At 44.9% G+C, this 53,837-nt stretch overlaps 2 protein-coding genes across 2 annotated transcripts; both read left to right on the forward strand.

Annotated features, from left to right (window-relative positions):
* The first annotated feature begins 6,010 nt into the window (after positions 1-6,010).
* On the forward strand, positions 6,011-15,302 carry TAF8 (TATA-box binding protein associated factor 8). Its single transcript, XM_030220865.1, has 8 exons — positions 6,011-6,199; positions 6,894-6,992; positions 7,187-7,249; positions 7,839-7,963; positions 8,465-8,612; positions 12,469-12,611; positions 14,674-14,833; positions 14,865-15,302. Exons 1-7 carry the CDS (start codon positions 6,187-6,189, stop codon positions 14,815-14,817), a joined length of 735 nt encoding a protein of 244 aa, XP_030076725.1. The 5' UTR covers positions 6,011-6,186; the 3' UTR covers positions 14,818-14,833; positions 14,865-15,302.
* Positions 15,303-15,397: 95 nt separating this feature from the next.
* LOC115481599 (acidic mammalian chitinase-like) lies at positions 15,398-47,749 on the forward strand. The gene is made up of 13 exons (XM_030220864.1): positions 15,398-16,426; positions 16,590-16,919; positions 24,866-24,976; positions 26,518-26,547; positions 27,238-27,439; positions 28,777-28,833; positions 29,073-29,238; positions 35,200-35,324; positions 37,590-37,713; positions 37,871-38,053; positions 39,280-39,396; positions 46,814-46,943; positions 47,473-47,749. Exons 3-13 carry the CDS (start codon positions 24,952-24,954, stop codon positions 47,730-47,732), a joined length of 1,419 nt encoding a protein of 472 aa, XP_030076724.1. The 5' UTR covers positions 15,398-16,426; positions 16,590-16,919; positions 24,866-24,951; the 3' UTR covers positions 47,733-47,749.
* The last annotated feature ends 6,088 nt before the right edge of the window (positions 47,750-53,837 follow it).

The raw sequence follows: 53,837 nt of genomic DNA on the forward strand, positions 1-53,837 counted from the left end.
TTACATAGTGTCTCAGATGCTTTATTACCCCCCCCACAAGTCTCCTTCCTTACATAGTGTCTCAGATGCCCTATTACCCCCCCAAGCCCCCCACATTACATAGTGTCTCAGATGCCCTATTACCCCCCACCAAGCCTCCCACCTTACATAGTGTCTCAGATGCCCTATTACCCCCCCCCCACACCTTACATAGTGTCTCAGATGCTTTATTACCCCCCCAAGTCTCCTTCCTTACACATTGTCTCAGATGCCCTATTCCCCCCCACACCTTACATAGTGTCTCAGATGCCCTATTACCCCCCCAACCCTCCGTCCTTATATTGTCTCAGATGCCCTATTACCCCCCCCCACACCTTACATAGTGTCTCAGTTGCCCTATTACCCCCCCACCTTACATAGTGTCTCAGATGCTTTATTACCCCCCCCACAAGTCTCCTTCCTTACATAGTGTCTCAGATGCCCTATTACCCCCCCAAGCCCCCCACATTACATAGTGTCTCAGATGCCCTATTACCCCCCACCAAGCCTCCCACCTTACATAGTGTCTCAGATGCCCTATTACCCCCCCCCCACACCTTACATAGTGTCTCAGATGCTTTATTACCCCCCCCAAGTCTCCTTCCTTACACATTGTCTCAGATGCCCTATTCCCCCCCACACCTTACATAGTGTCTCAGATGCCCTATTACCCCCCCAACCCTCCGTCCTTATATTGTCTCAGATGCCCTATTACCCCCCCCCAACTCTCCCACCTTACCTAGTGTCTCAGCTGCCCTATTACCCCCCCCAACCCTCCGTCCTTATATTGTGTCTCAGATGCCCTATTACCCCCCCTCCCACCTTACATAGTGTCTCAGATGCCCTATTACCCCCCCCCCCAAGCCTCCTTCCTTACCTAGTGTCTTAGATGCCTTATTACCCCCCCCACACCTTACATAGTGTCTCAGATGCCCTATTACCCCCCCAAGCCTCCTTCCTTACATAGTGTCTCAGATGCCCTATTCCCCCCCCCCCCAAGCCTCCTTCCTTACATAGTGTCTCAGATGCCCTATTCCCCCCCCCACACCTTACATAGTGTCTCAGATGCTTTATTACCCCCCCAACCCTCCTTCCTTACATTGTGTCTCAGATGCCCTATTCCCCCCCCACACCTTACATAGTGTCTCAGATGCTTTATTACCCCCCCCAAGCCCCCCACCTTACATAGTGTGTCAGCTCCACACATCTTTCCTGCTTTGAGCAATTCCCCCCCCCCCCCCCCCCCCCCGCCACTAACCAGTGTCTTTGACACCTTTTAATTCTATTTTGTATTATTTTTTTATGGGAGGGTCTGTTTTAAGCAGTTCTGTGCCCTCCCCGTTGAGGGTGGTTGTCAGGGCATTCCCCTCCCCTCATCCATCACTCATTTTGCTATAATGTTCAACTTCTCAAGAAGGGAGCATCCCCAAACAAGCGTGGGAAGGGGGGGGGGGGGCACACTATAATTGCTAGTCCCTCCCTGTGCACTTCCCCCAAACCCTACTACTGTTTAGTATTTCTATAGCGCAACTAGGCATACACAGCACTGTACACCCCCCTTTCCCCTACATAGCGGAACACCAACCAACCTCACCCACAGTACCAGGGAAGCAAGCATGGCCTGAAGTCATCCCCAAATAATGTAGCATAAGAGAAAGCAGAGTGCAGAATGCAATTCAGTCTTTGGTGGGAGAGTTCTTACATAATTACAAGGTGTACAGTGGGCTTTGGGCCACCGGGCCTCACTGCTACAACCCTTATAAACCTTTAACCCAGTAGAGAGAGAGCAGGTTTCTTTAAGTAATTTTCTGCTGACTGCATAAAGAACAGAAATGTTGATTTCAGGAAAGAAGTGAGAAATGTACTTGAGTTTAGTCAGGGCTTCTGACTTTTGGTTATAACTGAAAAAGTACTCCCCTCCATGAGAAATTTGGGTGAGTGAAGATCAGATATGAGGGCAGCAGCCAGATGAGTGCGACTAGCAGGAACTGAAGCCCTTTTGCCACTGGAGAAACAGGATTCATAGGAGCTCAAGCCCTGCCATAGCAGAGGAGTGGATGTGATTGGGGGTGGGGGGAGTAGGGGGTCCAAGGGAGCCACATAGTCTCATTCCTCTCCTCTCACCTCACTGGTTCTCTTTTTTTTTTTTTTAACTTTCTCCAAGGCTTTTGTATGTTTTCTTTCTTTTTATAAGATTGAATCAGTTGGAAGATGTACCTAGAGTTATTCTTCACAACATGAAACACAGATAAACAAATGTGTAGTATCTTCCAAAAACACTGAAATAACTAAAAAAAGAAACACCAAAGTTTATAAGTACCTGGAATAGCAAATCACCTGGACTGGAGTATACATCCCAGAGTGTTGATAGAATAGAAAAATGAATTTGCAGAGCTATTGTTAGTAATATATAATCTAACTTTAAAATCAAGCATGGTACCCTGATTGGAGGGTGGCCAATGTAACGCCAATTTTTTAAAAAGGTCCCAGAAGTGATCCTGGAAATTATAGACCAGTGAGCCTGACGTCTGTGCCAGGCAACATGGTAGAGACTATTATAAAGAACAAAATTACAGAGCATATTGAAAAGCATGGATTAATGAGACAAAGCCAACATGGATTTAATCAAGGAAAATCTTGCCTCACCAGTGTACTGCATTTCTTTGAAGGGGTGAATAAGCATGGGGATAAAGATGAGCCGGTCAATTTTTGTCTATCTGGATTGTCTGAAGGCAATTGACAAAGTACCTCATCAAAGATTCCTGAGGAAAGTAGAAAGTCATGGGATAGGAGGTAATGTCCTGTTGTGGATTAAAAGCTGATTAAAAGTTAGAAAACAGAGAGTAGGGTTACATGGTCAGTATTCTCCATGGACAAGAGTAGATAGTCAGGTTCCCAGGGGTCTGTGCTGGGACTGCTGCGTTTTGTTTTTCCCTTCATTGATTCTTTAATGATATGGAATATTGTACAATGAACAAAGTTATAAAACTTTTTCTAAATGAGCAAAGTCAATTGTCATCTAACTTAAATGTTATACTATTGAATACCCCCCCAAAACACGTTCCCCTTCCCCATAAAGCCAGGTCAGATATTCTGAAAGGTATGCCTGCAAGTCATAGTACAGCAAAGCCAAAACAAGTTCAGCCCAAGAAACCAAATGAGGGAGCATCAATGAGATTGTGCAGGTTCCAGCACATCCAAAGAATGCCAACTGTGATGTCCCAAGTTTTATGGAAATATCAGACTACCACTTTTAATTGCGGTAAATGTAGTCATCTGATGGATGTGATCTAATTTACAGAGAACCATGGCCATGGTGGTCGCCAGTGAAATTTTACAAGTCATGAAAAACAGAGAAGGAAGCTTGTGATATTCTATATTTCACTCCCACCAATTTAATGTGCAACAATAACATGCAACGAACAGTGCTCTGCTTTATGGAGGTAAATAACTGGTATGATTTGGTGCAGTGTTCGAAAAACAACAGACCAAAAAGATTGAACTACAGAGCTTGACCACCAGACATGATACATGTCGGCAGGCTCACCACAATGTCGCCAACAGTGCTTTGTACCATATTTAAACATTCAAAGGTGTTGCGGGATATAGTACCAACCATAAAGTATTTTATAGCTATTTTCCACTAGAAGCCTTTAATGAATATTTAAACACCGTGCCCCATCGTCTAGGCTCCAGGGAGATAACCAGATCAAGCTCCCATTTATTAGTATGCTATGTTATAGGATTAGCAGAAAATAAGAGGGATTGGTGAATATAGGTAATACATCTCCTATGACCCCCCCACCCCTCAAGGCTCATTGCATGAGTGTTTCTTCTAGTCTGAGCTCCCCTTTAGCCCTGCGAAAGATAAAATCTCAAAATTGCCAATAGTGAACCTCTTGAGTTTCAGAGAGTCCATATCATCTTGTAATCTGAAAAAGGCAAAAGTTCCCATATCTGACCCAATGTACAAAGTCCTGTTGTTCCCAGTATTTATAGCAAGATCCAAACACCCCGGTTGGATCTGGTGCAAAACGAATAGCCATTTGAAGATATGTCCTGTCGGGGGAAAAAGATGGCTTGCAGAGCATACCAGGTTGTCTTACTAATCTACTGCATTTTTTGAAGGGTGTGAACAATCATATGGATAAAGGTGAGACAGATTTTCAAAGGCATTTGACAAGTACCTCATGAAAGACTCCATAGGAAATTGGAGAGTCATGGGATAGGAGATAGTGTTCTATTACTGGTTAAAAGATAGAAACAGAGACTAAGATTAAATAGTCGGTATTCTCAGTGGAGAAGGGTAGATAGTGGGGTTCGCCTGGGGTCTGTGCTAGGACCGCTGCTTTTTAACATTTATAAATAATCTAGAGATGGGAATAACTAGTGAGGTATTTAAATTTCCTGATGACACAAAGTTATTCAAAGTTGTTAAATCTCAAGAGAATTATGAAAAATTGCAAGAGGACCTTAACGAGACTGGGCATCCAAATGGCAGATGATGTTTAATGTGTGCAAGTGCAAAGTGATGCACGTGGGAAAGAGGAACCCGAACTACAGCTTCACGATACAAGGTTCTACGTTAGGAGTCACCCACCAAGAAAGGGATCTAGGTGTCATCGTTGATGATACTTTGAAACCCTCTGCTCAGTGTGCAGCGGCGGGTAAGAAAGCAAATAGAAAGTCAGGTATTAGGAAAGGAATGAAAACAAAAATGAGAATATTATAATACCTTCATGTCGCTCCATGGTGCGACTGCACCTTGAATACTGTATGCAATTCTGGTCACCGCACATCGAAAAAGATGTAGGGGAATTAAAAAAGGTACAGAGAAGGGCAATGAAAATGATAAAGGAGATGAGATGACTTGCCTTTTAAGAAAGGCTGAAGTGGCTAGGGCTTTTCAGCTTGGAGAAGAGATGGCTGAGGGGAGATATGATAGAGGTCTATCAAGTACTGAGTGGAATGGGTAGATTTAAATGCTTGTTTGCCAAAAATACTAGGACTAGGGTGCAGGCAATGAAGCTACTAAGTAGTACATTTAAAACAAACCAGAGAAATATTTCTTCGCTCAACATATAATTAAACTCTGGAGTTTTATTGCCAGACAATGTGGTAAAAGCAGTTAGTTTAGCAGGGTTTAAAAAAGGTTTGTCTAATTTCCTAAAAGAAAAGTCCATAAGCCATTATAAGATGGACTTGGGAAAATCCACTGCTTATTTCTAGGATAAGCAGCATAAAATGTATTGTACTGTTTTGGGATCTTGCCAGGTACTTGTGACCTGGATTGGCCACTGTTGGAAACAGGATACTGGACTTGATGGACCTTCAGTCTGTCCCAGTATGGCAATGCGTACGTTTTTATGTACTTATTGTGTGTACAGTATATAAATGTATTAACATATTGTGCTTGAACGATTGAAGAAATCTGATACTCAAATTATATCAAACAATTCAGTAAAAATTACAAGACATGAGATATACTTATATAGGTCACAGACTAATACAATATATTCTTGTAACTGTTAAACTCATGAAGGGACACAGTCTAGGCATTTTCCCCACATAAAATGGGAGAAAAGCTTTAGTAAACAGACTGATTTCATTAGTATATAAAAGCTAGAAAAGAAAAATAATTGGTTAAAAAAGATATTAAAATGGTCTCCCTCATCTTTTGGGTGTATCATTTTATTATGGCTTGGCGTCTCAAAAGCTGGATATGGCTGGTCCTCTGTGGACCTCTGAGAGGGGTCTACATGTCCTTCTTGAGAAAGCTGAGATGTTAGCAGCATTTCTTCAGGTTGCATCAGGTGTTGATGTAGTTGAACTTGAGACTTCACCTTCCTGTGCTGTATCCAGCTTTTAACTGTTCTCCTGACGGACTGAGCACTGGGATTGCTGATGCCCCCTGTCCTTTGGGTCTAAGTCCACGATGTGAAGTGAGGAGAGAGCAGTGGGGGATGGAAATTAATCACAGTAATCTCTAAGCACCTTCTGATCTGGCATTTTTCCATTTCACAGAGATCTGGTGGAAAACACTCATCCAATCCAACAGATAATTATTCCCTGGCTCGTCGGAGAACGCTGCAAGTGGTGGTCAGCTCCCTGTTGACAGAGGCAGGCTTTGAGAGTGCAGAAAAGGCTGCGGTTGAGACGCTGACTGAAATGCTACAAAGCTGTGAGTGTTGTTGGGAGAGAAGGAAGCTAGAGGAGGCACACAGGCCTTCAGGGCAAAGTCTAGAATTGTTATCCTGAGCTCGCGTGTTGTCAGGCAGTGTTGGTAGTATCTAAGAGCAGACTGCTGTGTGTAAATGGCCAAGACAGAGGCGTAGATTGTGAATGAAATAGTGCCTGTGTAGATTAACCCTTCAGCCTTACACAGGCATCTATTTACCAAAAGTCTGCTCCCCCCGACATCAAAACCTGGCTAAGCTTCTGGGCCAAGGTGCATCCCCGTAGAGCTCTGTCCGTTCGGAGCTCCAAGTGGGTTAGTTGTGGACCTAGCTTGACAGAAATGAACCTCACTCTTACCCCAGTACAGTCCTGATGAGCTCTGCTCCTCTCTGGGTCTTTAGTGATGAACCTCGCTCTTAAGCCGCCACAGTATGGTGGAAATGAGCTCTGTTCCTCTCTAGGCCTTTCAGTGTTTCCTCTCTGCTCTAGAGGCTGACGGGATCAGTTCCTGGTAAATGACAGAAAAAGGCCCAAGTAAGTTGCTCAGTTACTTCTCTTTTTTTTGTGTGAACCCATGTGACATTCATGGGCTGTGGGTAAGATTGTGTTTTGCACAGAAGTTTCTTTTTGCCAGTGCTCCACAGACCCAGGGTACACCAAACGTTAGAACCGCTAATGAAAATTTTGTGTGTTTCCAGACCTTTCTGAAATTGGCCGGAGTTCCAAGTCTTACTGCGAGCACATGGCCAGGACACAGCCAACGCTCTCAGATATCGTAGTGACCCTGGTGGAAATGGGTAAGCACAGCTGTTCCCCTGGGGTAGTTAAGAAGTAGAAGCCTCTGCTGCTGTTAAATTGCACCTTCACTCCATGTTCACTGTCCTTACATTCTTGCGTCCTCGCAGCTCCCCTCATCCACACAAGATACACATTCTGGCACATGGGTAGGGGACTGACGGCTTCCTGGCACTGATCGATTCTTCTCTTTCAGGCTTCAACGTGGAAACACTTCCTTCCTATGCGAAACGCTCCCAGCGAATGGTCATCACTGCACGTATGTCGAGCGCTGGAGAGTGCTTGTGTGCTGTCTCAGTATTGGGGGAACATAGTGTGCTGGGATTGGGGGGGGGGGGCAGCTTGCTGTCTGATTATGCTAGAGGTGTAGATGGGGGGAGAAGTACCAGTGTGCTGGGGGAAGGGAGTACCAGTGTGCTGTCTGATGTTAGTTTTAGGGTGGATCACACTTATGCCATTGGATGCTGGGGAGGGAGTATTAGGCTGTTGGTACTGTTGTGGATCACCTTTATGCTGGGATAGGGGGAAGGGGAGTACCAGTGCACTGTCTGATTGTTGATTTTAGGGTGGAGCACCCTTATCCCATTGGGTGCTGGGGAGGGGGTAGAGTGTTAGGGTGGGACAGGGGTGAGGGTGCCAGTGTGCATTCTGGGTGCTGGAGGGGGAGGGGAGTACCAGTGCATGGTCTTATTGGATTTAGGGTGGAGCACCCTTGTGCCATTGGGTGCTGGGGGGTATCGGCACCCAAGGGACTAGGTTATGATTCTGGGGGTGGGTGGGGGAGGGTGCTAGTGTGCTGTATGAGTTTGGATAGTGACTGGTAACCCTAAGACTTCTTTGTCTCACAGCACCTGTGACAAATCAGCCAATGACCCCCAAAGCCCTGAGTGCTGGCCAGAGTAAGCAGCATCCCCCACACATCCCAAGCCACTTCCCAGAGTTCCCTGATCCACACACCTATATCAAGACACCGGTGAGTGGGGAAACTGACATAACAAACAGATTCTGTCTTGTGTGTCAAGTGAATTGTTTCTGATTGAAAGTTTGGTCTCGCACCTGAGGCTGCCTGCAAAATTCACCTTGTTGGACTACATGTATAGGAGTGGAGGAATGTTTCTGTGTCACTTGATATTGGAGCAGGTGGACTTTTTTTTTTTTTTTTTTTTGTCCACGTGCAAGGGAGGGGGGCAGTCCTTTCTCTTTGCCCACATGTAGGGGAAGGGGCAGTCCATTCTCTGTGTCCAAGGGGGCAGGATTCTTTGTGTGCATATTTTTTGCCAAGTGCCACCTTTTAGATCAGGACAGTTTTGAACTTTCTTTTGTGTCATAGTGCAGAGTTTGATTGTGTTAGTGAAGTGCTGCACCTACTGGAATTTAAGATGATTTGAGTATAATATACAAGTTTGGGATTGTGTTTGGAATTCCAGTTGTGAAAAGGGATCTGCTGTGACCAGTGTTTCATTTAACCCTTCAGACATACCGGGAGCCTGTCTCTGATTACCAGACCCTTCGGGAAAAGGTGGCATCGCAGAGACGGGATGTGGAGAGAGCGCTCACTCGTTTCATGGCCAAGACCGGTGAAACACAGAGTCTCTTCAAGGACGACATCAACACCTTTCCATGTAAGGGCTCCTTGCGTTCACAGACCCCTCACCCACCCCAGTTCAAACAGTTGCTGCTCAGGTCCTGCACTAGCACAGGGTAAATCCCAGCTGAGTCTCGGTGCTTAGAGTTGGGACCCTCCTGTGGCACAGGATAAACTGTTACTACTGTTTATCATTTCTATAGCGCTACTAGACATAGGCAGTGCTATACAGAAACATGAAAGAGATGGTCCCTGCTTAATAGAGCTTATAATCAAGACAGATAAACAGAACAAACTGGAGACTGCACTTTCAAAAAGATATAAACAGGATGGAGTCTTCCACAGGGCAGCTACAAAATTGGTCAGTGGTCTCTGTCCTAAAGAGTATGGGGACACAGACTTAAGGTTCTCAATCTGGTAAAAGTGCAGGAGAGAGGGGATATGGTAGAGGCATTTAAATATCTCTGTGGCGTTAACGTACAGGAGATGAGCCTTTTTTTCAAATGAAGGAAAACTCTGGCATGAGAGGGCATAGGATGAAGTGGATAAGTGTTGTGGAGGTAAAATTACTAGGGGGGAGGGGGCACTATTTTAGATCTAGTCCTTAGTGGAATGCAGGGCATAATATGAAATGTAACTGTCGTTTCGTCTGGGAAACGGTGATCATAACATGATCAAATTTGAGCTGATATCTGGAGGAGTGAAGTCACCTAAAGAAATATACAGTAGCAGCATTTAATTTTTGAAAGGACTATTACAAAATGAGGCAAATGGTTAAAAAGAAGCTGCAAATTAGGACTTTAAATCAGGTATGGACATTGTTTAAAAATGCCATCTTGGAAGCCCAGACCAGATGCATTCCACGCATTTACAAAGGTAGTAAGAAGGGAAAACGACAGCTAGCATGGTTAAAAGGTGAAGTGAAAGAGGGTATTAGAGCTAAAAAAAAATGTCCTTCAAAGAATGGAAGAAGGACAGTAATTCCCTCACAGGCTTTTTGCTTCCCATGTACCTGAAAAAGTTGTTGCTGGGCATTTTTACCTCTACAGCAAGTTTCTCTTCATAGTCTCATGTAGCCTTCTTTATCAAGGCTTTGCAACTAACTTGCCACTAATAAGAAACACACGCACTGGCAAGTTAGATGCAAAGCCTTGATAAAGAAGGCTACATGAGACTATGAAGAGAAATGCGCAGTAACAACTTTTTCAGGTACATGGGAAGCAAAAAGCCTGTGAGGGAATTACTGTAATAAAGGAGTAAAAGGGACACTTTGGGAGGACAAGGCCATAGTGGAGACACTCAATGAATTCTTTGCTTCAGTCTTCACAGAAAAGCTGTAAGTGATCTGCCTGTACCAGAAATGGTTTTTGTGTGACAATGCAGAGGATCTGAAAGAAATTACAGACCAGTAAACTTGACCTTAGGACCAGGCAAAATAGCAGAAACTGTTATAAAGGATAAAATTACGGAAACACATAGGCAAACATGGTTTTAAGTGGGATAGAGTCGGCATGGATTCAGCCAAGGGAAGCCTCGCCAATTTGCTTCATTTCTTTGAAGGTGTGAATAAATATCTGGATAAAGGTGAGACGGTTGATGTAGGGTATCTAGATTTTTAGCAAGCTTTTGACAAAATTCCCTCATGAGACTCCTGAGAAACAGAGTCATGTGATAGGAGGCAATGTTCTTCTGTGGATTAGGAATTGGTTTTTGGACAGAAAACAGAAGGTAGGGTTAAATGGCCAATTTTCACAGTGGGAGAGAGTGATTAGTGGAGTACCGCAGGGATCTGTATTGGGACCAGTGCTATTTAACATATTTATAAATGGTCTGGCAATTGGAACGACAAGTGAGGTGGTTAAATTTTCAGATGACACAAAAACTATTCAAACATGTGCGGACTATGAAAAATTACAGGAAGTCTTTAGGAAAAAGAAGACTGGGGCATCCAAATGGCAGATGAAATTTAATGTACACAAATGCAAAAGATGCACATTGGGGAAGAATAATCCGAATCCTAGTTATCTGATGCTAGAGTCCATCTTGGGATTCAGCACCCAAGAAAAAGTTCAAGGTGTCGTCATCTGCTCAGTTTGTAGCGGTGGCCAAAAAAGCAAACGGGATGCTGGGAATTATTAGGAAAGGGATGGTAAGGAAAATGAAGAATATTGTAATGCCTCTTTATCGCTTCATGGTGCAACCTCACCTTGAGAATTTCTTTCAATTCTGGTCGCCGTTTCTCAAACGATATAGCGGAATTAGAAAAGGTTCAAAGAACGACCAAAATGATAGAGATGGAACTCCTCTTGTATGAGGAAAGTCTAAAGAGGTTAGGGCTCTTCAGCTTGGAAAAGCTGGCTGAGGGGGGGATATGATTGAGGACTACAAAATCCTGAGTGGGGTGGAGGTGTATCGATTTTTCACTCATTCAAAAAATACGAAGACTAGGGGACACTCAATGAAACTGGATGGAAATACTTTTAAAACAAATAGGAGGAAATGTTTTTTCACTCAAAGAATGCTTAATCTCTGGAACTCGTTGCCGGAGGATGTGGTAACAGTGGTTATCGTATCTGGGTTTAAAAAAAGGTTTGGGCAAGTTCCTGGAGGAAAAGTCCATAGTCTGTTGTTGAGATGGACATGGGGAAGCCACTGCTCGCCCTGGGATTGGTATCATGGAATGTTGCTACTAATTGGGTTTCTGCCAGGTACTTGTGACCTGGACTGGCCACTGGAACCAGGATACTGGGCTAGATGGACCATTGGTCTGACCCAGCATGGCTAGTCTTATGTTCTAAAGAAATAATATCAGCTCTTAATCCTAAGGAAATCTTTTTCATTCAAAGGGTGGTGGATGCATGGAATAGCCTTCTGGTGGAGGTGGTGGAGACAAGGACTGTGTCTGAATTTAAGAAAATGGGGGACAGGCACATGGGAGGACATAGTAGATGCTGAGGATGGGCAGACTGGATGGGTCATTTGGCCCTTATCTGCTGTCATGTTTCTGTAAGAGATTAGGGAGTTTCACATGGGTATGATTAAAACAACATAAATGACGGCAGATAAAACCTGAACGGTCCATCCTGTCTGCTCACATTCAATTATCAAATTGAACAATCCAATGCTATTATTACAACATTTTATTTGCTGAGCTCCGCTTTATGATGTCTTCCCCTCCTCCACTGAAATATGCAGGACCCACATTTATAGAATACGATATGAATGTGGTATAAAAAATATGCAGATTTGATCCTGAGCCGTACTTGCCATTTTCATGGCTCAGACCATAAAAATGTCTGCCCTGCACTGACCTCACATCCCAGCTGCTGGAGTTGACATTGAAACCCACTGCAGCCCATTGTGATCCGTCTTGCCATATACAGGGCACAGATCTTAAGTGTGTCCAGCATTGTAATGTCATGTAATGTGGCATTTGTATTCCGACAACTCCCAATGAAGGTTCAAAGCGGATAATTCAAATAGAAAGCTAAAGAATCTTGAAGATAAGAGAAGAGTTATAACACATTTTCTAAACAAATAAGTCTTTAGGGCTTTCGAAAGGAACAATAAGAATTAAAAGTTCTCAGCTCTCTTGGCAAGGAACCAAATGTGAGTAGCCTGGTTGCATATTGAGCTTTCTAACAGCTTTTTTTAACGTATCCTTGAAAATGATAGAAAATAAAGTAAATGAGAATCGCCTGCTCTGGAAGATTTAGAGCCAGTTGGAAATTAAAACCCAGCAAGTAAGTACTCAGGGTGGGGTGTAGGGAGAAAGACACTGATTCTTGGGGTCTGGGCCTAGGATTCTCCCATAGTGCAAGATAAATCTCGGCTATAGAAACTCCTGCATACTGCTGGCCTCGTAATTTGTTGTTTGCCTCTCCCACCTCCAGTGATTGCTGCTCGGCCATTCTCTATTCCATACCTGAACGCCCTGCTCCCCTCCGAGCTGGAGATGCAGCAGATGGAGGAAACAGATTCTTCAGAACAGGAGGAGCAGACGGATACAGAGACCCTCTCCATGCACATGCATGCGGTATGAACTGAGGCGCCCACAACCCACCTCTACGATTTCTGCTGTCATTTGTGCTGCCTTCACTCTGTTTTTTTCCAGCGTCTTCCTCTTGCATTGGTCTAACCATTCTCTGCAGCAGAAGGTTGTGAAGCATGTCTGTGCTCGCGCTACTTTCAGGCATTCTCGGTGACAGTACATCATGGTGCCAAAACTCACTTTGAATATTGACTCTCTTATGTTGAGCTCTCGCTGAGAGTGACTTTGGCTTGCCTAAACTGTGTTCAGTGGGCCACCGTCACTGGAAATTGGGCATAGAGGGACGTAATAGGAATAGAATCAAGGAGGGGCTGGCAGGAATATGAGTGCCGGCAATATTCCTCACTCAGCTAAGCGGGTAGATAGGACCACATGCAAAAAAGCAATCCTAACCAAGCCGCCTTACCTATGTGGGTGTCGGCATTGAATATTGGGGTAGGAGCAAACCTTGCCGCTGGTTGCTGTCACCTCTTGTGTACTCTCATGATAACACTGCTAGAGGTTGTGGAGGTTATTTTGCCACTGGAGCCACTAAGGGTAGGAAGGAGTGGGGTTTGCTTCTACCCTGATCATCCACTGAATCTGCAGGGATGGTCTGGTGGGGGTGGGGGGGGGGGGGGCTACTGGGCTGTGGAGTAGCTTGACAGACCAGTGGGTAGACCAAACATTTCATATCAGCTCTTCGCCCCTCACCCTCTGCAACTAAGGCAAACCCCAAATTTAAGTTGCACTCCCTCCTCAAAGTAAATGAATACTTGTGATGTTGGGGATCCCCAAGCCCTGCCCGCTGAAGACGTCCTCCTACTGAAAGAACTTACTCTTGGGCGGTCCCTGAGCCGATGCTGCTGGCCTCTATGTGCGCTCAGTTTCACACATACTTGAAAACTGAGCACGCATGGGCTGGGTGGTCATATGGCTGGTAGCAGTGGCTCAGGGGCGGTGCTGGTGGTGGTGGCGGCCAAGAGTAAGGTCTTTCAGCTGGAGGAGGTCTTCAGCAGGCAGCCATACTAAGGCAGGAGAAATTTGGGATGGGCCTGAGCCCACCCCTGGCTGTTGCTGTTACTGGGACATGGGCAAGGGGGAATCTAGTTGGGAGGGGTTACTTGTCTGAGTGGTGGGGGGGGGGGGGGGAGCTGATCTTCTCTTTTGTGGGTTTTGGCCAATAGGTAGGACCTGCATTAAGTCTGATGGCTGACGTTTATTTATAATTCGTTTATACCCCACATTAGCCCCAAATAGACTCAAGTGTCAGTAGTCGTGTCTGGTCTGGACATGGCCCACCATTGAACATCTGGGGCTAATTTAGCTGGACACGGGTGGCACTTAAAAAAAAAAAAAAGGCTGACAGCTGTGTATTGATTGTTCAGCAGGTTTAGGCTGAAAGGTAACTTCTCTTCTTCCTCATCGTACCTCCAAAGTACATGAGCAGGGCTAAACTGTGAGTTGCCGTTGTCATGCGCTGACCAGCTGAGGACTGTTTAAAATACGTAGTTGGCTGGTTGCCAATTGGGGACCAATTCCATGATTGTTTTACGTGGGGCTCATGGATGTGACAACTCCATGTGGCTAAGTCTAGTTGACCCCCTTTTCTCTGTGTAGTATTTTTTCTCTCCGAGAAAACAATAAGGCAACCGCTCTGCAAAATCCAACATGGAAAACAAACTGTGACGCCAGATAATCGATAAATAGTCTGCGACCAGCCCTTGGTAGCAGACTATTTATCGATTATCGGGTGTCATGCAGGAGATGCTATTTTGAGCTGCTCATGCTGGTTTTTTATGAAGCAAATTTCTTGTATCCTTGTCCTGTTATATTATTTGATACCGCTCTTATTTAAGAAAGATACAGACTAGCCCCTGACGCAGCCCTATCGTTGGGCGAAACCCAGCCTGTGTTGGGCATTTGTCTTATACACAGTATCTTCAATAAAGTTTTTTGGGGATATTATACTGATCTGCTAGTTTGTTTTCCACGTTGTATTTTTCCTCTCCTACAGCTCTTTGCTGAGTCCACAACTGATTTGTCTCTGTTTTTTTTTATGCTACAGGATGATTCTGGAGCAGAAAAGGAAAATATGTCTGTCCTACAGCAGAGCAGTGCACTGCAAGCAGGCAGAAATGGGGAGGAGAATGTGATAGACAACCCATACCTGCGCCCTGTCAAAAAACCCAAGCCACGGAGGAAGAAATGAACCAGTTCCTGGGGGGGGGGGGGCAGGGGCACAAGAGGAAGAGACAGGAGAGGGGCAAGTGCAGGGGGACATCCCTGTCGGAAACTGAGACCAGGATCCTGCTGCTGGGATGGAACATAATCCTCACAGCCCTTCCTCCCTGTTGGCAACATGTGGAAAAGTTATTTATCATTAATGCAGCTCTTGCTTTGTATATGTGGATTGCATATTTCATAGACAGTAAACTAAAAGGCAAGTACAAACTAAATCTTGAACAGAGCTTGTGAAGTGGGAAGTCAACTAAGAAGCTACTGTGGATTCGTTGTATAATTGACACCGAATTCTGGTGTGACCCTGCTGTGTCTTATCTTTTGTTCTGCACCTTAATTATTAGATGCTCAGTCAGATATACATGAGGATGCATCAAAACTTGATTATCAAACAAATACCTATATGTTCTTTATAGTAAAATAAAATCCCAATACAACCCTGCATGAAAAATTAAATATATTCCTCCTGAATATGAAATCGCAGATTTGAAGAGTTAAAGCTTTGAAATGTCTAATGTAGCTATTTTCACTTCTTCCAGTATATAGATCTGTATAGCTGATACTGCTGAATCTCTGGTACAAGGTCTAGGTATAATTATCCATTGATGTGGAAGCGTTGCATATCAGGGGCTGACATAGAGACCACAGTTCTCGGCCCATACATGTAAGCCATGAACTCATTTTCAAAGCACATAAGCTTACAAAGTTACATAGGTTTCTATGTCTGAAAATGAGCACCAATATGTGTGGCTCAGACCCTCCAAGTTATCCTTGTTTTTCCAAGTTCAAGTCGAATATGTAGTTAATTATCCACTTGAAGCTCAGCAATCAGTCGTCATTGTTTTTTTGAAGCACTGACCACTGTGAGCAGATTTGACACCAGATACACAGCACCAGGCCAAATCTGGATACCTGAAAATGAAGAGCCAGTATATCAGTTGCCACCAGACCTGATCTGGCTATGTTCAATACCAGAGCAGCGATGGCTATTTGGGCAAAGTAGGAAGCCCTTTACCTGTCCCACTGAAATAGCACTGGTGCCCAGATAACTCTTGACTCAACTTCAGCTGCACCCCTGAACCACCCTGGTACTAATTGGTGAGAGCTATACTGGTCTGTACTGGTGTTCAGTGATACTAACTGGAGAATGCTGTACTTGTCTGTGCTGATTGTTCGGTGGTACTCTGCAGTTAAGTGCAGCTGAGTATCAGCACTAGACATGATCAGCATGGTTTAAGCGGGTAGCAGACCTTCTTGCTTAAATCATGCTGAGTACTGATGCCTATAACTGTAATCCATCTGTGTTTGTGGCTCTGGGAACGCAGTCTGTACCAGGGTACGTGGCCATTTACCGAGGTAAATGTGTTTTGAAAATTGTGCCCATTTCATCTAATATAAAGCATGACCTCTACTTCTTGTTAAGATTATTCTGGGAGGGATGGTGATGATCATGATTGTTGAGGGAGGGGCAGAGCTCTGAAAGATAATTAGGGAGCTGGGTAAAGGGTTGTTTTGGTTCTTAAAACCGTTGCTCTGGCCCTGGCTGCACCTGAAATTAAATATGCAACACTTCAAACTGGGTAAGAATATAAGTACCGCCATACTGGGAAAAGACCAATGGTCCATCAAGCCCAGTATCCTGTCTCTGAACAGCGGCCAATCCAGGCTTCAAGAACCCGGCAACCCCCCCCCCCCCAAAAAAAAAAAAAAATTTTAATAATGTTCAGTGGACTTTTCCCTCAGGCATAGAGAGGAGTTACCTTCACAGATCAGCAGATATGTGTCTAGTCACCTTATCATGGACTCTACAGGTCTGCTGCTCTTTGCTGTTACTGTATTCCAAACTAGCTCGAATGAACGGCAATGTTGCTGTGGACAATCAGCTACGCTGCTTCAGTGATATGTACCCAGAACCTACTGCAGCTGGTGAATTAGTCATAGGGAGAATGAGAGATGGTTTACATGTGAGCAATCAGACAGCTTAGACCGTTGCTGCTCCCATAACTGAAGAGTGGCTGAACACAACTCCTTCCTGCAAGCTAGGACTAAGGCAGAAGGAAAGGGCTCAAACAGGTTAGTAGTCATTTTAATTTTCTCTGGAAACGTTCCCCCTTCCAGGTTCGTGAGAGGCTGAAAGTCATCCCATGTGCCTCAGTCAAAGGAGCCCAGGGAGAAGAACTAATTGCAGTGCATAAAGCTATATAATCTCATTACTACTACAAATCATTTCTATAGCACTACCAGTCCTACGCAGCGCTTCACAATTGTGGAAAACTGGGTATTACTTAAAGGCAGAAAGAACGTTTTTGATTTTCACCAAAGATTTCTTCTTGGAATACTGCCGGAGCCATGCAGGGATCCTGCTGCGTAGAGATGCCAGGAATAGGGGTTCTGAGCAGTAAGTTGCATGTTTCTCTGGCTATAGTAGCTCATTTTCAAGACACTTAGATTTACAAAGTTCCATATGTTACTATGGGGCTCATTTTCAAAAGGAAAAATGTCTAAAAAGTGGCATAAAGCAGTATTTGGATGTCTTCTTGCCAAAATGTCCAAATTGCTATTTTTGAAACTCATTTTCCAGATGTTTTTCTATGCAGTTCATCTACATTACATCCAGATCTCCAGCGGGCATATTAAGGGTGGGATTTGGGTGTTTCTAAGATCTGAACATTTTTCAGCCATAATGGAACAAAACAAAAATATTCAGGACAGAAACCTAGGAAGTTTTGGTCTAGGCCTGTTTTAATAATGACTAAGCCACAAAAAAACTACCACATTACCAGTGGAAGAATAAAGAAATGACCTCCCCTTGCTCCCCCCAGACCCTCTTCCCCCCCCCCCCCCCCCCCCCCCCCCCCCCCCCCCCAAAAGGTAAAAAAGAAACAGTACACACCAGCCTCTATGACAGCCTCAGATGTTATGGCCAGTTCTATTAGAGCAGCAAGCCGGTCCCTGGAGTAGCCTAGTGCAGAGCTGCCAAGGGCTCCTGATTTTTGAGGGACATTTTAGTACATGGCCAGCCTACCTCATGTCATTTTCTTTTGATGTACGCATAGGAGAAAAAAAAGATTTTAAATGCTCCCAGCTTTCAACCCAATTCATGTTTAATGTGGGATATAATAAGTAAATAAATAAATAGAAACTCTGAATGTTGAACACCTGATTCTCATAACATGATGTCTGTTTTAGTGGTGCTTTAACCAGGAGAAAAAAAAAAATCTCTGCATGAATATAACACATGCGAAGGTTTCCCTATAACCAGCCCTTCCAAATGACACACTGATTACACTTTTGAACAAATTACTACTCTCCCTATGAAAAGTTATTCCCTTATACTTTCTCCGTGTACATCTGTATATTGCACAAGCCAGCATGTTTGAAAATATAAGAGATTAAATTAAAAAAAAATGCTACCAACGATAAAATGACAACATGGATGCAGCAGCTCATAGGTTTGCTTTGTTTTGAAGGGAAACGGAGACTAACCTATTGGCTTGAACTTTGATTTCATCCCATCCCCCTCTTGTTTTTGTACAACCTCTGCAGCAGCCAAGACAAAACAAAACAAAACAAAAAACCAAGGGGGGGGGGGGGGCCACAGCAGCCTTCAGGCATGCTCTGTCGACTCTGCTGGTCCTGTGCCCCCGCTGACGTCAACTTTGAGTTCCGGGGACAGAGGACCAGCAGAACTGATAGTGCATGCCTGAAGGCTGCTGTGGTCCCGTGCTTCTTGTTTGTATTGTTTTGCCGTCACCGCTGCTGCATTGGGAGAAAAGCAACAGTGGTGGTGAGAAAAGCAGCGATTCCTCATCTCATCAGGAGACTTGCCTGCTTTGATGGGAGGAGGTGGCCCACCAAAGCGGGAGTTTCCTGCTGAACGGGGGAGACTTGGCAGGTCTGCTAGTGGTTGGTGCAGTGCACTGTGGAGAAGGGGACCAAGGCCCGTAATCCACTCTGTTACACTTGTCGTGGAAAGTGTGAGCTCTCCAAAGCTCACCAAAAACCTACTGTACCCACTGTGGCAGAACAGGGGCCTCCCGTGTTTTGTGATTTGTATTGCTGCCTTATGCAACTTTTCTTCCCTCCAGTGTATTTCCCTTATTTGGCCAGCAGGTGGTATTTGGCCTCTGCATTATAGCTGTAGCAGAGGTCTATTTTCATTTTAGTTTACCTTCCCCAAAGAAAAGAGGAAATCCCTTGAGGAGAAAAGTAACCTGCAGTGTCACTGGCCAAACATACTCAGTGCTAATGCTGTGTACCTTGCTTGGCCCCAATGTCCAAGGTCTAGCCCAGGCCAGAATGTGCTAGAACTCCCCAGTCTTAGTTGAGAGTGTGGAGGGAGTCGACCTCTGCACTAAGATCCTGTTCCATTCCTATGATCAGTTTCTTTTTCCTGACCTCCCCAGGTACTAGTTAGGTAGTAAAAAAATGTTCAGTTAGATTTAATATTAAATCCTTGTTATTTTACCTGTTCCCGTTTGCTGTTTTGAAACTTTTAACCATTCACTGTTCTGCCTTTTTTAAAAAAATAATAAACTTCTTAGTTTGTTAGGTCTGTTTTCCTGGAATAAGAATCCTGGCAGTTTGTGTTCTCGGTCTGTAGGAGTTTTCTAGGAACTGTAGGACCCCCTAGGATTGTGGCCCCAGTGCCCTTAGAAATCATTGGGGAAATAACTTAAGGGTGGGAGAATTTGTCCAGAGGCAAGTGGGACTCAGTGGTGGGTGGAGGATATGCCAGTGTAGGAGTCGTGCACAGGTGCAGGTGGGCCTGGGCAGTGCTGGACTAACTCCAGGGAGTGCTAGGGGTCGTGCTCAGGTGTTACGCGACACCCACATATAGGTGACAACTGCAGCCATAAGGACTGTTGGGTACAGTGGGTTTATGATGAGTTTTGGAGGGCTCACTCTACAATGTAAGGGGGTAACGGTGAGCTGTGTACCTGGGAGCTTCTATGTGACATCCACTCAGTGCCTCCTAGAGTGCCCCACTGTTCTGCTGGGATGTCATGTCAGACGAATCTGACTTCTTCGACTGGACGACCAAACAGTTGGACATGGGAGGGACGCTTGATGTGGTATACTTGGATTTCAGCAAAGCCTTTGACACGGTTCCACACAGGCGACTGATAACTACTACTACTACTACTACTATTTAGCATTTCTATAGCGCTACAAGGCGTACGCAGTGCTGCACAAACATAGAAGAAAGTCCCTGCTCAAAGAGCTTACAATCTAATAGACAAAAAAATAAAGTAAGCAAATTAAATCAATTAATGTGTACGGGAAGGAGGAGAGGAGGGTAGGTGGAGGCGAGTGGTTATAAGTGAAAAGCAATGTTAAAGAGGTGGGCTTTCAATCTAGATTTAAAGGTGGCCAAGGATGGGGCAAGACGTAGGGGCTCAGGAAGTTTATTCCAGGCGTAGGGTGCAGCGAGACAGAAGGCGCGAAGTCTGGAGTTGGCAGTAGTGGAGAAGGGAACAGATAAGAAGGATTTATCCATGGAGCGGTGTGCACGGGAAGGAGTGTAGGGAAGGACAGGCGACTGATAAATAAATTGAGTGCCCTCAGTATGGGACCTAGAGTAAGTGATTGGGTTTAAATTGGTTGAATGGAAGGAGACAGAGGGTAGTGGTAAATGGAGCTTGCTCTGAAGAAAAGGATGTAGTCAGTGGAGTACAGCAGGGATTGGTCCTTGGGCCAGCTCTTTTAACATCTTTGTGAGCATTATTGCGGAAGGGCTGTCTGGTAAGGTTTGTCTCTTTGTGGATGATACCAAACTTTGTAACAGGTGGACACCCTGGAGGGTGTGAATGACATGAGGAAGGACCTAGCGAAGCTGGAAGAATGGTCCGATATTTAGCAACTAAGATTTAATGCTAAAAAAATTCAGGGTCATGCACATGGGTCACAAGAATCCAAGGGAACGGTACAATATAGGGGGTGAAGTGCTTCTGTGTATGAAAGAAGAGCGGGACTTGGGGGTGATTGTGTCTGATAATGACCTTAAAGCTTTCAAACAGGAAAAAGCGATGGTCAAAACCAGAAGGATGCCTGGGTGCATAAGAGAGGCATGATCAGCAGGAAAAAGGAGGTGATAGTGCCATTGTATAAGTCTCTGGTGAGGCCTCATTTGGAGTACTGCGTGCAGTTATGGAGACTGCACCTACGGAAAGATATAAACAGGATGGAGTCGGTCCAGAGGGTGGCTACAAAACTAGTAAGCGGTCTTGAACGCAAAAATTATAGGGACAAGCTTATGAACCTCAACATGTATATGCTGGAAGACAGGAGGGAGAGAGGAGACCCGATAGAAACATTTAAATATCTCAAGGGCATTTATGTACAGGAAGAGAGCCTTTTCCAAATGAAGGAGAGCTCTGGAATGAGGGGGCATATGACAAAGATAAGAGGGAATAGGCTTAGGAGTAACCTAAGAAAGTATTATTTCACAGAAAGGGTGGTGGAGGCGAGGAATGGTGAAGTCGAGGACTGTTCCAGAATTTTAAAAGGCATGGGATAAGCATGTGGCATCGCTTAGGAACAGGAAGAATTAGGGGTTACAGAGGATGGGTCATATGGCCTTTATCTGCCATCATGTTTCTATGTCTGTGTGGCCAGTCTACTAAGAATACTGTCTCCGTCATACATCTCAATGGCTTGTATTTGTGTGTTTTTCACTTGGACTTTTTTTTAAATGGACCAAAAGATAAACACAAACATTTAGCAAGTCATTGTTGCAAAAAAAAAAAAAAAGATGTTTTGCTGTTTCACAAATGGCTATATTTGTTATTCAGATTCTGGATGTTTTGAGAAAAGCGTCCAAAGTTGGACTTAGATGTCATATTGAAAATGCCCCTCCACATAACTTTATAAGTCAAGCACTTTGTCCTTAAATTCCTCTCAGCTCAGGAAGATTGGCTGCACTCATACCTGATACCAGCAAAACATGGCATGTGTCCAGGTGTGTACGCATGGGGGTGTGTCCATCACCCCGAACAGCCGCCTGTTTCCAGCTCAGTGTTTACTCCTCTGCTGAAGGCGATTGCCTTGGCCTTCACTTACTGTGTTTTTCAGAGATACCAGACACCTGTCAAGGAGTTCTTTGCTCTCTTTAATCTCTTGTTTCCAGATTTAATTTGGTTTTTCTTTTACCTCTTTTGGGGCCCAGTACTTTCCACCTCTTCTGGATTTTCATCTGTCAGAGTCAGGGTTGGGATCTGATACCATTAGCTTTCGGTTGCAGTTCTCAGGATTTTTCTCATATACCCCCTGTCAAGTTCCAGTAGCTCAGCTGTTGCACTGATAGTCCTCAGCGGAGGAAGGGGGGGGGGGGACACATGCAGTGTGTTGCATGCTGTCTCCAATACCATTAAATCTTGGGCTTTCAGTGTGGGCAGTGGGTGATGAGTGGGACTAAGTCCCTTCCCTTCTCTTCCACTTGTGATGCCCGTAGGGAGTGAAGGAGTAGCCTAATGAGTAGTGTAGTGGGCTGAGAACCTGGGGAACTGGGTTCAGTTCCCACTGTAGATCCCTGTGCCCCTGGACAAAAGTCACTTAACCATCCATTGCACCAAGGACAAAAACTTAGATTGTGAGCTCGCTAGGTACAGGGAAAGTACCTGCAACAAGTGTACTGTATATGTAATAAGTGTGTGTGGTTTATGCACTGGATATGTAATGAGTTTGAAAGGAATGGAAAACAAAAATTAGGAGGTTATAATGCCTTTGTATTGCTCCATGGTGCGACCACACCTCAAATATTGTGCAATTCTGACCAAAAACGATGTAGTGGTATTAGAAAAGGTACAGAGAAGGGCAATCAAAATGATAAAGGGGATGGGACAACTTCCCTATGAGGAAAGGCTGAAAGGGCTAGGGCTCTTCAGCTTGGAGAAAAAACGGTGGAGGGGAGATATAATAGAGGTCTATAGGGCTAGGGGCACGCAATGAAACTAGAAAGTATTAAATTTAAAACAAATTGGAGAAAATATTTCTTTACTCAACGTGTAATTAAACTCTGGAATTCGTTGCCAGTGAATGTGATAAAAGCAGTTAGCTTAGCAGGGTTTAAAAAAGGTTTGGCTAGCTTCCTCAAAGAAAAGTCCATAAGCCATTATTAAGATGGACTTGGGGAAAATCCACTGCTTCTTTCTAGGATAAGCAACATACTACTACTACTACTACTACTTAACATTTCTAAAGCGCTACTAGGGTTACGCAGCGCTGTACAATTTAACATAGAAGGACAGTCCCTGCTCAAAGAGCTTACAATCTAAAGGACACATGAACAGTCAGTCTATTGTACTGTTTTGGGATCTTGCCAGGTACTTGTGACTTGGATTGGCCACTGTTGGAAACAGGATGCTGGGCTTGAAGGACCTTCAGTCTGTCCCAGTATGGCAACACTTATGTACTTATGAGTGTGCATAGGATATGCAACGAATATGTATAGGATATGCATATACCACACACACACTCGTTGCATAGGGTGAAAGCAAAGATGGAACATATAGATACATAAGACAGAGTAACAAGAGTTAGAAAGGGACTAATTTAAAGAAAGTTGCACGTGAGTTCAGAAAGGTGCTTGAATGTTATCTTAGGGTAGGAGTGGATAAAATGTCCTGCTACAGTATGTGTAGCCAATGTTACACACCTTGTATATGTGTGACTAGCAAGTTCCTTAATTCTTCTCTCAAAGGCCTGGTTGAAGAGCCAAGCTTTCTCCTGCTTCCTGAAGTACAGATAGTCTTGTGTTAAGTGAAGCCTTTCAGGAAGTGCATTCCAGAGTGTGGGGTCTACTCCGGAGATGGCTTGCTGGTGGGTATCAAATAACGTGATGTCCTTTGGAAAGGGTGTGGTTAGGGAAACTCCTTGGGAGGACCTTAGTGACCTTGAAGTTGAGTAGAAGGAGATTTTGTTCGTCAAGTACTCTGGGCCATTTCCGTTAACATAGTAACATAGTAGATGACGGCAGAAAAGAAACATAGAGTTTTAAATGTGGCCCTGTATTGTACTGGTAGCCAATGAAGTTTATGCAAAAATGGTGTGATGTGGTCATGTCATTTGCAACCTTCTATTAGTCTTGCCGCAGTATTCTGAATCAATTGGAGCTGGTACAGACCCTTTGCAGTCAGACCAGTGTAGAATGCATTACAGTAATCCACAATTGAGACAAAATTTGCCTTCTCAGTGTAAGGTGAGAGGCAGCGTAGTTGTCGCAAGTGGTAGAAGCTGCTCTTGAAGGTTGCTTGGATTTGGGGAAATCAGAGTAAGTGTTGAATCTAACTGTATTCCAAGGTTCCTGACTTGTGACTTGAGGGGGAGTTCGTATTTCCCAAAACAGATTTTGATGTCTGATATGTTCCCATTTGTGTTAGGGACCCATAGAAGCTCAGTTTTACTTGGGTTCAGGCAAAGTTTAACAGATTTCAGTAGGATGACATATACTGGGGGATTCGATTAGTGGATTTTGCTCTTTCTATTCCTCTTTCCAATAATACTAGGACAAGAAGGCACACAATGAAGCTACTAAGTAGTAAATTTACAACAAACTGGACAAAATATTTCTCAACATTGAATTCAGCTTTGGAATTTGTTGCCAGAGAATATGGTAAAAGTAGTTAGCTTAGCAGGGTTAAAAAAATGTTTGGCTAACTTCCTAAAAGAAAAGTCCATAAGCTATTATCAAGATAGATTTGGGAAAATCCACTGATTATTCCTAGGATAAGCAGCATAAAATCTGTTTTACTCTATTGGGATCTTGCCAAGTTCTTGTGACCAGGATTGGCCCCTGTTGGAAACAGGATACTGGCCTAGATGAATCTTTGGTCTGTCCCAGTATGGCAACACTTATGTTCATTAATTAACCATTTTATTATGTTTGAAGTTCTGCTACAATTAAAGTTTATAGCTGTCAGTTTCTTGAAAAATTTCTTAAATTCCCAATGCATTTTGTACTTTCTGTTTTTCTTGTGTAGTTTGATTTTCTGATTTGGCAGGTTGTCTCTTCTTCACAGGTGCAAGGTTTCCACAGTGATAAGGGTCCTGTGCACTATATAAAGGGGACACTGTACCAAGGCGGGTTTGAGTCTCAGGGAGGACAATGGGGAAGATGTTGCTGTGTGTGGGTGAGTAACTCAGGCTTCTCTCCCACACTGTATAGTTAATCTTCTGATGTGAAACTAAATATTTTATGACAGGTCTCACTCACAAACTCAGAGCTAGTCCAGAGGTGATCTAGCTAGGGCTCTTCAGCTTGGAGAAGAGATGACTGAGGTGAGAAATGATAGAGGTCTATAAAATACTGAGTGGAGTGGAACGAGTAGACCTGAATCCCTTGTTTACTTTTTCCAAAAATAATAGGACAAGGAGGCACACAAAGAAGCTACTAAGTAGTAAATTTAAAACAAACCGTAGAAAATATTTCTTCACTCAACTTGTAATTAAACTCTGGAATTTGTTGCCAGAGAATGTGGTAAAAGCAGTTAGCTTAGCAGGGTTTAAAAAAGGTTTGGGTAATTTCCTAAAAGAAAAGTCCTAAAGGAAAATCCACTGCTTATTTCTAGGATAAGCAGCATAAAATGTGTTGTACTGTTTTGGGATCTTGCCAGGTATTTGTGAGCTGGATTGGCCACTGTTGGAAACAGGATACTGGGCTTGATGGACCTTCAGTCTGTCCTAGTATGGCAATGCTTGTGTTTGTACGTCTCACATGGGAACTGTCTCCTGACGTGATTCTCCTCATAGCTGGTCTCATAACTGGGAACTGTCTCATGGACTCTCCTCAGAGCTGATCTCATGCATGGGAACTGTCTCTTGGACTGACTCTCCTCAGAGCTGATCTCATGCATGGGAACTGTCTCTTGAACTGACTCTCACAGCTGGTCTCATAACTGGGAACTGTCTCATGGACTCTCCTCAGAGCTGATCTCATGCATGGGAACTGTCTCTTGGACTGAGTCTCCTCAGAGCCGGTCTCATGCATGGAGACTGTCTCTTGGATTGCCTCTCCTCAGATCTAATCTCATGCATGGGGACTATTTCTTGGACTGATTCTCCTCAGAGCTGGTCTCATGCATGGGAACTGTCTCTTGGACTGACTCTCCTCAGAGCTGGTCTCATGCATGGGAACTGTCTCTTGGACTGACTCTCCTCAGAGCTGGTCTCATGCATGGGAACTGTGTCTTGGACTGAGTCTCCTCAGAGCTGGTCTCATGCATGGGAACTGTGTCTTGGACTGACTCCTCAGAGCTAATCTCATGCAAGGGGACTATTTCTTGGACTGATTCTCCTCAGAGCTGGTCTCATGCATGGGAACTGTCTCTTGGACTGACTCTTCTCAGAGCTGGTCTCATGCATGGGGACTGTCTCTTGGACTGACTCTCCTCAGAGCTGGTCTCATGCATGGGAACTGTCTCTTGGACTGGCTCTCTTAAGAGCTGGTCTCATGCATGGAGACTCTCTCTTGGTCTGACTCTCCTTAGAGGTGGTCATGCATGGGAACTGTCTCTTGGACTGACTCTCCTCAGAGCTGGTCTCATGCATGGAAACTGTCTCTTGGACTGGTTCTCCTCAGTACTGGTCTCTTGGGTATGTGTCACAGTAAGAAGTTTTCCTCTTTTTAAGGATTAGATGAGACGTTGTTAATGTCTGTCTCTTTCTTTCCCAGGTTTGGCCATTTTGCTGCAGTTGCAGCTGGGTAAGAAGAATGTCTCTTTCCTAAATTTATATCCCGGAGGTTGTGTCTAGAATGTCTTTCTCTTTACAAGTATATATCAGACTGTCTCTGTGTAGTCAATGAGTTATATTTTTGTGTGCTGGGTTAGTATGTTGTGTGTATGTGATGTGTTGGATTAGTACAGAAGTGTTTCTTTGTGCATAGTTGATGAGTTTTGTGTGTTGGATATCTGTCTAGGAATATGTCTCTGTATAATTCTGTTGAATTGTGATGAATGAGTGTACTAATGCTTTGTGTAGTTGGTGTGTAGGATGACTGTACAGTTGTGTTGAATGAGTAAACAAATACCTCTGTGTGTAGTTGATGAGTTGCGTGTGTGTGATTGTGTGTATATAGCTGTGTTGGGTTACTATAGGAATGCCTCTATATGAAGTTGTTGGTTTTGTATATTTATATGTGTTTGCTGGATATCTGCATAGAAATGACCCTGTACCATCGTGTTGAATGAATGTATGAATGAGTCTGTGTGTAGTTGATGATCTTGTGTGTGTAAATATCTCTGTGTGTAACAGTGTTGTGTAGGAATTGTGAACTGCTGTGTAACTTCCTCCTTCACTGATCAGATCTCTTATTTTAGTATTAGTTGGAGGGAGCATCTGGCTTTAGGGCTTCCTTCCAGTCCTTATCTGACGCTCTGCTCTTCCTTACCAGGCTCTGCACTGAAGCTCGTCTGTTATTTTACTAACTGGGCTCAGTATAGACCAGAACCTGCAAAGTACATGCCAGCCAATGTGGACCCCAATCTGTGCACCCACCTGATGTACGCCTTCGCCACCATGAACGATCACAAAATCGCGCCCTATGAGTGGAATGATGACGTGCTGTACAAACAGTTTAATGACCTCAAGAAACAGTCAGTGACCAAATCCATTTCATCTATTGAATGCTAGAGAAAGTGTTATTGGTTACCTTTTTTGTTCTCATAGATTTTGGGCGAATGCTAGTTTATTGTTCCACCTGCAGAGACCCCAAGTCCCTTGGAGATGAGCCTCATGAGACTAAAGGTCTCTTTATTGCATTATCCCTGTAGCTGGAAGGGCCTTAAGTGCTTAGAACTTCCAAATGTAAATTCATCCTGTGATTTTGCAATGTAGATGCCTGCAAAGTATTTGGGGGGGGGGGGGGGGGGGGGAGGGGGGAGGGAGCTGCAGACAGGTGTGGGCTGGGGAAGCAGCACTGGGTACCTAAGCTCCCTCCCTCAATTTTAGGTACCTAAGTTAGGAAAGTTTCAGCCTAACGCTTAGGAGCCTAAGATTGGCTGAACATCTTCCTAACTTGTGGTAGTTATTTAATATTTAATGTACCTCATCTTGCTTTGAAAATCAACCCATTCGTTAGCTGAAGCCCTATCTGTTCACTTTAAAGAAAGCCGATATGAAGCCTGTCTGGAGTTTTGTTCAGTTTTCTTCTTCTTGCTGGTGGACAGAAAAGAGTGTAGGAACGACTGTGGCTAGAACACGCCTTATCCTGAGCAGGGGCGTAGCCAGATTCGGCGGGAGGGGGTCCAGAGCCCAAGGTGGGGGGGGGGGCACTTTTTACTACTACTACTATTTAGCATTTCTATAGCGCTACAAAGCGTACGCAGCGCTGCACAAACATAGAAGAAAGACAGTCCCTAGCCCTCCTCCCCCAGCCACAGACCCCCCCCCCGCCGCCGACCCTCCCCCGCTACTTTCGACCTCCCCCCTGCCGCCACTGCTGCCACCGCTGCATGATACCTTTGCCGGCGGGGGTCCCCAACCCCCGCCAGCCTTAGTCTTCTTCAGCACCAGTCTCCAGCGCATTCGCTGATCTGTGTTGTGAGTCCTGATGCCCAGCACGTCCTGCACGTTCCTTTTTTCACTTAAAGGAACGTGCAGGACGTCAGGACTCACAGATCAACGAACACGCCGGAGACTGGCGCTGAAGAAGACTAAGGCTGGCAGGGGTTGGGGACACTCGCCAGCAAAGGTACCTGGCGGCGAGTCGAAAGTGGTGGTGGTGGGGGGGGGGGGGTCAAACATACAGAGGGCCAGGACTAAATCTGTGGGGGCCCATGCCCCCGTGGCCTCACCTAGCTACGCCCCTGGTCCTGAGGAGCTTGCAAAGAAACCAGCAGCACGTAGGCCTGTGAGAGCAGTTTTCCAGCTCCATTCATGTATTTTTTAAGATGGTGACTTGCTTAGAAAATTTGTTTTGTTTCACTCACAGAAACACACAGCTGGTCACACTGTTGGCCATCGGTGGATGGAACTTCGGCACTGCCAAGTAAGACTTTTTTCTTTCTTTTAAATATATGTTGAAGGTAACTGAGACAATACTGTGTCATGCTGCCAGTTCTGCATGACCACAGGCAGGATACTCTGCCCTCCCTTGGTGTTCAGAGAGGAGATGGTAATGCTAGAAATGGTGCGTGAGAATTTAGTGAGAGTCCTGGTGGAGGAGATGTTGTTTTCGAGAGATCTATGTGCTCGGAGCAGTGTTGAGTAACAGATCTGACTTCTCAGGTTCACCGCCATGGTTGCAAGTCCTGCTAACCGCAAAATCTTCATCGACTCAGTGATTCAACACCTGCGGAAATATGAGTTTGATGGGATTGATCTGGACTTTGAATACCCAGGATCGAGAGGAAGTCCCTATGAAGACAAGCACCGCTTCACCATCTTAACCCAGGTGAGGTCCGGACTGTAGGTGGATGATGTGAGCGTGCTCTCTGCTGAAGTAACGGGCTCTGTGTGGTATAAAAGAGAACAGATAACAGGATCTCTCAGCTCTCGGAAAACTTTTAAACAACAATATACATCTTTTTTTCAGCTCCGGGTTCTAAGTGAATTGAAGGGAACGGTATCGGTGCAGGATTTCCGAACGATCGTGCAGAGCCTGATTTTGACCAAGCTTGACTTTTCGTAATTCGTTGTTCTTACGTATTTCTTCTTTTCGACTTCAGGCACTGCAGGGTCATTCAGAAGCAGCTGCACAATCAATTATGGGAGTTTCGAAATCTGAACATATAACCCAGTGTTAAAAGAGCCAAAACCGAGCTCCTCATCTTTCCCCCTAAACCTACCTCTCCTCTCCCCCCTTTCTCTATTTCGGTGGATGGCACTCTCATTCTCCCAGTCTCATCAGCCCGTAACCTTGGGGTCATCTTCGACTCCTCTCTCTCCTTCTCTGCTCACATTCAGCAGACTGCCAAAACCTGTCGTTTCTTTCTCTATAACATCAGCAAAATCCATCCCTTCATCTCTGAGCACTCTACCAGAACCCTTATCCACACTCTTATCACCCCCCGTCTTGATTATTGTAACCTACTACTCGCCGGCCTCCCTCTTAGCCATCTCTCTCCTCTTCAATCAATCCAAACTCTGCTGTGCGACTCATTTTCTGCCAAAGTCGCTATGCCCACATTAGCCCCCTCCTTAAGTCACTTCACTAGCTCCCTATCTGTTTCCGTATTCTATTCAAACTTCTCCTATTGACCTATAAGTGCATTCACTCTGCCGCTCCCCAGTACCTCTCCACTCCTGTCTCCCCTTACGTTCCTCCTCGAGTGCTCCGTTCTGTTGATAAATCTCTCTTGTCCGTCACTTTCTCCTCTACTGCTAATTCAAGACTCCGTTCCTTTTATCTCGCTGCACCTCACGCCTGGAATGGACTTCCCGAGCCTCTAGCCCCGTCTTAAGCTGTTTTCAAGTCCAAACTCAAAACCCACCTCTTTACCACTGCTTATGACTCCTAACCACTACTCACTTGCCCTGTCCTTTTATCCTCACCTCTTTATTCCCTTACCCTTAATTGTTCTGTCTGTTTACCTGTCTTATCTAGATTGTAAGCTCTTTGAGCAGGGACTGTCTTCTGTGTATGGTGTACAGCGCTGCGTATGCCTTATAGTGCTATAGAAATGATAAGTAGATAGATAGATAGATAGACATTGGCTTCCTGTTACATACAGAGTTTTGTTTAACCTGTTTGTGCTGAATCATCAGTGTATATATGGGACCCTGTGTCTACATATTTCTGCAGTGTTTTGAAGATGTATAAACCAGGACGTGCGTTAAGATCTGATATTTCTCAGCAGCTCTGTCTGTCTTCTCCAAAGTCATATCATTAGATTGTAAGCTCTTTGAGCAGGGACTGTCTTTCTTCTGTGTTTGTACAGCGCTGCGTACACTTTGTAGCGCTCTAGAAATGTTAAATAGTAGTAGTAGACAAAACTGTGATCCTTGTCAGTTGCTGGTCCATCACTATGGAATACTTTACGAGGACATTTGAGAACCTGTGAAAATACTCAAGAATTGAAACGTTTTTTAAAGACTCACTATTTTATAAAGGCCTTTTTTGAAGAATGGCATAGATTAAGGGTCAGATTTTTTTTTGACTGTATGTTTTTATGAATGTAACTTTGTTACCCACTTTGGATAAAAGCAGGCTATAAATAGGAGTAAATAAATAACAGTAAATGTCAGCATATAAAGACCCGCACAGTCCATCCAGCCTCTCCAACAAGGTGGTTAGAGCCGCATCCGCCACTCTGTATGTGCTTCCACCACTACTGACAAGGCTTGAGAAACAAAAGTCCTCAGGGGGATCTAAACTGTAAGTAAGACAGTTCAGCATGAAATGAAGGAGGGAGGGAGTTCCATGGCTTTTCCTACCATCTCTATGCTGATGACTCCCAAATCTACCTTTCTACCCCTGATATCTCACCTTGCATCCAAACCAAAGTTTCAGCGTGGTTGTCTGACATTGCTGTCTGGATGTCTCGCCACTTGAAATGAAACATGACCAAAACCGAGCTTCTCATTTTTCCCCCCAAACCCACCTCCCCACTCCCCCCGTTTTCTATTTCTGTTGATGGCTCTCTCATTCTCCCTGTCTCCTCAGCTCGAAACCTTGGGGTCATCTTTGACTCTTCTCTCAACTTCTCTGCTCATATCCAGCAGATCGCCAAGACCTGTCGTTTCTTTCTTTACAACATCCGTAAAATCCGCCCCTTTCTTTCTGAGCACTGTACCAAAACCCTCATCCACACCCTTGTCACCTCTCGTTTAGACTACTGCAATCTGCTTCTTGCTGGCCTCCCACTTAGTCACCTCTCCCCTCTCCAATCGGTTCAAAACTCTGCTGCCCGTCTCGTCTTCCGCCAGGGTCGCTTTACTCATACTACCCCTCTCCTCAAGTCGCTTCACTGGCTCCCTATCCGTTTTTGCATCCTGTTCAAACTTCTTCTACTAACCTATAAATGTACTCACTCTGCTGCTCCCCAGTATCTCTCCACACTCGTCCTTCCCTACACCCCTTCCCGTGCACTCCGCTCCATGGATAAATCCTTTTTATCTGTTCCCTTCTCCACTACTGCCAACTCCAGACTTCGCGCCTTCTGTCTCGCTGCACCCTACGCCTGGAATAAACTTCCTGAGCCCCTACGTCTTGCCCCATCCTTGGCCACCTTTAAATCTAGACTGAAAGCCCACCTCTTTAACATTGCTTTTGACTCGTAACCACTCGCCTCCACCTACCCTCCTCTCCTTCTTCTTGTACACATTAATTGAATTGATTTGCTTACTTTATTTTTGTCTATTAGATTGTAAGCTCTTTGAGCAGGGACTGTCTTTCTTCTATGTTTGTGCAGTGCTGCATACACCTTGTAGCGCTATAAAAATGCTAACTAGTAGTAGTAGTAGTAGGTTCAACGAGAATGGCCGTGGAAGACAGGAAGGAATAACAAGATGATGTTCGGAGGCACAAGGGAGGGTTTTGGATGGGGTGTAGGGAGTAACCAGGGAAGCCAGATCGGACGTGTGCCGGTCTGGAGGGTTTATGAATCGGAGTTGGTCATTTTCCCACTATTCCCCCTTTTTCTTTAAATGGCAAAAACAGATCAGGATGGAGGCTGGAATGGGCTTCAATGGCAACTTAGTAGTCGGGAGTAGGACTGGTGCTGGGTAGACTTCTGTGGTCTCTGCCTCAAAATTGACAGGGAGAAACAGAGATAAAGTATACCAGTATTTAATTATGAAGAAGTGGAACCTGTGAAGAGTGCAAGATTCAACACTTGCCACCTGGATGGGCAGACTGGATGGACCGTGCAGGTCTTTATCTGCCGACATGTACTATGTTAAAAAGAAATAGGGGGCCAGTGGCGGAGAAGCAGAACAAACAAAATAAGGGGCACTAGTGAGGAGCCTAATGGAAATGTTTTGGACGACTTATACACATAAGCAGAGAACATCATTTTTCTTATTCCTTTCACTCTCGGGGAAATCACACACACCAGTTCTTTAGAGGCCAATCTCTTACAAATAAAGGCAGATCCGTCAACCCTGACTGCAGACCAAGTGATTGAAGACATACAGGCTGAGGTAAAGGCGCCCTCTTGTGGCATCGCTGATAATTAAAGTAATAAGACCCAATGCTGAAAGTCCCTATTAAAAAAATCCCCGTTGCTTTTAGATCCCCTGTAAAAGCTCATGAGTCTGAAATAGCAATTACAGCGGGTAGCTCAGTAGGGAAAAAGCCAGCGCATGCGTAGAACAGCTACCAGCTATGCAGCGCATGTGTATGACAGTCACTCGCTAAGCGTGGGTGCTATGCGCATACCCAGAACGTTCCTCTGCCACTACACACGGCTTTATACATGCATACATGCCAACTTTCACACCCCAGGAGGTTCATTGTTTATATGTGTGTGTATGAAAGTTGTGTTAACCAATGTACCCTAGTGAAATAAACAGAAAGTCGGTCTGATCATTTGAAGGAGAAAATCGGTCTTTGTGCTGTGTTCTGAATCATCTACAATTTTCTGAATAATGATTTAATGGGACAGAGTGGGCATGGGTTCAGCCAAGGGAAGTCTTGCCTCGCCAATTTGAGTTGGTTGATGTAGTGTATCTAGATTTTTAGAAAGCTTTTGACAAAGTTCCTCATGAGAGACGCCTGAGAAAATTAAAAAGTCATGGGAATGTTCTGTTGTGGACTGGGAACTAGTTAAAAGATGAAAAGTAGAGACTAGGGTTAAATGGTCAATATTCTCAGTGGAGGAGGGTGAATAGCGGAGCGCCACAAGGATCTGTACTGGGACCAGGGCTTTTATAAATGATAATGTGTGAGGTGATTAAATTTGTAGATGATGTGAAACTATGCAAAGTTGTGAAATTGCAGGAGGACCTTAGGAGACCGGAAGGCTGAGCATCAAAATGGCAGATGAAATTTAATGTGGATAAGTGCAAAGTGAAAAGACTTAAGTTTAGACTTACACACATGCTTGTGGATTTTCAAAGTTATGAGCGTAAATTTAAGAGAAAATATGTGTGCGAAACAGTGGGGGGATCATTTTGAAAGGGTGTGTGCTAGTGCCCTTTGAGAACCGGTGCCCTTTAACAAAGCCGCGGTAGGGCTACTGTGTCAATGGCTTGCGGCAAATCGACTCTACTGCCGGGCTACTGCTTGAGTCCCACATTAGTGCCGATTTGGACCGTGCATCATTTCCAGCGCTCAAAAAAGAATTGTATTTTTTCAGCGCTTGGGTTTGCTGCCTGGTTACCGCCAGACAGGGGCGTAGCTACGTAGGGCCACGGGGCCCTGGACCCCCCTGCCGAAGACCCTCTAGACCTCCCCTCCCGCTGCCAACCCGCCGTTGCCATTGCCTACCTTTGCTGGCGAGGGACCCCAACCCCCGGCAGCCGAGGTCCTCTTCTTCCTTCGTTTTGTTTCTGAGTCTGATGTCCTGCACGTTGTACGTGAAGGACGTCAGCCTCACAGAAACAGAACGAAGCCTTGCAGATCAGCCAGCGAGGTCCTCTTCTTCCGGCGCAAGGCTTCGTTCTGTTTCTGTGAGTCTGACGTCCTGCACGTTGTACGTGAAGGACGTCAGCCTCACAGAAACAGAACGAAGCCTTGCAGATCAGCCAGCGAGGTCCTCTTCTTCCGGCGCAAGGCTTCGTTCTGTTTCTGTGAGTCTGACGTCCTGCACGTACAACGTGCAGGACGTCAGAAACAGAACGAAGCCTTCGCCGAGGTCCTCTTCTTCCTTCATTCTGTTTCTGTTCTGTTCTGTTTCTGAGTCTGACGTTCTGCACGTACAACGTGCAGGACATCAGACTCAGAAACACAACGAAGGAAGAAGAAGACCTCGGCTGGCGGGGGTTGGGGTCCTCCGCCAGCAAAGGTAGGCAATGGCGATGGTGGGGGAGGGTTGGCGGCGGGAGGGGGGGTCGAGAGGGTCATCGGTAGGGGGGGGGTCAAAGTTGGTGTCGGCAATGGGGGGGTGTCGGCAATGGCAGGGGGATCAGTGGCACTAGGGGGGGGGGGGCTAAAATGTGCCCCCTCACCTCAGGTTCTGGACCCCCCTCCCGCCAAAGTCTGGCTACGCCCCTGCTGTCAGGTTAGCGCAGGAACCCTCACTGCCTCCTAAATACGAGGCGATATGAGGTCCCCTGGGAAATGGCCGCACAGCAAGTAATAAAAGAGGGTCTCAAGCTGCAGCAACCCGTGTGCCGACGCCACCGCAGGGGTCTTTTTACCGCAGCTTGGTAAAATGACCCCTAAATTCATTGTAAACCGCTGGGATGCTTATTAAGCATGGCACGTTGGACTGTTATAAGATTGCTCTTTAAATCATATTCCCCTTTCCAGGAGATAGTAGCGGCATTTGAGGCCGAAGCTGCAGCCAGTGGACGCCCGAGGCTTCTGGTTACAGCCGCAGTGTCTGCCGGCAAAGGGACAATCGATACTGGATATGAAATTGCAGAGATAGGGAAGTAAGTACAGTGACTCCGTAACTGAGAGCTTTAGCAGAGACCTTCCCTCCCAACATTGAAAAGCCAAAGGACTCTGTTGTGCTGCTGGATTACTATATCTATCTACATGTGTTTGTGTTTTATACAGGGCTTTTTTTGAGGGGGGTCTTGGGGGTAGTGAGTACCGGCACCTTTTCCTTTGACTGCTAAAATTGACCCGTGGTCCTCAAGTTTTAAAGAATGAGCTCAGGCTGTACCAGGGGCGTAGCCAGACTTTGACGGGAGGGGGCACATTTTAGCCCCTCTCTGGCACTGTCAACCCCCCCTCCATTGCCGACCCCCCTGCTGCTGCCGCCGCCACCACCAACTTTGACCCCCCCCCGCTGACAACCCTTTTGGCCCCCCCTCCCGCCGCCAACCCTCCCCCGCCGTCGCCTACCTTTACTGGCGGGGGACCCCAACCCCCGCCAGCCGAGGTCAGAAATAGAACGAAGGAAGAAGAGTACCTTGGCTGGCGGGGATTGGGGTCCCCTGCCAGCAAAAGTAGCAGACGGCGACGGCTGGTTGGTGGCGGGATGGGGGGTCGAGAGGATCATTGGCAGGGGGGTCCACGGCCAAATCTACGGTGGCCCAGGCCCCCATGGCCCCACGTAGCTATGCCCCTGGGCTGTACACAACAATTCTACCTTGTCATAGATTCTTCTGTGACTGGTTCCAGGGGGCCTGACTATTGTGGGGTGGGTCCCTCAGTGATCACCCCACCCCTGAAGGGTGGACTGGCATTCAAGTACTGGCATCTTTTTTGCTAGAAAAAACGCACTGGTTATATATATATATAGCTAGTTTTATTTATGTATTTGGATTTAGCTCATGTCTTTTAAGTAGTAATTGAATGTAAGTTATATTCAGGTATTTCCCTGACTTAAGGGCTAACGATTTCAATTTGTACCTGAGGCAGTGGAGGGTGAAACAATTTGCCCAAGGTTATAAGGAGTGTCGGTGGGATTTGAACCCTGACTTCCCTGCTTCTCAGCCTGCTGCTCTAATCACTGGGGGGGGGGGGGGGGGGGGGGGTCCATTTATTATGCTGTGTTAAGTCCTAACGTACTCTAATGCAACTAAAAATGGAGTCCTGTGGGACACCCTCAGATGTCCTGTGGTAACTTCAAAATGCATGTGCTAAAAATGGCTTTTTTTTTAGTGGGCGTGTCCGGAGCGGAGAGTGGGCATTCCTGCACTATAGTGCATCTACATGATCGTTGGTTAGCGTTGGGACACCACGTGAGCCCCTTATACCTACAAAATGGGTGGCGGTGAATGTGCAGGCAGTAATTTTTAAAAATTGCCATGTGCTAATGACACAAAATATTAGTTAAAGGGATAGGATCCACAAATCGCTAGACTATATTTTGATACAAGATCCCTGGTAAATAATCGTGAGGTCTGAAGAACTTCCTGCCAGAGTCTTTTTCTAGGAGGAAAACGGCCTCAAAGAGCTCATAGATATCAGGTATCTTATAGAGCTTAATCGGATCTAACTGATCCTCTCTTCATCATGGGCCCTAAAAAACCTGCATTGAAAGAGTACTGCTACTCAAAATAATACTTCTATGTCAATTCTGCAGTCTCAATATGAAAAAACAATTATATATATATACTGGTTCAGGAACAGACCTTGCAAACCTCTGGCAAGTATTAAATACTGAAGTGGCACTTATCTTTTTCTTTCACGAGCCCTTCAATATGTGCTGAACCACTACATCTGTTGCAGGTCTACGTGCAGCATATTATCTGCTATCACTTACAGCAAGATATACCCTTTGGCCCCAATGACAACATTGATAGAAACAATAGAAAAGTGGCTTAGCTCGCAGGAGGACCTGCGTAAGAGAATGCTAAGACTGTTTTTTGTCACAGCTTAAGGGATCCCTAGATTTCTTCCTCTAGAAATGCTTCCTGTATCAGCCCAGATCAGATCTGCTGTTATTCCTTCCTTCTTTCTGCTCGAAGAGATGCTACTTTTCCGTTTGGTGTTGGCTGTTGGCCTCTGATGCGGGAACCCTGCTTCCCCGTGAAATGCTGCAAGTCTCGGCCTCCCCTGATGTGCTTCTTTTTTTGGGTGAAGGCTGACCAACATTCTATATTGGTGTCGTACAGAGATACCCAGAGAAAGAGGGGGGGGGGGGGGGTTCAATCGGAGACATGCGAAGCTCCTACGCAGTGTGACCTATGCAGGGCATTTATTTAACAGTAACTGTGAGATTCTTGGCGTCTTCCCCGTTTCAGAACGCTAGATTTTATCAGCGTGATGACCTATGACTTCCATGGAGGCTGGGACACGTTCACAGGACACAACAGCCCACTTCATCGAGGATCTGCTGACCAGGGTGACTTTATCTACTTCAACTGTGTAAGGACATATCTTTTATTTATTTATTTGTTACATTTGTACCCCATATTTTCCCACCTTTTTGCAGGCTCAATCTGGCTTACATATCTGCTGATCCGCCAGATCTCTGTGGATGAAAGTCACTGATTTGGATGAGTTTCCTCTGCTTTGTCTGTAGGAGTTTGCTATGAAATACTGGAAAGATAATGGTGTCCCTGCTGAGAAGCTGATTATGGGATTTCCAACCTATGGAAGAACCTTTCGACTCACCACCTCTAATACAGATGTTGGTGCTCCAGCCTCTGGGGCTGGTTCTTCTGGGCCTTATACTCGGGAGGCTGGTTTCTGGGCCTATTATGAGGTAAAGTGGGCTCCGGATTAAGTGGATGGGTAAAGAAATTGGGGAGAGGGGGTTCTGGACCTATTACGAGGTAAAGTGTGTACTGGATTAAGAGAATGATTAAAAAAATGGTGGGGGGGGGGGGGGGGAAGGTTATGGGCCTATTCTGAAGTAAAGTGGGTACTGGATTAAGAGAATGGGTAAAGAAATGCAGGGGAGGGGGTTCTGGACCTATTATGAGGTAAAGTGTGTACTGGATTAAGAGAATGATGGGGGGGGGAGGTTCTGGGCCTATTCTGAAGTAAAGTAGGTACTGGATTAAGAGAATGGGTAAAGAAATGCGGGGGGGGGGGGGTTCTGGACCTATTCTGAGGTAAAGTGTGTACTGGATTAAGAGAATGATGGGGGGGGGGGGGAGGTTCTGGGCCTATTCTGAAGTAAAGTAGGTACTGGATTAAGAGAATGGGTAAAGAAATGCGGGGGGGGGGGGGGGGGTTCTGGACCTATTCTGAGGTAAAGTGGGCTCTGGATTAAGAGAATGGGTAAAGAAATTGGGTGGGGGGAAAGGTTCTGGGCCTATTCTGAAGTAAAGTGGGTACTGGATTAAGAGAATGGGTAAAGAAATGCGGGGGAGGGGGTTCTGGACCTATTCTGAGGTAAAGTGTGTACTGGATTAAGAGAATGATTAAAAAATTGTGTGTGTGTGTGTGGGGGGGGGGGGAGGTTCTGGGCCTATTATGAGGTAAAGTGGATAGTGGATTAAGAGAATAGGTAAATAAATGGGGGGGGGGGGGGGTTGGACCTATTACTTGACCATCTTACAAGCTCATCAGTTACAGCCTCTCCATCTTCATTGACCGCTGATGATTTTGATTATGGATAAGACGGTACCAAGCTCCCTGTTGTCATTCTCCATCCCTTCATCAACCCCTGTTACTACTGTGTAAACCTTCCTCCCCCACCCTATTTTCCTCTTGTATTATGTGTTGTGTTGATGTGCTATGTGTGTCTTCCCTTCTCCCAATTATATAATAGAACTGCTTAGATTTCTTGTCTATAATATTGGTGCATCCAGTGAAGTGAACCTTGAACCATGAGGCAATGGGGTTTTTCTGCTTTAATGTTATTTTTTTATGGTGATAACACATTAATCACCGTAACAGAAGGGTAGTTTTCTGTAAATTGAAGGTGAGGTTGGTGGGTCCTTTGCTGTCTGTACACTGGGCAATAATTGTATTTTTTCACAGATATGCACATTCCTATCAGGAGCTACGGTGAAATGGATTGATGACCAGAAGGTGCCCTATGCTTACAAGGGGAACGAGTGGGTTGGATTTGACAATATCCAGAGCTACCAGTGCAAAGTAAGTCCTTCCTTGAGCCTTGGAAGCCGTGGAAAGAGCTAAATTCTTATTATCCACAGCTTGTGCTTCTCAGAAGTGACACTTTCCTTTTGTGTCGGATGCTAATTTATTATGGAAGAGAAGCTGGAACCTCATATTCTGTTGCTGTGTCTACTGATGCTGTGCAGGGGATCTTGTAGCTGTGTCCGTTCTTTTTTTTTTATTTATAGGTTTAATAATATTACATTCAAAGAATAAACTTATAAATGTACTAGTAAAAGAGGCCCGTTTCAGAGCAAATGAAACTGGCGCTAGCAAGGTTTTCGTCGCCATCACCCCCCCCCCCATGGCCAACCCCTTCGTTGTTCTGCCATTGCTCCGCCCCCAATGTCATGACGTTTGATGCGAGGGCGGGGCATGGAGCGATTTCCCACCCCACCTCCCTCCCTGCCAACCCCTTCATTGTTCTGCCATTGCTCCGCCCTTGAGGGCGGGGCCTGGAGCAATTTTGGTGGCTTCACCACCACGAACCTTCGAACCTTTTTGAAGGAAGTCAGGGCTTGGCTTCACTGACGTCAGTGTCCTCAGAACGTTGAGGGTGAGTTTTATTATAGTAGATCAGCAAAATCAGCAAAAAACAAGATTAATTGAACTTAAAGAAAAGTTAAGGAAATATTCCTTCAAACTTGATCCACAAAGTTTTTGACCAAGATACAAGGAAATAACTAAAGGAAAATACTTTATGATTAATCTAAATCAATTATGGAGCAGGAAGAAGTCAAACACTCACAGCCAGTTTATACAGCATATGTATCAAGTGGGTTCATTCAAGGAAGCATTTTTTTCACTCTCCTTATGAGAAATAAATTCCTGCAATTTCTTTCGGGTCAAAGAAAACAGAATTAACTGCGTTTAGAGACACCAAAGCATCTACAGGCAAATTTAAGTACAAAAGATCCACTGAAAGAGAGAACTTTTGGTTTTAAAACCAAGAATTCTCGTCTTCTTTTCTGTGTGTCTCGTGCTAGATCTGGGAAAACTTGGTAGCTGTGTCCGTTCTTAAGATCATTTATGTTAATGTATCACATTCAGCATATTCATGTTTTTGTCACATGATGATTCACATATGGTGATCTATGATTCAATCAAAATTGAGGCACTGTAAAGCGCTATACGAGGGCTTTATTTTAAAATGCTGAGGCCCTACAGTTTTTGCAGTTTTCTCAGCAGCTGCCTTGAATTTCTGTGAGAAATTTTAAATATTTAATCATCATTCTTAAACAACTTTTAATTATCTTAAGCTGACATTTTAGCGTTACTCCCTAGTGATTTTTGGCTTTAAAAATGTTTGAGCTAATGTCATTCAAACAATACAATTAACGTGTCAGAATTTCCCAGTCATGGTGAATCCTCAAATTGTCCGCCCCCAGCTTTAACACAGGCTCTCAGTCATTTTGGGAAGTTCTTAACAGCCTTGTTAATCGGTCCCTGTGGCGGGTTGTCCCGGATCATCTGTCAACACCTTGTCCAAGATTGCCGTTCCAATCCGAAATGCTTTTAAAAGAAATTATCTGTAAATTATCATACTATCAAATACAAATTATTGTTTACAAAAGTCTATGTCACTGTGACATCATTAACAGGAAGCTGGTACCCTGATTTATTTTTCAAATAACAGTAGTTTTATAGTGAAAACATCTTTGAACGCTAAAAAGTCTCTGACTTCACCATATTTCACTCAGCTCATAAACACAGATAATAACAGCAAAGTTATAACATTTCATGTTGAAATTCCAAGCAATTGCTGAGAAAACAGCAAAAAACTCTAAGGGGTTACTTTTTTTTTTTGTCTCACCCTGTATATCTGATACTGGTGCAAATACAATACAGCTTAGTGCTACCTCTTACTAAAGCCATGTAAACCATAAATTTATGGCAACAAGGTTAATGAAAGATGGAGGAAAAAAACCTCAGACTTAAACTGCATCTCACGCTCCATAGTCATATGCTACCAGAAGCAGAAGCACAGGCCAAAAAACCTTCATGTGTATCTAACAATTTGCTATCAGGTTGCCACTAGGAATACACTGGAAAGAACTGCAAAATGTCAGTTCAAATGTTTATTGCATTTGTATCCCACATTTCCCCACCTATTTGCAGGCTCAATGTGGCTTACAAAGACCTGTTATGGCATTGCCATTCCAGGGTAGTAAATACAATTGGTGTTACAATAAGATCAGGGATGAGAAGAAAGATCTATACAGACAGTTATAGGAAGATACCTATCAGAATAGGGTGAAGTGGTGCAGTGTTATGATTAAGTTATGGATTCCCATTGTAGGCCTTGTTGAAGAGATGTTAGGCTTATCGTAATGCTCTTCCCTGCAATCAGTGTTCTCAGCAACTCCACAGCATACTTCACTTCAATATCATGCCCTTGAAAATCCCAGCAGGGCCTCTTGTTTCGCTTTTACCATGGCTGCCTCAGGGGAGAAGTTTCAGCTTCCAAATGCATATTTATTTGTTGCATTTGTATCCCACCTTATCCCACCTCTTTGCAGGCTCAAAGTGGAAAAGTGTTAGTATCATAAACATTTAGTATTGCATGATCTTGTTAGTATGATGATAAAAACAAAGTGGTAGTATACAAGCAGATTTGAAGAAACAGTTCAGTTGCAGCCCTGTGCCATGGCGGTTATCTATTTTCACATACTCCTCGCCCTGCTGGCCGTGGGGGCGGTGTTGGACTACTTCTCTCTCCCTCCTCCAGATTTCAACCCCTTCTTCCACCTCAATCTCACTGTTTTTCCTCCTTTGAAGTCCACTCTATCCGCCTTTTCTCTCCTCTGCCTCTTCGAATAGCGGTCATTTATCGTCCCCCTGATAAGTCCCTTTCATCCTTTCTCAGTGACTTTGATGCCTGGCTTGCCTTCTTCCATGATCCTTCCTCCCCCTCTCTCATCCTTGGTGACTTTAATATTCCTGCTAATGATCCTTCCAACTCTTATATTTCCAAGTTACTCGCTTTAACGTCGTCCTTTAATCTCCAACTATGCTCCACCTCCCCCACTCATCAAAATGGTCACTGTCTTGATCTCATCTTCTCCTCCAACTGTTCACCCTCTAGTTTCCTTGCCTCCGATCTTCCCCTCTCTGATCACCATCTTATAACTTTCACACTTAAATCTCCTCCCTCCCAGTCCCGTCCTATCCTATCTAATTTATCTAGGAATCTTCATGACATAAGTACATAAGTACATAAGTAGTGCCATACTGGGAAAGACCAAAGGTCCATCTAGCCCAGCATCCTGTCACCGACAGTGGCCAATCCAGGTCAAGGGCACCTGGCACGCTCCCCAAACGTAAAAACATTCCAGACAAGTTATACCTAAAAACCCTTCATCTCTATCCTCCCATGTTTCAAACCTCCTCTCTACTGTGGCACCATCCACGTCTGTCAACGAGGCTGTTTCTTCTTACAACAATACTCTATCCTCTGCCTTAGACACTCTTGCACCTTTGATGACCCGCCCTGTAAGGCGTACAAAACCCCAACCTTGGCTGACTTCTAATATCTGCTACCTACGTTCCTGTACCCGCTCCGCCGAACGCCTCTGGCGGAAATCTCGGGCCCTTGCTGATTTCTTACACTTTAAGTTCATGCTGACCTCCTTCCAATCTGCTCTTTTACATGCCAAACAGGATTATTATATCCAACTGACCAACTCTCTTGGCTCTAATCCTCGACTTCTCTTCACCACATTGAACTCTCTCCTCAAGGTGCCCCCTCCCCCAACTCCCCTTTCATTATCTCCTCAGACCCTTGCTGAATTCTTTCACAACAAGGTTCAAAAGATAAACCTTGCTTTCTCTACCTCACCACCTCTCCCTCCACTAGTCTGTTCCCCTCTCTCTCCTTCCCCTCATTCCCTTTCCTCCTTTCCTGAAGTTACTATTGAGGAAACTACACTTCTCCTTTCTTCCTCAAAATGTACCACCTGTTCCTCTGATCCCATTCCCACCCACCTTCTTAATGCCATCTCTCCTGCTCTTATTCCTTTTATCTGTCACATTCTCAACCTCTCACTTTCCACTGCGACTGTCCCTGCTGCCTTTAAACATGCTGTGGTCACACCTCTCCTTAAGAAGCCTTCACTTGACCCTACTTGTCCCTCTAATTACCGACCCATCTCCCTCCTTCCTTTTCTCTCCAAATTACTTGAGCGTGCTGTTCACCGCCGCTGCCTTGATTTTCTCTCCTCACATGCTATTCTTGACCCATTACAATCTGGTTTTCGCCCTCTCCACTCAACCGAAACTGCGCTTACTAAAGTCTCCAATGACCTATTACTGGCTAAATCCAGAGGTCAATATTCCATCCTCATTCTTCTTGATCTTTCCGCTGCTTTTGACACTGTCGATCACAGCATACTTCTCGATACCCTGTCCTCACTTGGATTCCAGGGCTCTGTCCTTTCCTGGTTCTCTTCCTACCTCTCCCTCCGCACCTTTAGTGTTCACTCTGGTGGATCCTCTTCTACTTCTATCCCTCTGCCTGTCGGCGTACCTCAGGGTTCTGTTCTTGGTCCCCTCCTCTTTTCTATCTACACTTCTTCCCTTGGTTCATTAATCTCATCCCATGGCTTTTCCTACCACCTCTATGCTGATGACTCCCAAATCTACCTTTCTACCCCTGATATCTCACCTTGCATCCAAACCAAAGTTTCAGCGTGCTTGTCTGACATTGCTGCCTGGATGTCTCAACGCCACCTGAAATTAAATATGACCAAAACCGAGCTTCTCATTTTCCCCCCCAAACCCACCTCCCCGCTCCCCCCGTTTTCTATTTCTGTTGATGGCTCTCTCATTCTCCCTGTCTCCTCAGCTCGAAACCTTGGGGTCATCTTTGACTCTTCTCTCTCCTTCTCTGCTCATATCCAGCAGACCGCCAAGACCTGTCGTTTCTTTCTTTACAACATCCGTAAAATCCGCCCCTTTCTTTCCGAGCACTCTACCAAAACCCTCATCCACACCCTTGTCATCTCTCGTTTAGACTACTGCAATCTGCTTTTTGCTGGCCTCCCACTTAGTCACCTCTCCCCTCTCCAGTCGGTTCAAAACTCTGCTGCCCGTCTCATCTTCCGCCAGGGTCGCTTTACTCATACTACCCCTCTCCTCAAGACCCTTCACTGGCTCCCTATCCGTTTTCGCACCCTGTTCAAACTTCTTCTACTAACCTATAAATGTATTCACTCTGCTGCTCCCCAGTATCTCTCCACACTCGTCCTTCCCTACACCCCTTCCCGTGCACTCCGCTCCATGGATAAATCCTTCTTATCTGTTCCCTTCTCCACTACTGCCCACTCCAGACTTCGCTCCTTCTGTCTCGCTGCACCCTACGCCTGGAATAAACTTCCTGAGCCCCTACGTCTTGCCCCATCCTTGGCCACCTTTAAATCTAGACTGAAAGCCCACCTCTTTAACATTGCTTTTGACTCGTAACCACTTGTAACCACTCGCCTCCACCTACCCTCCTCTCTTCCTTCCCGTTCACATTAATTGATTTGATTTGCTTACTTTATTTATTTTTTGTCTATTAGATTGTAAGCTCTTTGAGCAGGGACTGTCTTTCTTCTATGTTTGTGCAGCGCTGCGTACGCCTTGTAGCGCTATAGAAATGCTAAATAGTAGTAGTAGTAGTAGTAGATTAAGTAGGCGAGTTGTGTAGTGTATGTTCACTTGGGTTGCTCTTTCAAAGAGATGGGTCTTCAGTAGTATGCGGAAGTTCGTTCTTTCGTAGGTCGATGCATATACTTTATGTTTCAACTTTTTTTTATTAATGTCAATATGACATAGTGCAACCATCATTTACAAACCAGAAAGACAATTATAGGTTCCAATGCAGTGCACATCAAACAATACAGTCCATCAACAAATTTTTACTTGTTCCCCCCCCCCCCCTTCTCCATCTGTCCCATTGAGACCTATGGGTATCATAATACATACCCTCGAGAACTATCTCTGGGTAATATTCTCCCCTCCCTCTCCCCCCTCCCTCGTCGTAGTGTCCCTGTGTCTTTCATTTATAATAGAACTCTCAAGAGGTGGTATTCATACCAGCCCTTTAACAAGGTATATATCTGGCAGGAAAACAACCCTCCGACTGCCGGATACAGGCGCCGCTCTTTATTAACACCTTAATATTCCCCTATCCTCCCCTTCCCCCCCCACCTGTCTTCTTCAACCCTGTTGTTCTTGAAATTGCGCAGTCTGATATTGCCTGTGCCATCTCTTCAGACTGTTCATTTGTTCCTGCAAATGGAACACAATGGATACAGGCGATACCCCTGTCACTGATGCATATACTTTAAATTGTAACTCGCTTTGGTTAATAAACAGAAATACAAAAGGAAAAAAAAAAGGTAAAATAAGATGATACTTTTTAATGGGACTAACCATACATTTCTGACCTAGCTTATGAATGCCAGAACTTTCTTCCTCAGGTCAGGACAATAAATGGAAAAGTTGACAATATCAGAATATACGGATGAATCATAAAAGCATTGCACTGACAATCTCATGCCTTGAGCACTTAGGGGTCAATGGCGTAAGCTTGCATTGGAGTCGTGTACTGGTAGCAAAAAAGAGACGACACAAGCATCAAATCCTCAGTAGCATGACTGCAGAAGAAAAGGAAAGATGGACTTGTGAGAAGCCACTGAGTTTAGGATAAGCAGTTTAAAATCTGTTGTACTCTTTTGGGAGCTGATGGGAACAGGACACTGGGCTGTCGCAGTGTGGCAGTGTTAACCCTTTGAACCTCCCCAGACTTGGCATTAAAGCCCTTCCATTCTGACTCCTGAGCACTTCTCTGCATCCGGGACAAACACAGTGGCTAACGGACTCCTTACCACTGATTTTAATATGCTGTGCGCAGGTGTTTAATTGTGCACTAAAGCCACGCTAACTCAGCACTAGCCCTGCGGAAAGGTCTTGAACACTTCAGTGCACTGGCCCCATAATGTAGATGGAAATGAGAAAGAAATCTGAACAAATATACTTTGCAGCTTATGATACCATTCAAGGGACAATGTAAGACGATCAAAAACTGATTTTGTATGTAATTTTGAGATTCCACAGGTGTCTCCTTTAGACATTCTTGAGAAGAGGAGGAGGTTATTGAGATGACCAGGAATGGATCTGGGAGGTTGGGAGTGGGAGAGTAAGGGGTTCTGGCACTGAGACTAAAACTGCATGAGACGGGGGGGGGGGGGGGGGGGGGGGAACGAAGGAAGCCCCCTTCATACCCTTCTTCTAAAGGCTTCCTGATACTAATGAGTGACAGTGTCTGGACAGGAAGTCAGACGCAGCTCAGGGTTCATTTCTTTTCTATATTTCCAGACCGCTTTTGCTGCATTTTCTTATTTCTCCTGTACAGGTGAAGTTCTTGAAGGAGAACAACTTCGGAGGGGCCATGGTCTGGGCTATTGACTTGGATGACTTCAGTGGCTCATTCTGTGGTGAAGGAAAATACCCTTTAATAAGCCAACTGAAGGCCCTCCTTGCAGGTAATGTACTGCAAAATTGCACACAGTTTAGCAGATCCCAAGCACCTTCCCTTCTCCAGCAGGCTCCTAAAATGACATGTGGTTATTGTACTTTCAGTGACCCTTGCATGCTTGTAAAATCATTCACTGGCCAGTAAACCCTGAATACTGTCCCATAATAATTTACAGGTCAATATACCCTAATCACTCACATGTCAGTATAACCTGAATACTCTCCCGTAATCATTCACAGGTCAGTATACACTGAATACTCTCCCATAATAATTCACAGGTCAATATATCCTAAATACTCACATGTCAGTATACCCTGAATACTCTCCCGTAATCAGTCACAGTTCAGTATACACTGAGTACTCTCCTGAAATCATTGATAGGTCAGTACACCCTGAATATTCTCCTGGAAGCAGGATACTGGGCTAGATGGACCCAGTATGGCTATTCTTATGTTCTTATGTAACCAGTCCGCTGAATACTGTGCAGGACTTCATGGCGCTCCCTCACTCTTCTCTGTGTGAATGTTTGTTTTCAGGTTCAGACACAAATTGTCCAAGTGGCCCCCCCACCAGCCCCCCTCCTGATGGCACTACGACTTCTCCTCCTCCGACTCCTCCTCCGACTGAAGACTCTTCAGTTGACCCAAATTTTTGCATTGGGAAACCAGATGGTTATCATGTGAACCCTCAGAACAGCAATCGATTCTACCTGTGTTCTTCAGGCAACACCTATCCCCTAAAGTGCCAGGACGGGCTGGTCTTTGATACAAACTGCAGTTGTTGTAACTGGCCGTGAGACGTTTCAGGTGCAGAAACACCAACACTGAATAAAATCCAGTGATATGCAGCAGTCTCTTGTTTTTCAGTTTATCAGAGTTCCAATGAGAACCGTCTCTTCCTTAGACCAGAGAAGGAAGTAGTAGTTTCTTAGGTTAGGATATCTATTGGGCTGGGTTTGGTACATTCTCTGGGTTGTGGGTCCAAATTACCCTGGGACGGGATCTTGGGTTTCTGTCAGGTACCTGTGACCTGGATTGGCCACTGTTGGAAGCAGGATACTGGGCTAGAGGGACCATTGGTCTAACCCAGTACGGCTGTTCATTCTTATGTTCTTAAGTAGTGTCACAACCCCTTCCTGTCTGGTCTACATCCAGATTCAGATTCACATAACTTTATTGGCATGACAATTTTACATGTGTTGCCCAAAATATAAATGGTTTTCTTCTATAATTGCATGAAAGCTCTTTAATGCTGTCAAGTGGATGTAGTCAGAGAAGCCCTGAGATGTGCAGGGCCCCAATGAAGCCCATTTCTGAAAACTCACTGGTACTACCTTACACAGTAGCTCAGAACTGGGCTTCCTGTGTTTTAGGACCAGTCTGAGCTCTCCATCTTCTCATTCCACATCTCCCCCCTACTGCAATTAGTTAATGAGCCTTTGATGAACTGCCTGTATTTCAAGGACACAGCTGGACATAGGGGGCCTGAAGTCCAGAAAGGTGCTTAATTACAAAAATAAATAGAAGGGCCTATGTACCTTTATAAAACAGACACCTGGAACAGGCCTCAGTAATGTGCAAATGCCAATAGAGAGATTTCTAGCTGCTCTGAAGATAGTGTAAATTTATGCAAGTGTGCACTCATTTATTTAAGCTTTTTTATTTATAATAGAAGCTATATGTAACAAAGAGACATGGGTAGTTCTTCAGTGTCTAAAGCAGAAAACAATGTAAATACAAGTCAACGGTTACAGTTTCCAATTTTTTTCCCCTGATGGAACCCACCCCCAACCTCCCCCTCCATTGCTACACATCTGTTTGGCAAGGTAAGGTAAGGTGGTCCCATTAAAGCTCCAACAAACATTATGTAGGCATCAGCTATTCACTCCTCTCTACCCAGAAGGCCGAACCCTGCCCTTCACTTCCAGAAAACATATCCATCTTAGTTTGATGTAATGCTGTCAGTCTATAACATTCACACAAGTAGGCTAATTTCCTCTTAACTTGCTGTAAAGATCGGATACCCCCTGACCCCCCACCCTGCCGCCACCACCACCAATCTAGCAGCTACGAAGGTCAGAAGTGAAAGCTGGTCCTTAGAGTCATCAAGGCAGGGAATTTTGACATTCAACAGTTCCACCTCCATATTAGGGACAATCGGTTCTGTCAGCAGTGTTTGAGCATAGTAAAAAAACCGATGCCCAAAACTGGGAGAGCTGGGGACAAGTCTACCACATATGCAAATAGGTCCCTTTGTCCAGGCAGCTTATCCGGCACTTGATCCCCTCCTTAGACCTCCAAGTTCCCAGTTTATCTGGCGTGCAGTACCATCGAAACAACATTTTCAAACCATTTTCCATGATTTGAGTGGCATATGGGATCTTGTGAGTACGTTGACAGATTTCATCCCATTCCTTAACACCGACAGTCCTATTCATATCCTTCTTACACACAGACATGTAGTTAGGTCACTTAAAAGCATGAGAAACAAGGAGCTTATAAATTAAAGAAATTACTCCCACTACCTATTCAAAAACATGCACTGAAAGTAGTTCCTGGGAATGTCTGCAGGTGGTGCGTATATACGTTTTTTAGGTCGTGCCACCATGCATATTTATAAAAGGCTTTTGTACGTATTAAGCAGGGTTTCTATGTATCAAAGCCTGTAAAACTTACCCCCATGGAGAGTACGTTTCAAACCCATTTCCTGTGTAATCGTGCTGTACTTGCAGGAAAAGGCTTTGACATATCATCCACCCAGGGGTAATTTTATAAAGTGTTTTAATGCATCAACAGCATTTGTAAAATTACTGCACAGGTTATATGCATACGGTGTGCACTTGTAATGACCCACACATAGGCTTGTTCTGGGGAGGAGGCGTGTGTCGATTTTAATGTAGGTGCATTCAAGTGTTCTTTACACACAGTGTCAATCCAGCTGCTGTTTCTGTTGGTTCACTCCTTGTGTTTTATACAGATTCACAGCCACCTCTGTGTCTTCATAAATAAGCCTTCCTTGGTGAGCTGCTATAACCCCCACACACACACATCTGCACCGATGTGCAGATCGTCAAAGGAGTTGAATGTAGCCTGTGTCCATTGACTTTTATACAGAGAGAGCAGAGCTATTGCTTGGAGAGGGGTTGAAGTATGTAAATGAACCCAGACAGATATAAATGTGCACAACTAATTCTCCTGGAATAATTTTCAAAGCAGATATTATGGGCACTTTTTTACTCATTTCATTTATTCATTTGATATTTCGCTCCATAACCAACAGTATCGAGCAAAGTACAATAAAACAATGCACATCGTATAAAGATGGAAAGCACAGTAAACCACTTACATTCCAAACATAAATATCAGCAGAAGTAATTTCATTTCATTCCAGCATTTAGAAGGACAATCTTAAAAGAGAAACAGTTGCTACCAGGCCAGAGTGAAGGCTCAGTTTTGTTAATAGCATCGCTGACTGTGCCCTTCGGGAAATCCGGGTGCTGATGGGCTGCAAATTTCATGGCACAGGGTCAATGCAAAAGGTTATTCTCAGGCACAAAGGTGGATGGCAACACGACTGCTGTAGACAGGAATCTGAATTCCTTTCGGTTTTTTTAGCGCAGTTGCTCCATTTTCAGAATTTGTCAGTGATCACATTTGAGTTGACACTGGCGGCTGTGAATCCCGCTGAGTCTCTGTGATAGGGTCTGATTTTATAACAGGTCACCTATCAGACTTTATAACATGGGCTCTCGGATTCACAAATTCAAAAGTTCTCTGAGGCCAGGTGTGTGCGTACTTTATGCTTGTACTCGTGCGTTTTATCAAATACACTTTGTATATCACAACTCCAACTAAACCTACAGCCCCAGGAACACCTACACATTACACACCATTTAGTCAGTGCATGATATGTGCAAATACAGATTTATAAAAAGGCCTTTTACACATGTAACATGGGCTTTCCAAGAAAAAAAAATGTAGGTAAAGATCTTGCTGGTCGGTGCCACAGGCCAAGTCAAACCTATGTGCAGCTAAAGGGATGTAGATATGGCTGCTAGCATAGGCGGTCGGTGGCCCAACTGTTTGGGGAGGCTAAGGGGGGCGGCGTTAGGGGTGGGGCTTAAATCCATAATTGTCTGATAACACAGAAAAAAAAATAAAAGTCACAATACCTTTTATTAAATTTAGATATTAGATATGTATCATATGTCAAAGAATAAAGTGGTTGCTCAAAGCATATACTAACCACAATCGCTCAACTCCAAAACACTATGCACAACTTTGTGCAAAAGCACACTCAGAACCTTACTGTACCATAAATATTACACTGGGCAGAACCTAATACACCAATATACCACCCATAAGGAAAATGCAAACCATCAACAATATGAAACAAGGGATCATATCATCACAATTCTCATGTAGAGCCACAAAACACCCTAATTCATGTTTAATGTGGGATAAAATGCCATAAATAAGTAAATAAATATAAACTTTTAATGTTGAGCACCTGATTCTCAAAGTGGACATATTCCAAACACTATAATGAAAGTAAAATAATGTTTTCTACCTTTGTTGACTTTTTCTGATCATGCTGGCCCAGTATCCGATTCTGCTGCTATCTGTCCTCAGTGCAGGTCAGGAAGTCATCCTCGTTAAATATCTCCCTGGCAACCCAGGACACCTCCAGCCAAGCCCCCCTGCTCTCTCAGCAGTAAGGTAAACACATTAAACCATAAACCATTTTCTACAACTGGTTACACAAGGCTAGAGGGCTTTCACTGCAGCTCCTGCTGTGAGGATGGAGGTAAATCAACAATTTAAACCCCTCAGGGTAGGCTTAGCCTCTCCAAGCCTCTTATACCGGGCGCCTATGCCCAGCTGTGAAACTGCCTCCTAATTGACTTGCCCAAGATCAGAAGGAGCTGCAGTGGGACCCTGTTCCTAGAGTGGTTTTGGAATGGGGTTCACACAATTTGCACACTTTTGAAAAATTAAGAACACCAAATTGCACATGAAAATGGCTGAGCAGTTTTCGTGGACTAATTCTCAAAGCATAAATACGTCATTGCCTGAAAGCGAAGTATCGTATGTGCAATTTTTGCATAAAATGAGAAAGAAATATACTTCAGTAACCTGCTGCAGCTACACAGGCTTGAGCCCACAGTGGGTGGGCACTAGAGAGAAAACAAAATGGGTTTTTTTTCAGTTTCAGCTGAAACCAAATTTGTGGCCGAAATACACCATGTCAGGCTTGCCCAGTGGAGATATGAGCCCTTGTGCCCGATGGCAGAGGATTCCTCACCGGGCTGTTGGCCAACCCAGAGTTCCCCCTGTGTCCCCCTCCGTTCCCCAGGGGTTGAGCCCCCAGGTGCGGGAAGCAAACAGCAGAGAGAACTGAGTCCAGAACAAAGTCCACGGGGCACAGCCAAGCAATGGGCAAAAGCAGGACCAGGAGCAAACAGTGGTCCTTGCCAGGCAGCAAGCAGTAGCAGATCCAGGAACAGGCAAAGATCAATACCAGGCAGCAAACAGTAGCAAGTCCAGAATCAGGCAGAGGTCAATACCAGGCAGCAAATAGTAGCAAAACCAGAAGTACTGTAACTACCCAGGAAACTGAATAGAAGCCGAAGCGTGGAAGGACTGGAGGCAGGGCTTTAAATAGGACAGGAATTAAACCCAAACATGCACAGCTGTCTTCAAGACGGCTGCCCCCACAGGAGACGCCCTCAAGCCCAAATATGGGCTTCCTTCCTGAGGCTGCCCAGCTCCAAGATGGCCGCTCCATCCTAAGGCGCCCACCTCTGAGATGGCCGCCCTATCCTGGCGATGCCCAAATCCAAGATGGCCGCCATATCCTCAGATGCCCATATCTTGCGTAAACAGGGAACATGACACACCATGTGGTTTCAGCCAAAGCTGAATCTGAAAATGTTACGCCCCTCCCCTCCTGAACAAAAGCAGGTTTCATTCCTCACTCCCCTGAGCAAAATTGGATCCCTGCCCCCCCCCCCCTTCCCTAGCCTACATTACAAATCTGAGTGGTCTAAAAGCTTAGTTGGGGCAGGTGGGATTCTCAGTCGCTCTTGCCAATGCTGGCCTGTACATCTAAAGGCCAGGATTGATATGCATACATGATCATTTTTTGTAACTTACATGTGTTTAGTTGTTCTGCTGTGCTTAGATCAATAATTTTTTCTGGTTACTTTTCTCTAATTTTCTGTATTTTCCTACTGAATGTTTTCCTTTGGCCAGTGAAACAAAATTTGATGCCCATCACATGCTCTGTTGGCAGAACAGTGTGTCACAAATGCCAGATTAAAAACAATTGGACAAATTAACCACCTTTTATCCACAGACAATTGTAATGATTGTGGCCAGAGATGCATTTACAGCCACCTCAGGGCTGGCTGACTTTTTGGTTCTGAGACCAGAACACAAGACATCATCATAATTCCTTTATAGTTACATAGATCTAAAGTGAACACATATGATATTAATTAAATATTCCTGTGCTCCAATGGTCAGGGTAACACAGAATCAGTAAAAGACCAGTCTACCCAGTTATTCCGGTTTACACTGCTAAGGATCTATGCCAGCTGTCAGCTGCTTGTACCATCTCTGTCATCTGCCATATTACTATTCACGTAGCTCAGCAATGAAATTCCCACTGACCTTCCCACTCAGCATCTCTCCCTCCCTGTGTCTAACCACAACAGCTCCCAAGACCGGCCACAGTGTAGCCTGAAGACCGAGTCAGATGCTAGGTAGGGTTTGAACCGGTGCCCTAATCATTCAGCACCACTTAGTGCTAGGCAGAGCTAGACAACTACCCTCCCTCTCCATCTCGGTTATAATTTCTGTTTTCGACCTTATGTCAGGATGTGGCTTATAACAGGCAT

Source organism: Microcaecilia unicolor, chromosome 12 (assembly GCF_901765095.1).
Source record: "Microcaecilia unicolor chromosome 12, aMicUni1.1, whole genome shotgun sequence".
NCBI classification, from domain to species: domain Eukaryota; kingdom Metazoa; phylum Chordata; class Amphibia; order Gymnophiona; family Siphonopidae; genus Microcaecilia; species Microcaecilia unicolor.

Bases quoted from the DNA above. Each gene is read 5' to 3' on its own strand.
- TAF8 (XM_030220865.1), top strand. The intron at 7,250-7,838 runs GTATGTCGAGCG...TTTGTCTCACAG, and splicing joins GCGAATGGTCATCACTGCAC to CACCTGTGACAAATCAGCCA. The intron at 12,612-14,673 runs GTATGAACTGAG...TTTATGCTACAG, and splicing joins TCTCCATGCACATGCATGCG to GATGATTCTGGAGCAGAAAA.
- LOC115481599 (XM_030220864.1), top strand. From the start codon at position 24,952: ATGGGGAAGATGTTGCTGTGTGTGG. The intron at 26,548-27,237 runs GTAAGAAGAATG...CTTCCTTACCAG, and splicing joins TTTGCTGCAGTTGCAGCTGG to GCTCTGCACTGAAGCTCGTC. The intron at 46,944-47,472 runs GTAATGTACTGC...GTTTGTTTTCAG, and splicing joins ACTGAAGGCCCTCCTTGCAG to GTTCAGACACAAATTGTCCA.